This window comes from Lithobates pipiens, unplaced genomic scaffold (genome assembly GCF_037356315.1).
Source record: "Lithobates pipiens isolate NorthernLeopardFrog02 unplaced genomic scaffold, aLitPip1_a1.2 Scaffold_3, whole genome shotgun sequence".
NCBI lineage: Eukaryota > Metazoa > Chordata > Amphibia > Anura > Ranidae > Lithobates > Lithobates pipiens.
This window is the reverse complement of record NW_027507790.1, coordinates 228,220,985-228,283,513: the sequence shown is the minus strand read 5'-3', so window position 1 is coordinate 228,283,513 and position 62,529 is coordinate 228,220,985. Positions and strand designations below refer to the sequence as shown.

Below are 62,529 nucleotides of genomic sequence, written 5' to 3'. Positions count from 1 at the left end.
GGAATACAGACACACAGATCTATAAACCTGTGGCAAAGATGATTTGCGACTAATTGTGTCGCTGATTTGCTTTATAAATGTCCCCCAATGCTTTTGGATTAGTAAATATATTACATTTCCACAAAATTTGGAGATTAACTCATACACTCTATTGGCTAACCTAAAAGGTAACTCCGCTTTCACATATAACAACAACAAATGTAGCAAAAAAAATAAAAATATCATATGCCATATATAATTGCTAAACAAGCCACATTGTAATTTAATGTTATAAACTTTACCTTTCCATTTTAATCTACAACGCTGTAACTTAATAAAATTCAATGCACTATGGCAACCTGGACACACACTGTACAACTTTAGTGTACAGGACGCCTCCAGAAATGACAATCTTGTGTGATTGGCTCACTTTTCCCCAGAAGTCTCCTCTAAGATACAAGTCAGATTTTAAAGTGATACTAAACCTAAAAATGTTTTTTTACCTTAATGCATTGCTTCTATTAAGGTAAAAACCTTTTTCAGTCTCCCTGTGCCCCCCTCCATTCCCTGTGTGAAGGGGAAGAGAGGGGAGATGAGATCAGCACTGTGTATGGCTGCAGCTTTTCTCCCTTGGCTCTCCCTGCTGTCAATCAAATGCAGTGAGGAGAAAGTGGGGGGCGGGCCTAGGTCCCGTTGTGTGAGTCTGGAGCGCAACTCCATAGATGCACAAGTCGGGAGCAAGCATGTACAAACAGCTTGCTATGGGTCATACAAAAGAAGAGGAGGAGCCAAGATCATCACCACGGGCCTGAGAGGAGGATCGGCCCACTCTGTGCACAGAGCAAGTGAGTAATATGCTTGTTATTTTAATTTAAAAAAAAAAAAAACAGACTTTAGAAATGCTTTAAGCATGTCCTGCAACAGAAATTTTGTTTCTGAATGAGGTATACACAAGGGTTAATTATTTCTAAAGGGATGCAGACACTGCAACGTTCCTCATTAGAACACAGAGAGTGCACCAGGTGATTATAATGAACCAAAGCCTTCCATTCAGAATCAGTCTGCAAAGCAGATGGGGAAACAAACAGAAACAGGTAGGATTCTGAGTAAAGTTTTGGGAAATCATCACAATGTACATTGATCACTAGGGATGAGCCGAACACCCCCCGGTTTGGTTCGCACCAGAACTTTCGAACGGACCCCAAATTCGTACGAACTTTAGAACCCCATTGAAGTCTATGGGACTCGAACGTTCGAAATTAAAAGTGCTAATTTTAACGGCTAATATGCAAGATACTGTCCTAAAAAGGGTTTGGGGACCTGGCTCCTGCCCCAGGGGACATGGGTCAATGCAAAAAAAAGTTTTAAAAACGCCGTTTTGGCGGGAGCACTGATTTTAATGACGATTAAAGTGAAAAAGAAAAGTGAAATATTCCTTTAAATATGGTGCCTGGGGGGTGTCTGTAGTATGCCTGTGAAATGCCACGTGTTTCCTGTGTTTAGAACAGTCCCTGCACAAAATGACATTAAACGGAAATAACACCATTTAAAACTGCTTGCGATTTTAATGTTATATCTGGTTCCTGCAATATGGTTGAAAATCATTGAGAAAAATGGCATGGGTAGCCCTCCCTGCCCATTACCAGCCCCTTTAGGTCTTGTACGCATATTAAGGGGAACCCTGTACCCATATTAAAAAAAGGAAATGCGTGTGGCCCCCAGGCCCTATATACTCAGAACAGCAGTATACAGGCGGTGCAAACAAGACAGGGACTGTGTAGGTTTGTTGTGTTAAGTTGAATCTGTTTGTAATTTTCAACTGGTACATTTTTAAAGTGTAGCTCCAGTCAAAAAAATGATTTTTAAGCTTTTTGGAAAACATAGGGAAGGGTTATCACCCCTGTATAATTTGTTTTGTCGTCCATCTTTTTTCATCTCACTTGCTGTTGTCTCCTTCCGTTTGCAAGTAGGAGATGTTTGTAAGTTGGATGTTTGAAAGTAGGGGCCTGCCCTATATGCTCTGCAGAAATGGCGGAACAAGGTGTTGGTTTTGCCACAACATTGTAAGCCCTCAAAGTGACTCTTGGTGGGCGCTGGAGCGCCCTGCGGTGAACGATTATATCAAGAATTGTAATTACATGCCATTGTTGAACAGTGGTAGAAAAATTGACCTTTGGTGGTTGTGGTGCTGGTGCCACAACGCTATAAGTCCTCACAGTTACTCTGGGTGGGCACAGGAAGGGGCCCTCCTGTGAAATATTATATCAAGAACTGTAATTACATGTCCCTGTTAAACAGGGGCAGAAAAATTGGGCCTTAGGCACTGGTGCCACGACACTGCAACCTCTCCCATATACTCTAGTTTTATTGCAGGAATTAGCCCTGCTGCAAAGCATTGCATCAAAAATTGTACTTAAACGCCCCTGTTAAACAGGGGCAGAAAAATTGGGCCTTAGGCACTGGTGCTGGTGCCACCACACTGCAACGTCTCCCATATACTCTAGTTTTATTGCAGGAATTAGCCCTGCTGCAAAGCATTGCATCAAAAATTGTACTTAAATGCCCCTGTTAAACAGGGGCAGAAAAATTGGGCCTTAGGCACTGGTGCTGGTGCCACGACACTGCAACCTCTGCCATATACTCTAGTTTTATTGCAGGAATTAGCCCTGCTGCAAAGCATTGCATCAAAAATTGTAATTAAACGCCCCTGTTAAACAGAGGCAGAAAAATTGGGCCTTAGGCACTGGTGCTGGTGCCACCACACTGCAACCTCTCCCATATACTCTAGTTTTATTGCAGGAATTAGCCCTGCTGCAAAGCATTGCATCAAAAATTGTACTTAAATGCCCCTGTTAAACAGGGGCAGAAAAATTGGGCCTTAGGCACTGGTGCGCTGGTGCCACCACACTGCAACCTCTGCCATATACTCTAGTTTTATTGCAGGAATTAGCCCTGCTGCAAAGCATTGCATCAAAAATTGTACTTAAATGCCCCTGTTAAACAGGGGCAGAAAAATTGGGCCTTAGGCACTGGTGCGCTGGTGCCACCACACTGCAACCTCTGCCATATACTCTAGTTTTATTGCAGGAATTAGCCCTGCTGCAAAGCATTGCATCAAAAATTGTACTTAAACACCCCTGTTAAACAGGGGCAGAAAAATTGTGCCTTAGGCATCACCCAGAACCAGAAATGTTCTTCCAACATATCAGCGGAGGAGGAAGAGGATAGACTATCAACATAACAGGACAGTCACTCAGCATCAGCATAGGCAGTCTTGAAGGGATGTGATATTTAAAAAAAAATGATTCTGTTACATCAGCTTCAGGTGCTTGGTAGCTGTGGGTGATCCAAGACTGATTCATCTTCATGAAGGTCAGTCGATCAACTGATTCGGTGGACAGGCGCACCCTGTGATCGGTAACAAAGCCACCAGCAGCACTGAAGGTGCGTTCCGAAAGAACGCTGGATGCAGGACAGGCCAGTAGCTCAATTGCATACTGTGCAAGCTCTGGCCAGTGATCCATCCTCAAGACCCAGTAAGCCAGAGGATTTTCGGTGGGAAAGGTGTCCAAGTCTGACCTTGCCCCTAGGTATTCCTGCACCATGTAAATCAGACGCTGGCGATGGGTGCTGGAACTGATCATACCTTGGGGCTGCGGACTAAAAAATTGTCTGAAAGCATCAGTCAGACGGCCACCTTCTCCACCGCTCCTTCTGACCGATGCCTCAGCAACACGTTGTCCAGGACCAGGAGTTTGTAACCTCCCAGTCTCTGGGAACGCGTTGCACAGACCTTTCTGCAAGGCCTCCCGGAGATGTCTCATCCTCTGCTCCCTCTGCGATGGCAAGATAAGGTCGGCAACCTTACCCTTGTACCGTGGATCAAGGAGAGTGGCCAGCCAGTAATGGTCCCTCTCCTTGATCCGAAGAATACGAGGATCCTTCCGCAGGCTTTGCAGGATCAGGGAGGCCATGCAGCGTAGGTTAGCTGAGGCATTCGGTCCGGAGTCCTCTGGGTCACTAAGGACAACATGATCCGCAGCTACCTCTTCCCAGCCACGTACAAGTCCACGTGTTTCTTGCGACTGTAAATCATCCCTACAAGACTGCTGCTGCTGATGCTGAGTGCCAGCCTCCACCTCAATGCTGACACAATCATCCTCCTCCTCCTCTTCCTCCTCCTCATCCTCTTCCTGTGTGATGGGTGGCACAGCAGGAACACTGTCTGGATAAAGGGGGCCTTGAGAGGCAAGGAAGTCCTCCTCTTCCTGCCTCTGTTCTGCCTCAAGTGCCCTGTCCATTATTCCACGCAGCGTATGCTCCAAGAGGTGGACAAGAGGTACAGTGTCACTGATGCATGCACTGTCACTGCTCACCATCCTTGTGGCCTCCTCAAACGGTAACAGGACAGTGCATGCATCCCTGATCATGCCCCACTGGCATGGTGAGAAAAAACCGAGCTCCCATGACCCTGTCCTGGTGCCGTAGTCGCACAGGTACTCATTGATGGCCCTCTGCTGCGTGTGCAGCCGCTGCAGCATGGCCAACGTTGAGTTCCACCTGGTGGGCATGCCACATACAAGGCGGTTCTTGGGCAGGTTCAGCTCCTTTTGGAGCTCAGCCAGCCGAGCACAGGCATTAAATGATCGGCGGAAATGCACACAGACTTTCCTGGCCTGCTTCAGGACATCCTGTAAGCCGGGGTACCTGCCCAAGAACCGCTGCACCACCAGGTTAAGGACGTGAGCTACACAGGGCACATGGGTCAGTTGTCCCTGTCGGAGGGCGGAGAGGAGGTTGGTGCCATTGTCGCAAACCACCATTCCTGGCTTAAGCTGGCGTGGCGTCAACCACCTCTCGGCCTGCCCCTGCAGAGCTGACAAAACATCCGCCCCAGTGTGGCGCCTGTCCCCCAAACAAACCAGCGCAAGCACGGCATGGCATCGTTTTGCCTGCGTACTTGCGTAGCCCCTGGAACGCCTACCGAGCACCGCTGGTTCTGAGGACAGAGCACTGGAAGAGGCCATGGAGGAAGAAGAAGAGGAGGGGGTGGAGGAGAGAGGTGTGTCACAACCAATAGTAGAATTTTGGAGGCGTGGTGGCGGAACAACCTCCAACACTACTGCACCTTGTCCTGCATCCTTCCCAGCTGCCAGAAGAGTGACCCAATGGGCCGTGAAAGACAGGTAACGTCCCTGTCCATGCCTGCTGGACCATGAGTCAGCGGTAATATGTACGGAATCACCTTCCGTGAGAAAAAGTGGCGTTTGGGGACCTGCCACTGAGGAACCGCACATTGTACAAACTCAAACTCAAGGGGGCCGAGTCTACCAACTGAAAAGGCAGCAGTTGAAGTGCTAGCAATTTAGCCAAGCTAGCATTCAACCGCTGGGCATGTGGATGGCTGGGAGTGAACTTCTTTTGCCGGTCCAGCAGCTGGGGCAGGGACATTTGCCTGCTATAATCGGACGTGGGTGTACCGCTAGCAGAGTTCCCGGAAGCACTTGGCTGTGACACACCTAATTCTACACCTTCATTCCTCTCAGAGCAGGTTTCAGAGAGGACTGAAGGTCTAGTGGGGTTGGAGATGCCAGCTGATGAGGAGCAAGGAGAGGTCCGCTTTGTTCTTTGGTGTGGGCCTTTGAGGTACGCTTGCCAACGAGCTGCATGGCAGGTCAACATATGTCTGGTCAAGCATGTGGTGCCCAAGCGGCTGATGTTTTGGCCACGCGAGATACGCTTGAGACATATGTTGCAAATAGCAGCGGTGCGATCTGATGCACTCGTCTCAAAAAAGGCCCACACCAAAGAACTTTTAGAATAACGCGCAGAGGCAGCGCCCTGCACAGGCGGAGCTCTGCTGTGTGATTCAGTCGGTGTGCTGCCCCTAAGCTGGCCCCCGGAGGGCATCCTGCCTCGTTGGACATGTGCCTCCTCCTCCTCCTCCTCCTCTCTCCTTCCAGGCACCCACGTGGAGTCAGTGCCCTCATCATCCCCTCCCTCTTCATCGCTGTAGCAAACCTGGCAGTATGCTGCAGCTTGTGGAACATGACTGCCAGATTGCTGTCCTTCTTGAGCATCCCCTCTCTCTGCGCTCATGCTACTGCCTTCCTCTAGCTGAGTGTCAACATCAGAGCCTACAAAACACTGGGCATCCTCCTGGAGCATGTACCCAACACTGTGCTCAAAGAGTTCAGGAGACTCCTCAGGAGGACGTGGTGGGTCTAGGGAAGGAGTCACTGATGATGACATTGAGAGGAGGGAAGACGATGCGTTGGCAGCTGCTTTGCTAGTACCCTGAGACTGGGTGAGAGAGGATGAGGAGGATGAAGAGGGCTTGGTCATCCACTCTACCAAGTCGTTGGCATGTTGCGGTTCAACATGTCCAGCTGCCGAAAAGAAGGACAAGCGTGTCCCATGGCCACGTGCTGATGACAGTGCACCGCGTCCACGACCAGCACTGTTGTCTCTAGACACAGAGCCTGCTTGTCCTCTTTTATCGGCTCGCGCCTGTCTGCCTCTCCTTGCTGGCCTTCCAGACATGGTAATGGCCTGAAGGGAGTTGGGTAAAACAGCAGTGTAATGGAGTCACACAACACCCACTAAGCCCTGCAGATGCCTCTATTAGAGAACAGCAATAAACGGTAGATACAGGTGTATATTGTGCTGGAGGCACAAAACACCCACTAACTCCTGCAGATGCCTTTATTATATAACACCAGAGATAAAGGGGTATACTGTAATTGAGTCACACAACACCCACTAAGCCCTGCAGATGGCTCTATTAGAGAACAGCAATAAAGGGTAGATACAGGTGTATATTGTGCTGGAGGCACAAAAAACCCACTAACTCCTGCAGATGCCTTTTTTATAGAACACCAGAGATAAAGGGGTATATACAGATGTATACTGTGCTGTGCTGGAGGCACACACAACTTCCAATAACTCCTGCAGATGGCAAGTGGGCTCAAATAGAGAAGAGCTATGTAGGTGGATATAGCGGTGTGTACTGGGTACAGAGCACGCAGACAGCACGCACAAGCTCCTAACACTACTGACTGCAAGCTCTATTATAAAAGATAGATCACTAGCTATATAGGTGAGGTGAATATAGCGGTGTATACTGCGGTCAGGGCACGCAGACAACAACCACTACACAACAGCAAGATCGAAAATCGGCCGAAAACGATCGGTGTGTATTGTGTTGAAGGTACACAGAACACCCACTAACTGCTTCAGACGCCAACACACTACACTAGGCCGCCGCGCTGGCGGCCTTATATAGTGTGGGGCGTGTACTACACAGCCTGAGCTATGATTGGCCACAGGCATCCTGCCTGTGGCCAATCATGGCTCTCCTCGCTGCTGGCGCTGTGATTGGCCAAGCATGCGGGGTCACAGTGCATGCTTGGCCAATCATGAGCCAGCAATGCACTGCGATGACGCAGTGCATTGTGGGCCGTGAGCGCCACACGAATTTGGCGCGAACGGCCCATTACGTTCGGAATTCGGCGAACAGGCGAACAGCCGATGTTCGAGTCGAACGTATGTTCGACTCGAACACGAAGCTCATCCCTATTGATCACCCAGAGAGGATTGGTTTCTACTCAACAAAAATGGAGTTACTCTTTAAGCTATTAAAAATTCTAGTTTTTGGGATAACCTAGAGATCTCCTCTTCAGGCTTTATACAAATATAGTATAAAGCTGGAAGTAGGTAAGGCAGCCTGAAAACTTGCTTTTTTGATAACTTAAGGTTGAAGTTTAATTGTTTTATTTATTTATTTAATTTGGGGACAGAATCAGACACCTTATGCTGCGTACACATGATCTGACTTTTCGACGGACTAGGTCCGACAGTCTTCACGACGGACTTTCAGCGGAGGTCCGACGGACTTTCTGAACGAGCGGACTTGGCCACACACGACCGGACTAAGTCTGTTCGAAAGTCTGTTAGTTTTGAACGTGATGATGTAAACAGGACTATACAAGGAAGTTCAATAGCCAGTAGCCAATAGCTGCCCTTGCATGGTATTTGGTCCGTCGGACCAGCACACAGACAAATGGTTTTCCCAATTTTTAGTCCTTCGGACTTGAGTCCGTCGGATAGATTTGAAACATATTTTATTTCTAGGTCCGTCTGACTTTTGGGGAAAAAAAAGTCAGCTGGAGCCCACACACGATCGAATTGTCCAACTAATTCCGGTCGGCCGGACCAAGTCTGCCAAAAAGTCTGATCGTGTGTACGCGCCATTAATTATGAGTAATGTATCCGATTACCTGCAGGCAGCTGCTTCTAGCAAAAATCTTTCTTGCACTGTCTCCTACAATACAAAACAAACTCCCATCACACTTACCAGCTAGTCAAAATAAATAAATAAATAAATACTACATAGTTTCAGCGACCTACATTTAAAAAAACGGAGGTTTCGGTTGCAGATGTATGTAGACAAAACCTTTGTTTTCAATGCGAATTGCTGAAACTGTAGTATTTCAGATTTTTTTTTGCTGACTAGCTGGTAATTGTGCTGGGAAATATTTCTTTTGTATCGTTCTCTGAAATACTCTGCCCATGTGCACGTTGCTGTAAAAATCTAGTACAGTGGAACCTTGGTTTACAAGCAATGCGGTTAACAAGCGTTTTGAAAGAAGAGCAGCTTTTTTTTTTTTTTTTTTAATCCTGACTCGGTTTGTGAGTGATGTCTCACAAAATGAGCAGGATTCAAGCCAATGGGGTGTGCAGTACCGCATTTGGACAGAGATGCTGGAGTGCCGGCGACACTCGGAACCGTTCGGAAATACTTAGAATCACTCGGAAACCCGAGTGTTTTCAATTCTTTCCGAGTTCAGCCGAGCGGTCTCGGAGTATTTCCGAGACTCTCCGGTGCTCCCCCGACCTCTGGCCACATGCGGTATTGCATGCAATAGAAGTCAATGCGGAACGAATTATATTTGTTTCTATTGACTTCTATGGGGAAACTCACTTTGATAGGCGAGTGCTTTGGATTACAAGCATTCTCCTGGAACGGATTATGCTCATAGTCCAAGATTCCACTGTATTGAATTGATTGGAGAAGTTGCCACTGTTTTTAGTTGCTGGATTTGTTGCAGAGATGGAAGTCTTCAGCTGCCATTGTACCAAGCTGGGCTTCTAGTAGATCCCTGCACCTTTAAAGGCTAATTCCACCTTTTACAAAAATAAAATAAAAAAATGATAATAATAATTGCACACACATTGATTTTAAAAAAATTTGACATTATTATTTTTTTTTTTCATGGAGCCTGCAAAGCATAGCAACTGTGATCAATTTGCAGTCTATCCCTCCAGCCGCAGGTCTGTACCTAGGTTAGGCTATGGGGCTGGAGGAGGTATCCATTGACTACAAGTGTGGTGACATCACTGCACCTGAGATCTATGAGATCTATGAGTTCCTGTGCAGCGGTGGAACATTGAAAATGAATGGCACCTGAACACGAATGGTGTGTTTTAGACGTGCAAAACAAAAACAAAAAAATTTTTTTTTTTTGATTTGTTAGTTAACTAATTTAGTTTTATTAGAATCGTTAAGTTAGTTCAATTTGTTTTCCAAATTCGCTTCATTTTTCCTGAATTCGTAAAAATTGCTGCCGAATTTAAAAAAAATTTGACCAAATTAGATTTTTTTTTTTCGATTTTTACATATAAGAAAGTTTTCAGCTTTCACATCAGATGTTGATGGGCAGGGCCGCTGATAGGCCAGTACGACTGGCCCTGTTGTACTGGGCCCCGGCCAGCAGGGGGGCCTGGGCGACCTGAACAGAGACCTAATTAATGTTAAAAAAAATAATAATCCCCCAGCCACCTTGACTGAACACTATCTGTCTGCATACACCAAACCAACTGAACACTAGCCGTTCTTTTTACATTTTTTTTTTTTATGCCGATAGCTCAATATGCAGGGGGAGGGACTATTTTTTCTATTTCGGACACGGAAGAATGTCCTCTCCGCACCCGCTCCTCATGCTGGCTCAAGTTCCGGCCAGCGCGTCCTCTATATTGCCTTCCCTGGCGCGGAGTGATTCCTCCCCTTCTGCTCTGTTCTTCACTCGGACAGAGAAAAAGCAGAGAGACGAGCGGCGGTGGCGGAAGAAAAAAAAAGAAAGGGCTTGATCTGGCATCTGACTCGCACTCCAGTCCAGACAGCAAACAGCAACAGGATGAAGGAGGAAGTGACTCCTGGGGCCCAGCTAACACAGAACACAGGTGTGTGCTTGCTTGGGGGGGTGGATTCAAGATCTACTACTACTGCAGCAGCATCTTTACATTATGCCATTGGCAACATGGGTGGCACTGTCTGCAGGTAGCACATGCGTTATGGGCAATAACGCATGCGGCATGGGTGGCACCGTTACAGCAGAATATGGCATTGGCGTCATGGGTGGCACGGTCTCTGCAGGCAGCACATGCATTATGGGCCATAACACATGTGCTGCCTGCAGAGACAGTGCCGCCCATGCCGCCAATGCCATAATCTGCTGCAGACAGTGCCACCCATGACGCTAATGCCATAACGCATGTGCTGCCTGCAGAGACAGTGCCACCCATGCCATTATGCCATTGGCAGCATGAGTGGCACTGTCTACAGCACAATATGGCATGGGTGGCACTGTCTGCAGCACATTATGGCTTTAGTGGCATGGGTGGCACTATCTGCAGGTATCATGTGCTGCCTGCAGAGACCGTGCCACCCATGCCGCCAATGCCGTAATGTGCTGCAGACAGTGTCACCCATGCCGCCAATGCCATATTGTGCTGCAGACAGTGCCACCCATGCTGCGCATGCCATATTGTGTTGTAGACAGTGCCACCCATGCCGCAAATGCCGCAATGTGTAGCAGACAGTGTCACCCATGCAGCCAAAGCCATATTGTGCTGCAGACAGTGCCACCCATGCTGCCAATGGCACTTTGCCATCGGCGGCATGGGTGGCATTGTCTGAAGCACAATATGGCATTGATGGGCAGCATGGCATTGGTGCCACTGTCTGCAGCACAATATGGCATCTGGGGAAGGGCCAGGGATGGGGCTAAAGGAGGGACCAAGGGTGGAGCTAAAGGGGGGCCCCGTCAGGTAGGCTGTAGGGGGCCCCATGATTTCTATCAGCGGCCCTGTTGATGGGACACTAGTATTACAGATGTTTGTGTACATTGGTACATGTTGGTGACAGCTGCTTGGTTGCACTGGTAAGCTCTGACAGATGTTGAATGGCCACTACTACTAATACTACAGATGTTTTTGGGCACAGGTTCACTGTGACAGATGTTGATGGGACACTCGTCGTACACCTGACCTGACCTAGAGACAACATTTTTAGCGGAATAATGACCATCATGTTTTTCATCAGCAGGGATATGATGTACACATTTCAATTTTGTTTTTAGATTCAAATGGATTTGAATTCATAAAGATTTGAATATTGGATTGTTATTTGGCTCAGGTCAGGTAGCCCTTGTGGAATGGACATATACAGTATGTTTAAATTAAGCACCATAATGGCAAGTTTTAAGAGATCACAGAGAGGAACTCATCGAGCAGGTAGTTTATAAATGAATTCACATAAAAAACAATGTTCCCCCCACTAGGTGTACACTCACATGTTAATGTGCCCTATTGGCACTCAGGATTTCCAACGGTATGTATGTTACAATCCATAATCCACAATCCATATGTGTTTTTAAGGTATATAGGCTATATGAAGAGTTGCATGACCATATTGAAAATTTTTATTTGTTCAGCAAAATTTTCACAGTGCCTTTTGTTTTCACTAATCACGTCACCATAGCTCACAATTTTTATTGTTTTGGAAAGTATTCTATTCTTTTATTTTCTATTCTATTGTTTTCTGTCCTATGATTTTCTATTCTATTCTAATGTATTCGTTTTGAATTGGAATTCAGTCTATCCAAACTTCGAATTTCGAAAGACTGTTATTTTCTTTCTATTCTATTCTATTGTTTTTTTCTATTATATTATTTTCTATTCTTTTGTAGCACTGACCCCCGAAGGAGCTGCTGTTTTTTTTGGGCTTACCGTTACCTTCTTGACCTCTTCTCCGTCTAGGAGCTCCCATGGAATATGACCCAAAGAAATGTGGAAACTGACGCTGAATCTTCTTTTGGGTTATTTATTTGAACCAGAAACAGAGTCTCTCAGGTTAGGGTAGAGGGTTAGGAGTAAGTTCAGGTACTTTAGACTGCAAAAATGGAAAGTCTCTTATAGGAAAAATCCAGAGAATAGCAAACGTTTCACAGCTGGACCTCATGAACCCCGGATAGACCTCCTCTCACTAGGCCTAGCAGTCGGTAGGGTGTTAAGCAAAGTCTCTGCCACAGACTTGAGTGTAGAGTATTTGAGAAAGTCTCTGCCACAGACTTGAGCATAACTGAGGGACAAATTTAAAGAGCTATCATACGGTGCCAGTATCTCTCAGCCGATCTGGCAATACCATATGAGTGTAGATCCATGTAGTGTCCTTCAAGGCTCCTTCAGAGAAGCCAGCCTTGTGCATGGCCTTCTCTTGAAGAGTCCTCCCATGGGGTTTCTCCAGTTGCTGGGCCTCTCCCTTGGATGAGATGGCACCTGACCACCTTTGGATCAATAGGCCCCAAATTCCATTCAGGCCTGTCCCTGCAGTTGCATTGCCTCGGGCTAGCCAACCCCGAGACTTGAAATGCATGGTTCCGCACCCCAGGCAAGGAGGGCCATGGGCTGGTCAGGACGACAAGAACCAAACGGACAGAAAATACAGAACAGAACACAACACCCAAGCACGTGGTGTCCGTACCTTAAATACCACCTCCCAGAATGCACAGCAGGAGAACACTCCGCCTGGGCTGGTTCCGAAAGAAGTGTTCTCAACTCTTGCCAACAGCGACACCTGTGGTCAAGGAGAACCCAGTGCAATTTAGCTAGACTGGCACCGAAACCAGAAATTTTGGAAATTTTCCCCAAAAACCCAACTGTGGTTTCAGGAAAATTAACTTTGAAAAACCATAGCGCCTGCTCGTCAGGAGCCAGCTCTGCACTTCTATTCTAATTGATGCTATTATTTTGCATCCTAGTCCTTTCATTTATATTTAATTTAATTCTATTATTTTATTTTCTATTCTATTTTGTTCTGTTTTTCTCTATTCTTCTTTTATATTTTATTTTCTATTCTATTCCCTTTTTTCTATTCTATTTTATATATTTTTTTTTAATTTTCTATTTTGTTCTTTTATACTCTCTTCTATTTTATTTATTTATTTTTATTCTATTCTTTTCTATTCTATTCCTTTATTTTCTATAAAATTTTATTTAGTATTATTTTATTTTATTTTATTTTATATTCTCTTCTGTTCTATTTTACTCTATGTTGTTCTATTCTTTTCTATTTCTTTATGTTTTATTCTGTTTTATTCTATTCTTGTTTTCAAATTTGATTTTACCATGCTGCGCAGCTGCACCAGATTGTGCACTCTCCGGTTTTAGTAAATCTACCCCATGGTCAGAATGCCTTTAATGGGCAATGAGCTACCTCAGTTTATTAGTTGCTATATATGTCTCAAGATGGGAGTTCTGTTAGAGACCACATTATACAGAAGGGTATTGATGGGTCGGTGTGGCCTCCACATATATGTGCAAACATTGGCAACCAAAACCTACATTTTAATTATAAATTTATTTAACGGTGAAGCTTTTTTTTTTTTTTCTGACTAGCTAGTAATTGTTAGAATTTTTTTATTATTATTATTTTGAAATAAATCTGTGTTCCCAACACCAACCATTCATATGTAGGTTATTCTATTTCTAGCCTCTGCTAAAATATTGAGATCTGAAATCTGGCTGCTTTGGGCAAAATACTTTTTTTTTTTTATGCTTTAGTTTTCAGTAATTGCTTCCTATGTATCTTTCTGTCGAATGCAGACGTGACAACAATAGTGATGCTGAACAAGTAACAGCTACTCTACATCTTGTGTTTTCCGTATCAGAGCGGGGATTATTGACCAGAACAATGTATTTTTCTCTTTGTAGCAGAGACATAAGACACAAGTTGTACTTTTATGTGATTGCAGACATTTGTTCTCCAGACGCTGTGTTCTAACCACGCAGGGGAACATCACAAACCCAGCTCAGTATCAGGGGCAGCTATCGCATGACTGTACCCCAAAGAGCCGCAGCTAAACCACAACATCCTTCTCTGTGATGTCAACTTACTAGCAAAGCTCTTGTTGATGAGATACCATCAGCGTCTTTCATGTCTTGTAGTGCTAAAGAATAGGAATGCTCAAATTGTGCTTAAAATATAGCCCGAGCTTTGCTTATATGTTGCTGAGCAGAGTTAATATTTCTATGTACATATCAGGTACCCTACAATGTTCCCAATGACGGCTTGAAGGTGCCCGAATACTTGTGTTAATATATACCAACAAATGGTATACTCGCAGAAAATTTAATTTAATTTTGCATGGCTACTGGCAAATTGTTTTGCATGTTCTTTTTGCAGTTCCCATTTATTGATGAGTATTATTAATTAGATGTGATAGAGATCACTCCATAAATGTGTATAGAAGAGGTGAATGAGGTGGTTATATTGCAGGCTGTTTCACACCATTTTTAAGTGGGTTGATATTTTTTAGCGGTATTGATGTACATTTCTACATTAGTCACTTAAAGTGGTTGTAAACCCTTACAACCAACTTTGACCTACAGGTAAGCCTAGATTAAGGCTTACCTGTAGGTCCAAGAAATATCTCCTAAACCTACACGGTTTAGGAGATATTTGCCGAAAGACAGGCACCGCTGTCTACGGGGCATGCACCATAGACAGCGGCGCTGTCAACGGCGATATGCCGCGAGTGGCGGCTCCCATGCGCATGCACGGGAGTGACGTCATCGCGGCTTCACTGAATGACAGCAGCAGAGCAGCGAGACCCACCGAGAAGATGGATGCTCCGGACTACAGGGGACAGCGGTGACTTCGCTGGCTCCTGTGTTAGGTAAGTGACACATAATGGACTACTATGCGATGCAAAGTAGTCCATTATGCTTTACCTTTGCAGGGAATCAAAGAGGAAGTAAATCCATCAGGGTTTACTTCCTCTTTAACTATTAGCTCAGAAAATAATCGTAACCTTCTCTACAGTGTTCTTCAGATTATTGGAGACATTTCCAGTTCTTACCAACCAGAAACCAATGACAGTTAACAAACTAGCTTAATTAATGCCTTTATACCTGAACAGATAACTACATGAGGCTCAAGAATTTGCAATCGAGGTCTGCATTTTTAAGCTGGTCATAGATGGTTTAAATCTCAGGCCGGTTACATAGATACATAGTAGGTGAGGTTGAAAAAAGATGCAAGTCCATTAAGTCCAACCTATATGTGTGTGTGTTTATATGTCAGTATTACATTGTAAATCCCTGTATGTTGCGGTCATTCGGGTGCTTATCTAATAGTTTCTCAATGCCCCCGCTGAGACCACCACCTGTGGAAGGGAATTCCACATCCTTGCCGCTCTTACAGTAAAGAACCCTCTACGTAGTTTAAGGTTAAACCTCTTTTCTTCTCATTTTGATGAGTGGCCACGAGTCTTGTTAAACTCCCTTCTGCGAAAAAGTTTTATCCTTATTGTGAGGTCACCAGTACAGTATTTGTATATTGAAATCATATCCCCTTGCAAGCGTCTCTTCTCCAGAGAGAATAAGTTCAGTGTTTGCAACCTTTCCTCATAACTAATATCCTCCAGACCCTTTATTAACTTTGTTGCCTTTCTTTGTACTCGCTCCATTTCCAGTGCATCCTTCCTGAGGACTGTTGTCCAGAACTGGACAGCATACTCTAGGTGCGGCCAGACCAGAGTCTTGTAGAGCGGGAGAATTATTGTTTTATCTCTGGAATTAATCCCCTTTTTAATGCATGCCAATATTCTGTTTGCTTTGTTAGGCTCAGCAATGGCATGCAATTCCAAGCTGCTGCTATCAGCAGGGACTGGTCGAGATTCAAACCATCTATGGGCGGGCTAATTGTACCCAAATAGATCAACTTGGGTACACTCAGCATGTCGGATTTGTCATGCGATTATTGCCAGCACCTATAGCCCCTAGCAATAATCACTGTGTATTCTTCTGGCAGGGACCTGTGGTTGCCGGAAGTCAATCTCTTTGTTTTAGGGAAGGGACATACACAGAGTAAAGCCGGCCATAGACAGTTCGAATCTCGGCCACTTCAGCAGAGACCGGACAAGATTCAAACCATGTATGGGCAGGCTGATAGTACCCAAGTTGAGCCATCGATCGACTTGGGTACAACCAGCATGTCAGATTTTTCATGTGATTATTGCCAGTGGCTTCAGGCGCTAGCAATAATTACTGTGGGTTTGATTTACTAAAACTGGAGAGTGAAAATCTGGTGCAGCTGTGCATGGTAGCCAATCAGCTTCTAACTTCAGCTTGTGTAGCCTCCCTGGCGGTATTCCCAAGTCTGGCTCGGGGTGAGATTTAATTACTATAAGCGGTATTCCCGAGCCAGACTCGGGATCACATGGCTGGATCCATGGAGGGGGTTACTTACCTTGTGCCCTGGATCCAGTGATGTCTCCCCGCTGTGATCAGTAAGCCACCGTGTCTCTCTCGATCTGTGACAGCGAAGAGCTCCATTCCCTGCGAGCGTTGCGACGCGCGGGGACGGAGTTCGGCGCCAAATTCAAAAAGTAAAAAACACATTTCACATACAGTACACTGTAATCTTACAGATTACATTACTGTATCAAATCATTTCACTTTGTCCAGTACCCTGCATGCAGTTTTATATTATATATACTGTTCTTTCTGCCTGTTAACTGGAGCTTGTCCATAGCAACCAAAAAGTGTCCCTTTACGTCAAAAGTGGTTTTAGATAAGCTAGAAAACAGCTTTAGAAATTAGAATCACTTGCAGAATTGAGTGATTTGTGGGGATGTTAGTCATCAAACACTGAGAGTGACGACAGCGACAATTCAGCAACTGAGCAAATTTCTGTGTTTTTGATTCAATTACAATAATGAATACATTTTATTATTATTATTTGTTATAATTATTTATAGTTATTTATTATATTATAATGTATGATTTCATGTTTCAAATTTTATCATACCCGGGATGTCTATTAGAATCTTGTTTGGACAGATTTAAGTGAGTTATTCCTAAGAATTGCAGGACTACAATATAAAACAACAAATTTCCATGCAAAACATTGTATCACTTTCAGCATCAAAAATCTGACATAATCATACCGCCAGGGTGGTTAAAAAGATATAACAAAATATTTACATTGGTATATTTAACAGATCACAAAAGATCGAATAAGAGAAGTAAAATTTTAGGGTTTACATACACTTTAAGATCCTATCTTTTATTGATAAATCTGATTCTATCGATAAGAGATTTCAACAAATAAGTCATATGACTCATTGTTTAAAGCCTGGTACACACTAGTGGACGCCCCCCCTCTAGAACACACCAGTCAGTGCTTTCAGCCATTGGCTGAGAGCACTGATCAAGTGTCAATTGGCAGGATTTTTTTGATCATGTCCCTTCCACGGGGCCAAATATTCAGTAGAAACCGGCTGATGCCACCCGATATTCGTCCATGTGTAAAGGGCTTTGCTCACAAAATACGGTATTAAAAAAACTTGCAATTCTACCTTGTGTTCTATTTTATACTTTTTCCATATTTTCAAACAATAACATATATCTATCTATCTATCTATATATATATATATATATATATATATATATATATATATATATATATATATATATATATATATATATATATATATATATATATATATATATATATATATATTTATTTATTTATTTTAATTTTTTTTCATGGCAAGGGTTTGAAGTGTACATTTTTACATTTTTACAAATATAATGTGAAGAGAACACCTTAACAAAGTAGCTGCACTGCTAAATAATGATATATAAAACGTTTATTATCACATCAAAAAAGTCAATTACAAAATTAGAAATTCTTACCCATAAAGAAAACATCCCATCACACAATTGCCATCAGAATAGGTAAATAAGAATATGTAGTGGCCACATGATAAGTTCTCCAAGGTGGCTGAGACAGTTTATAATTATATTGAACTAACATTATATATTTGGCAACCGAATATTCCCCTCCTTCACACTTTTTGGACAGCTTGGAGATGGGGAGGTTCTGAGAATTTCCATTTACAGCAAATTTACTATTTTCTGAAAACATTACAGAAAAACAGCTCAGACCTAGCAGTGCATACTATGTACGAACCATGAATGCCAACATGTACTGTGACATACTGAACCAATGGCAGCATTCCAACATGATAACGACCCCAAACACACCTCCAAGATAACCACTGCCTTGCTAAAGAAGCTGAGGGTAAAGGTGATGGACTGGCCAAGCATGTCTCCAGACCTAAACCCTTTTGAGAATTTGTGGGGCATCCTCAAACGGAAGGTGGAGGAGCGTAAAGGTCTCTAACATCCGCCAGCTACGTGATGTCATCATGGAGGAGTGGAAGAGGACTCCAGTGGCAACCTGTGAAGCTCTGGTGAACTCCATGCTCAAGAGGGTTAAGGCAGTGCTGGAAAATAATGATGGCCACACAAAATATTGACACTTTGGGCCCAAATTGGACATTTTCATTTAGGGATGTACTAACTTTTGTTGCCAGCCTTTTAGACATTAATGGCTGCTGTGTGTTGAGTTATTTTGAGGGGACAGCAAATTTACACTGTTATACAAGCTGTACACTCACTACTTTACATTGTAGCAAAGTGTCATTTCTTCAGTGTTGTCACATGAAAAGACATAATAAAATATTTACAATAATGTGAGGGTTACTCACATTTGTGAGATACTGTATGGTGGGCCTGCCCCAAAGTTTGCTGCTTTTGGATGAGGGTACATTCCTTTATATTTTCATTCACGATGGTCAATATTATCAAGGATGAAAGCATTGCCCTACTGAATAAACCAGTCAAAAATTTCCCGAGACACACAGACCTTAATATACTTCATGTTCTTAGCGGCCAAAATCGCTATTGCAACCGCATGGAAAAGTCCTGTGATAGATATAGCCTTAATGAAACTCACGTAGATCTTGCGAGATAAACAATCCCGAGATAAACAATAAACAAAAATATGGTTCTCCTGGCTTACCTGTTTGCAGGTCCCAGACATAAGGAGCTGATTTCAAGGATTGTTGGAGTTAGAGCCCTGGGTGAACTCGCCTTCTCTCTTCTTCTTCCTCTCTTTTCTCGCCAGCACTGTTGCTGTTCCCTCTTCTCCTTCTTTCCCTTTCCTCACCTGTGTTACTCACACTATTAGTAGTGGGGAGTTGTGTCCCCCAAAAATGAATAATATAACGTTCAACAACAGGGAGATCTTTCGTAATCATAATACACAAATGAAAGGTTCTACTGTACCAACCTGCAGACCACTTCATATAGGTTACGCATTACTGATGTTTTAGTTCTCATGGACTCTATGTATACTATAGGTAGACCGGATACGCTGTCTTTATGATGGCTCTCCCTCATATATAATTGTGTTATTGGTCAACATTATGCAGGTATTCTTCATACGTTTGATCTCCCTATTTGCTTGTGACTACTTGAGACCAAATGAACGATCCTTTCATGGTTCCCCATGTTCTTATATTATTTTTTTATGTAATTACTTTGTTATATGCTCAGGGTAATGTGAGGATTGTTTGCCACTCTGCTCTGTATTGCTCTTCCTTTCTACAGAAAACATTTAATAAAAGTAATTGAAATAAAAATAACATATATAAATACAGTGTAAATTGATAAAGAAAGTATCTCTATGTGGAAAAAACACTGCTAATAAACAATAGCACAGTTGGAGTGGGGAGAGCCATTGTAACATAGAGGGTTGAACTAGAACCTCACAAGGCGTTACCAGTACATAGATGGTTGCCAAAAAGCTGCTTCACACATTCCATGGCAAGTATGTCAGCTCATCAGAAGCTGATGATCATTATGTGTACATTAAATTCCTTAATCTCCATAACTGAGGCTTTGCCGGTAGATGTGCTTTGCCAAAGCTAATAGGTGTCCCTGTTTCTCAGCTCAGAACTTGACCTGGCCATACACTAGTCATTTTTCAAGCAAATGTTTGAACGGACATAAGAAAATTCTCATCAGTACGTTCAATGACATGTCAAATGTCATTCAAAAGTACTTCATTGAACGTTTGCTTTTGACAATCGATGATCAAGTGAATGGACTTTCTCAAAAAAAAAAAAAAAAACCCATTCATTATTAGAAATGTGTTGACTTAAGAAAAATGTTCTATTCAGCTCCATAAATGTTCTTATCACTTTGTTCGAAAACAAACTTCAGTGTGATATCACTAACCATTAGAAACTCAAACTAATCTTCTTTAAACAAAATTTTTCAAATAAAATTGTAATAGTGTATGGCCAGCTTTTGCAGAAAAGAAAGTTGCCTTTGGACATTGATTCTTTTTTTCAATGGTAACACTTGAGGTTCTATTAGGTGTCATGTTTTCGTATCTAAAATGTTCAGGGTTAAATAAATTCAAATTAATTTTAAATAGTTCAATAGCTTCCTTGCCTTTGAGTTGCTGTCGGCTTAGGGTATCCTAAAGCCTGGTACACATTAATAGTTTTTTTTCTTTCAACCCAGTGGGCCAGTTTTTATTGAACTGGCCGATGTCTCCCAACATTCAGCCCATGTGTGATATTTTTTTTATAGCATTGGGGTTAATTTACTAAAAATGGAGAGTGCAGAATCAGGGGCAGCTTTGCATAAAAAACAATTATGTTCCAAATGTTTTTTTTTTTTTTGTCAAAGCTTAACTAGCTGAAGTTAGAAGCTGATTGGCCATTGCACCAGACTTTGTACTCTCCAGTTTTAGTAAATCATCCTTTGTAACCTAGCTGGAACAGATGAAAGACTCTTCTTGAAGACATTTTAAATTCTGGCCCTATAGTTCAGTGATTCTCAACCAGGGTTCTGTGGAACCCTAGGGTTCCTCCAGAGGTTGCTAGGGGTTCCTTCAGCATTGGGCAATTTCTGTCTCTCAGATAAGTTCCCACTGACAACACTGATCTTTTTAGCTATCTGTAAGGAGGTATGGAGGAATGTCCCCTATTGCAATAATATGGTACAAGGTCCTTTTTTGGATCAACTTTAACTGTAAAATATAACATATAAATCAAACATCAGCACAATCAATCATACCTTGCCCATACTTAGAATGTTTCCATCTCTGACCAGTTGTCAGATGGTCTTATATGACAGACGTCTGAAGTTTTATATGGACCTGGTTGAAGGGCCATTCCCACCAGATTGGATTTATTGTTGTTGTGTCCCCATGAGAACCTCTTCTCCTCATTTCCCTTTACAGGAGACAAATCTGACCAAAAAAAAAATCTCAATAGAGGCAAAGACAGCAGTTGAAATTGACAGCAGTTTTAACCCTTTCCCAATGGATCTAAAACAAAAAAAAAAAAACTTTAAACTTGATTTCGTTTTTACTAAGCCTGCAAACACAGATCAATGTTAAAGGAATGTGTGACTGTTATTCAGTGATGACACAGTAGTCGTAAACAAGTTACAAAGGAGCTTTTCAGCTTATGTTGCCATGATACTATTTAGGTAGCAAGAGCTAAATACAAACCAAACCAGCCCAGCAACAAGAATTTGTAGACGTTTCCTGCAGGCTTCTCTAGGTATGCTTACAAACTTTTTTATTTTCTCATTGAGAAATTTGCTCATTATAATAAGTCTGCCTAAAAAAACATATTTTCTTTTAACGAAAAGTGCATTAGAATGGAAAATGCATTCAGGCTGCGTGGTCCCAGCTGTTTTGTATGTGGTGTTCCTGTATCTCCATGTCCATCACCGGCCATCCCTCCAGAATTTTTTAATGAACTGGTTCCAGTGGTTTGCAGATCGGTTCTTCTATCAGCTTCCCATCCTCAATTCACAAGACAAGAATTGGAAATGAAATTGAAAAATGGAGAGATTGAGACCATCTTAGGGCGTAGGAGCAACAAACTTCTTACTATGCAAAAGAAGGAAGATGGATGGAAAGAGAAGACACATTTACCTCCACTGTCTGGCAATGGCACAATGTCCAGGTCAAGAAGCCAACAGTCTCTTCAGAAGACTTCTTCAGGTTTCTTCTCAGACTTGGCACACTTACAGGGACAGCTTGAAAAAGGCAAGTGATTTTTTCATTCCGTTGATAATTCTTTTCTTATTCCATTCCATCCAGGTCTACAGATCCTTGGTATCAAGTTGGGTTGTTTAACAAAGTGGCAAAAACATAATTTGACATGAATATATCAAAAAGTGCCCACGTTTAGATAATGGTGCCTAAAATTGTATTGTATATAAAATGTTTGTAAAACAAGTACCTACCTGTTTTGCAGTAACAAAAAACAGGAGAAGATAGCCCTGACCAGAACAATCTAGAATAGCATTTCCCAACCTTAATACCACAAGGGCCTCGGCTATGGAATGCTCTACCAATCAACATCCGCCTGGAAGAAAATCACCTGGCTTTTAGGAAAAAACTCAAGACCTTCCTCTTTTAGCAGATGGTCAAAGCTCGCCACAGCGCCTAGAGGCGATTCAGTTTGCATTGTGCGCTATACAAGTATTTCATTCATTCATTCATTCACAAGGGAACCCCTGAAATAATTTTCAGGTCACAGAGAACTCTCACTAAAATAAACCCTATATCTACATTGTACAACTCACAGTACATTATTGTGGTCAGCATGATATAATAATACATTAAAAAATAAGGAATATGTTCCATCCATCAGTTTTATGATTAGTTATAGGCAGGGTATACTCTGTTTAATAATTCAGATCCCCATCATTCTTGTCAGGTTGTGTATCATACATTGTACAAGTCTTAAAGGGGTTGTAAAGGTAAATTTTTTATTTGCTACATAGGTTCCTCTAAGCTCGTGCATTGTTGGTTCACTTACCTTTTCCTTCGATTTCCCTTCTAAATGTTTTTTTTTTTTGTCTGAATATCTCACTTCCTGTTTCTCCTCAGTAAACTTCTCACCATCATCCGAGCTGGTGGTTAGTCAGCCAGAACAGCTTACTGAACAGCTCACTGGGGAGGAACAGGAAGTGAGAAATTCAGACAAAGAAAACAAAGAAAAAAAACATTTAGAAGGGAAATCGAAGGAAAAGATAAGTGAACCAACAATGCACTAGCTTATAGGAACCTATGTAGAAAATAAAAAAATTACCTTTACAACCCCTTTAAGTTGGTCCAAGGGATAGCCTTTGATCAGCCCAATATGATTCTTCACTAAAAGTGTATGACTGCATCATTTGTATTTTGGCAGAATGCATTGCTCCCTGACTGTGCCTCATGTTTTGTTTTCTGTTCCTAACTTCACTTATACTACACTGTACTGTATGTATCAAATATATTATCCACTTGTTTCCAATAAAGCATTTTTTGGGGAAAAATACTATAGGATATGGCTTACTTAGGCCCCTTTCACACCAATGTACCGATTGGGTCCACTTGTGCATTTTTCAGGCGGGCCCAATCAGATTGTTCTCTATGGGGCGGCGGATGTCAGTGGACGTGTGTCTGCTATCACCCTCTGGCTATCGGAACTACAAGGAGTTTCCCGGTGGGCAAATGGCACAGTGGGTCGGTTTCAGTGACAGTCTGTCAAGGGTGCAGCCATGGCCGCTGGTATGAGGCTGTAGATGAGATCCTGGGATCGCCCTTGATGCTGACAGCAGAGGTCCCCTGCCATTCCTGTACACCCATTCCTGAACATACATGGTTAAGTGGAGCAAAAAATCCCCCAGTGACTTGCATGGACTGTCATCTGCCTTCTCCTCAGTGATTCGATCCTCCAAGGGATTCCCAGCAGCCTGAGCCCCTCCCATCCTCCTCCTTCTCATCCCCCTTGCAGATGACTGTGAGGAGCTCCAGCACCCTGACCTTCCTCTCCATCCAGACCATCACGAACAAGGAAGTTGGGCACCTGATCCCCATTAGCGGCAGCCCCACCACCATCCCTGCCTGCTGCTGGAGGCTGTTTGGGGAGGTGAGGGCCGGAGGACTAGCCGGGAAGGAGCAGACTGGATGGGACTCAGACTCTGCTCTCAGTGAGGAGGGGGACCCGGGTTAGCCAGTATAGGGAAGCCTGAGAATGAAGGGATCGGGGGTGAGGTCCCTGGAGGCCAGACTTAAGGATAAGAAGAGGAGACCCTGCACTGTAGTGACTGTGACATTAGAATGCAGTGAGTGGCATAGGTAAGGCTGGGGGGCTGATAGGGGCATACTGGGACAGTCTGAATAATACATGGGGGAGGGGGGTCATCTGACATGTCACCAATATTGACCCCTCTACATTAATTCATATGCATTGCGTTAAATAATTTTATCTGTGGTGTATATTAGTCTCAGCATAGAAACAATCTTAGTTCTGTCTAGTGCAAGAAATGAGGGAGTGAGGTAACAGCAGGGGATGTCATGGTAATAATCTGCAGAAATTCTTTAGGCCTTTTTTCCTTTTTTTGGTCAGCATTGGAATCCGATTGCATGGGTGTTCACATCTATGCGTTCCGATTCCTGTACCATTTGACAGATCGCACTGCTATCTGTGAACTGATCTGGGGGTGATAATAAATTTACATTGACACCACCATCAGTTCACAAATCTCAGTGTGCTATTCAGGTGCGATGTGGGAACTGGCACTGAATCGCAGGGTTTCCCGCATAGCACCAGTGTGAACCAGGATTACTCTCAGCTCTTTAAATGACAGCTCCATAGTATATGGCTAACTATATGAAAAAAATTACTATTGCAAATATTCACTGACAATCAAATATATATAGTATACTTTCTATCAATTGACTACATAAACATGAATGCCTCTTTATTATACATTATTTTTATACTTATGTGTCACTACAGTCATAGCTTCTTTGTATACATTTCACATAACCTCCTATACGTAAGTCATGCAATCTGTACACCCACCCCCCCTTCCATGTTATGCGAGTATAGGGGTGCATAGGAAATGCATGGAGTGTGCTGCAAGTATAGGGGGTGTATGGGAAATAAATGGAGTGTGCTGCAAGTATAGGGGGTGTATGGGAAATAAATGGAGTGTGCTGCGAGCAGGTTGTTCGCTTGTTTTTGTACGTGTTTGCAAAATTAAAGTGAGTCGGTCTGAGTGAAGTCCAGGGCCAAATTTTTGTCCCAGTCCAGCCCTGCCCTCTGGCATCTGATCTGATCAGGTCCGCTAAAAAACAAATGGATGGGGATACGTGTAGTATGGAGTAGTATAGATATGTAGTCCGTTTCCATCTGACCGCCCCATAAAGGAAAAGTGGGCTGTGTCCGTGTCCGCCTGCTCAGTGGGGATCAGCGAAGAGATCCCCCGCTAAGCAAGCTGATCCGCTTGGACGGAGAACACGCCATCTGAAAGGGGTCTTATGCCCTGTACACACGGTCGGACTTTCCGGTGGAAAATGTGCGATTGGATCTTGTTGTCGGAAAATCCGATCGTGCGCGGGTTCCATCTGACTTTTTCCGTAGGAATTTCCGACACACAAAGTTTGAGAGCTGGATCCAAAATTTTCCGACAACAAAATTCAATCGTTTAAATTCCGATTGTGTGTAGACAATTCCGATGGACAAAGTGCCACGCATGCTCAGAATAAATTACGAGACAAAAGCTATTGGCTACTGGCCTGTTTATAGTCCCGTCATACGTGTTCTAAACGATCGGATTTTCCTGAAATTTTGTGCGACCGTGTGTATGCAAGACAAGTTTGTGCCAAAATCCATTGGAAAAAAATCAGACGGATTTTGTTGTCTGAATGTCCGACCGTGTGTATGGGGCATTAGAGTATTTGATACCTAGAGCAGATTTAGAATCCTTTGCTATGTGTTTACTTTGGAGGTCTGGCGGATAGCCAAGATTTGGTACAACAGAGAGTAATAGGTAAAGTAAAAGATGTGAACTTTGAAGATGAATTTTTTCTTGCTGCCTATGCAGTAGCTACAGAGGTGAATGAGGGCTTGTTTTAAAGTGATTTTACTAATTGTTCAGAATATTTTAATAATTTATAGTGAATAGTCTGGTTACTTGAGCGCTGGTTTACAAAAAAGTATTATACCAGTGGCACTTGAAATCAGGTTCAGGGAATTTTTTATTTTATTTATTTATTTTTTACTACAGTGCACCATATAGTTATTGTCTTTGGTTACAGCAAGATAACTCTTTCAATAGTTTATCGTTATAGACATTATCATTTCTAAAATTTCAATTTGTAATTTAAGTTTCTTTTTATTTATGTAGGGCATGTCAAATGGTGGAAACCATCTACCAAACCCGATCAGATTAAATCATCCATGGCACCGTCAACCTCAAGTTACCTACAAACTAAAAGATATTTCACAATCATGAATGACGCAACATCGAACAGAAGCAAAGCGGAGTTACTTCCTCCCATTCTTGATGTATGGGCACAGAATGATGCAATGCAAAGGTCTATCACACTTCGGATTTAAAGGGACTGTCATTTTAACTTATACTCATATTGTCTGTGTGTATATGGCAAAGAACTGGTAAAGGATATAAGTTAAAGTATCTGTATATGGAATGCAATCCAAATGGTTTAGTACAAGGCAGGGGTGGACTGACAACTCATGGGGCCCCCGGGCAATAGGAGATTATGGGGCCCCCGGCAAGCAGACATTATGGGCCCACACAATATACACAAACACACACAAACACAGTATACACAGACATGTTTCTATTGGCTGAGAAGGTACTGAAGAGGTGGGGTAGCTATAATCTAAGGATTTTTAAACCAAAAGGATGTCGGTAAGGGACATTTCAAAGACAGATGTAAAAAAAAAAACACAGATTTTTACATAGTTTCCCTGGTTTTACTGAGGCTGGCAACCCTGATGGGGCCCCCTTGTGGCACGGGGCACTCGGGCAGTGCACGAGTGGCCCAATGGTCAGTCCGCCCCTGGTACAAGGCGATATATATCACAAGGATTGGTACTGGGACAGCCAATTTTAGTACATCCAGACATTTCCCAAATTTAATCCCAAACCTCCCATTTCCCTCTACAGCGTATCCCAGCATTATTGCTTCCCATCATCTCTTGCTTACAGAATTCTTGCAGGGGCAACTCCTGGGAGGAGGTCACTTCAAAATGACATAGGCACAACCCCAGAACCGCATCTCCAAAGAGCCCTTTCCTTACACACATTTTGTATGCAGGCTCTTAGGAGTCAAGGCAGCATTGTTTTACTTGGAAAAAAAATGAATGTATACATGTGGGGTAAAACAGAATGGAGGATAAGTGGCATTCTATAGTCCAGCAGGCAGGGCTGACGACGCTGGTTGAGATTTCAGGCTAGTAAAGGCGCTATCAGTTCAAACAGGAGCTTGCCAGATTTCTGGTCGATATTTATGTGCTTGTCAAAGCATGAGAAATGTACTGAAAGTAATGCTGTGCAAATTGATTGATCCTAACAGCTTGTAGTATAATCTTAACAAATGTCGAATTTGTACTTGGAAAGGAAACCTGTCAGACAGAACTCCGTGATTGTAAGCGATCACCTTGTAAAACAACCCATTCAGTTTAACCACTTCAGCCCCGGAAGGTTTTACCCACTTCCTGACTGGGCCCCATTTTTGCGATACGGCACTGCGTTGTTTTAACTGACAATTGCACGGGCATGTGAGGTTGTACCCAAATAAAGTTGATGTCCTTTTTTCCCCAGAAATAGGGGTTTCTTTTGGTGGTATTTGATCACCTCTGCTTTTTTTTATTTTTTGCATTATATAAATAAAAGGACTGACAATTTTGAAAAAAAACAACAATATTTTTTACTTTCTGCTATAATACATATTCAAAAAAAAAAAAAAAAAACTAATTTCTTCATCAGTTTAGGCCAATATGTATTCTGCTACATATTTTTAGTAAATAAAATCACAATACGTGTATATTTGGTTTGTGCAAAAGGTATAACATCTACAAAATACGGGATAGATTTAGGGACTTTTTATTTATTTATATTTTTTCACTAGTAATTGGGGCGATCTGCAATTTTTTGCGGGACTTTGACAATGCGGCGGACAAATCTGACCCTAAGTGACACTCTTTGGTGACCAGTGACACCAATACAGTGATCAGTGCTATAAAAATGCACTGATCACTGTATAAATGGCACTAGCAGGGAAGGGGTTTACACGTGGGGGCGATCAAGGGGTTAAAATGTGTTCCCTGGGAGGTGTTTCTAACTGTAGGGGGAAGTGTTACACTGGAGGAAAGGAGAGATCGTGATACACCTTAGCTGAAACATGATCTCTCACTTTTCTTCCCTGACAGGTCAGCAGTGTGCTTTGTCTACATCAACACACCACTGATCCGTCTCTCCGCAGACTGGGTCGCTGTGGCTGTTGCGGCCTCCGGACCCACTGATTGAACACAGCGGGAGCCAATCACAGCAGGAGCGGCATGTGCAAAATATCCCTGGTCGCCCTGCCGCAGTAAATGTATGTGGGGCAGTCCGGAAGCGGTTAAAATAGAAATGAAAGGCAAAAAATGTTTGTATAGATTTAAAAATACATTATAAAAAATACATATCAACCACATGTGATGCTGAGCCTCCATGAGTCAAACTAAACGTGGATTAGGACAAGAAAAGTAAGTGACCATCGACTTGAGATTTGATGGAAAGCTTTGATATTTTTGCAAAAAAAGTACATGAATGCTATATTGGTGCATAGGGGAGCTGGAATTTGGAAAAAAAAAAAAAGTGTACGAAAGATGAACTTACTCTTTAAGAATACTCTGAATGTTTTTCTTCAAGCTACTAGATTCCAAAGGCTATATACATAAACCCCTTTAGAGACGAGCATACGAAGAAATGTAACCTCATGGAAGTGCGTCTTCTTCTGTGTTGCATCATCTACTGTATGCACCACTATGATTGTACTGCTGTTAGTCCCTAACCAAGAGCTCTGGGTCTCCTACTATTAACTGGAAACCGGGAGGCCCGGTTCCCGAACACCTGATCACTGTGGTGATAGCCTCTGATTGGCTGACACAGTAATGAGTCACTGTACATCCCACCCCTGGGTCTTTTTCTTCTCTCGAATGGAAAAAAAATATATATTGTATCTTTTGTCCTTGCTAAAGGAATAAAATGTAAACAAAAATCAATGTAAAGAAAACAAAAAACAAAGATAAAATAGCTAGATTAGGGTTTGATCTAGGTCAGAGAGTCAGGGTTAGAGCCAGGTTATGTTTATGTTTATAAATTTGCTCTGAAAGTCTGAGCATGAACATATTTTCCATGCATAATAAATTATATATATATATATATATATATATATATATATATATATATTATTTTTTTTATTTTTTTTTTATTTCCGTATGGTTTATACTTCCAGAGTAAAGGGATGTTTATAACTGCTGTCTCTTTTTTTCGCAGAAGAATAGTTTTATTCATCTTTAGAGAACAAACAAAATACAAACAGTAATAAACATTTGTGGCACAAAGCCTTGTTACATAGCAGAATATGCATATATAAAATTAAAATTCATATAAAATCAAAAAGTTTCACAGTACAAATTGAAAGAACCTACACCAGATCAAATGACAGCACCCGGCAATCAGAGGTCAAGGGAAGGAGGGGGCTTTTAAGGATGGAGGATATGAAGGATCAAAATAGGAGGAGCGAAAAAATCAAGAGGTAATCATATGTGTAAAGGTGAACCGTCTCCAGCCATCTGTACCCCTATAAATGACAGAACTTGACATCTCTAAAAGAGGGGGCAAATTGTCTAGCAACAAAATACCATAGTGTTAGGTCTCTAGCTTCTACCCAAGCAGCCCAGATTTTGTCAAATTTTTAGAGCATTTCCGGTCCATGTATGTACGTTTTCTACAATCGTAAAGCTGAATTTATCATCGATCTCCACTGATGAACAGTCAGAGGGTCCCACCAAATTGCAGCAGCATGTGTCCCACCAAATTGCAGCAGCATGTGTCCCACCAAATTGCAGCAGCGTGTGTCACCACTAAATTGCAGCAGCATGTGTCCCACCAAATTGCAGCAGCATGTGTCCCACCAAATTGCAGCAGCATGTGTCCGAAAGTTTAATATGTGTGCTGCCGCCGACCAAGTAAAATTTAAATATGGGAAGGCATGGCAAGCTTCTGCTTACCTCTTGATGATCCTCTCAGGCGCTACGTTCGACGGAGCACCCGAGTGCCGACGTCACTTCTTTTGAGTGACGTCGGAACTAGAACAGAAAACGCCACCCATGTCCTAGGTCAGTGATGGTGAACCTTGGCACCCCAGATGTTTTGGAACTACATTTCCCATGATGCTCAACAACACTGCAGAGTGCATGAGCATCATGGGATATGTAGTTCCAAAACATCTGGGGTGCCAAGGTTGGCCATCACTGTCCTAGGTGAAAGTGTACCCATTGTGTCCTTGCTAGAATATCCACTGTTTCTTGAATTTATTGTAAAGTACACAATATAGTCAAGGAATGAGGCCTTGCTTATCCTCCCTTTTATCCAACAATGATATTATTGAAGATTGCTTAAGTTTTACTTCATGGTAGCAGGTCTGCGCCTGTATAGCATGCCTAAATTGTAGGAATTTAAAAAAACTTTGGTTTGGGATATCATATTCATTGCTTAATTGAGTAAAAGTTTTTAACACATCATCCTGAAATAATTGCACTATATGCTTCAGCCCCTGAATCTTCCATAAATCAAACCCCTCCAATTTGAATAGTGAGCCATAATTGGAGTTGTTCAATATTAGAGTAAAAAAAGTATACCCGGTAACACTTGTAATCTTTTTAATTTCCTGCCAAATGTTATCAAATAGTTTACCATTTAAGAAACTTTTATCCCGTAGCTGGTTTCTTGTCTCCAATAACAAAATTAGTGGGTATTCACTAGGGATGGGCGAACCGCCCCGAGCATAAGGAGTGATCCCAGGCCCTCTCCAGCCTTCCGGAACTTCCACGGCTGCAGAGCAACAGAGTCCTGATTGCAGTTCCATCATGTAGTAGTGTGGCTCCTGCTACATGGATGCAAGCCGGGTCAGCGGTTCGTCACAATGGCCACATCGGACCCAGGCAGTGACTGCTGCGGTCAGGATCTGGCACTCCGAGCACAGCAGACACAACCGCTCGGTCCCCTCAATCACTCCCAGGTTGAACCCCCCACAAGGCTCCAGCCGTACACTGGTATCTACCAGTGCCCGCTCCTGCTTCTCAGGCAACCACGTTATGGTGGGTAGCAGCCGGCTACCTTTTGCCATCTGCCTCATGGTGTCTGCTGCTAGCAGGAAACTTGGTCTCTTCTAGAGTGTAGCACCGCCCCCCTCGCTTCCAGATGGGCTGGTGCCTGTGGGACTGGTAGGCAGACTCCTCCCTGGGCATGCTGCTGTAACCCCTTGTTAGACATACTAAAGTTAGCAGGCATGCTGATGCTAGCAGGACTTGTCCAGGCATGTTGCTCTGCACTGATTGTGCCGCAGCAACTGGGAACTGATGACCTCTGACTTTCCCGGTGGTTGCCAGTAGCAACAATAAAGTTTGTAGGCAATGTCCTACTAAAGGGCACTATCACAGCACAGTCCCGCCCGTAGGCACCCACAGGTTTCTCTCGATCACCCCAGGCAACAGTAGACACTTCCAGGCACACTTTACTGAATAATGCAGGAGTTTGGAGTAAAAGTCAAAGATGCCCAGCATTTGCAGAGTGCTGGGCATATTTATAATCCAGTGAAGGATGTCCAGGATTAGCAGAATGCTGGACATATTTGTAATCCATGGGCGCGATCGCCGGCCGTAGTTGCCACGGGTAACAGCACATGTTGAAAAGTCAGTGAATTGCAGGATTTAGTATAAGTGTCCGCCCCAGCACTGGTTGAGGCCACTGGGTAAGCAAGTGGCAACAATTTGTAATGTCTCCCACTGGTTTCTATGGGCAATGACACTTATTATTACAGTTCTGAATAGCAGGCAGAGTTCAATTCCTCAATACTGGTGGAACAAGCACAGTTCTTTGGCTTGATTCCTTGGTTGCTAGGGGCAAGGGCTGGCAGGTTACCCATGAACAGGTGGTCCTGGAATGAGCCCCCAAATGTAGCGGTACCCCCGTAGGGGCTGCTGAAAGTTGTGACCCACCTGTCACCCTGCCCAGCCCGGCATTCACTTCCCAATCATTCTTTTTAGACAATGAACAGTCCATGTGATTGTTTTGAATTTTTATTGAGGGATTTGAACTTGGATAGGGATAGGAATATATGGGATGCCCAGTAGAACAAGCAATTGGTTGATTGTATATCAATCAGTTCAGACAACTATACACACTACTCCAGTCTCCTCCAGTACATCTCTTGCTTGAAGAATGTTACTCTCACTCGCTCTCGCTCTCTCCTGCACAACACTTTACTCCAGGCACAGCTGGCACATGGTTAGGCCCAACTCTGACTCAGTCAGACCTCAGAAACTGCCTTTTGCAGGCAGGGACCACAGGTCCCTTTTAGTGTAGCAAAAAAAATAAAAGAATAAGAAGTCTTTAGTGCTAGCTGTCCTATGGTAGACTACTGTGCCCAGTAAGCCCTCTTCAGGCCCTGCCAGCCCTCCTGGCTGTAGCTGTCTGACTTCACTGCCCATGACATTGCAATCCTCACTGGCTCCACACCCAGCTCTGACTGATTCCTCTCAGTTCTCTCTGGCATGCCTCTCCAGTCCTCCCGACTGCCCATATCACTCACCAGCCCTCCTGGCTGCAAAACCGGTGGTTCCCTCATGAAGACTTGCCTGGCCGTACTAGCTCCTGCTGTCCTCCTCTGACTCCTCTCCATGCCTCCTGTTCAGATCCTTCAGGAGTTCTTGTAGGGATCTGTCCTGCACATACCCCCCCTAGACAGGGGAGCTCCCTCAAGAGCCCCGGCAGCCTTGTGCTCCATTCTCAGTGCTTCCACCGCATAACTCCTCCCCAGCTGGGCTGACCCTGGGTATTTCAAGGAGGCCTGCCCCCTGCCAATCCTAGTTGGGGATTGGCCAGGGCTCCTTGAGACACCATAGACAGCTCCACCTCTCTTCCCCGCCCTTCTTTTAGAATCCTCTAGAAGGAAAAGGGAGTGAAGTGATGCTGTCTGTGAGTCACAGCTGCTACACTGAGCTACTCCCAGCCCTACACAGATCAAAACAAATAGGCCTAGTTGGAAGCTGAAATTGACCTGCTCAAACCAAAAAAATTAGCTCTAGAACCTAGCTACGTAGAGGGTGCTACAAATATATCCAATCAAGATAGAGGGGCCTTAGTGAAGGTGTTAGATTGTCAGCTTCTATGCGGTCAGAGATGGAAAATAATGATTTGGTTTTCTCTATAAACTGTTGCAAAATTTACCAGCATTATATACAAAGAAAACTACTTTTTTTTTAATATGATAGGACAAATAAACTAGGTCATTATAAAAGAAACCCTTAAAAAATAAAACTCACATAACCACACTTTTCTGGAACAAACATCTGATAAAAAGAGATTTGTTTTGCAGCTGTGGTTTACATTCTACCTTTCTTTGGCAGAAAGTTCAGATCTACTTACTGGTACAATCCAGTGACAATTGGGGACATAGCCTACCTGTTCAGGGCTCAGTTTTTTTATCAGCACCCAATTATTTTTGTCATTAATCTGCTAATCTGGGAACCCCTTTCGTTTACCTATCTCTAATGCATGAGATAACAGATTATTGGTACTAAGCTTCTCACAGCCACCAATCACATTCAAACTTACCTTACTTTACTTGTTCGCATATCAATGGTGATACATAAAGCAAAGAAAGAATCTGCACAGATTCACAGAACAGATTTGTAAAAAAAGAAATGCCCTAAAAGGGATTGTATGGGTGGAGGTGTATTTTAGAAGGTGAAAACAGAAGTACCAGAGTATATAAAATTACATTTTTTATTACAACATCACATTATACAAGTTAAAGTAGTAAATATTCCTAAAAACATAGGATATAAATTACAAATGCACTTGCTTTTACATTGTTTGTTGAATCACTCATAGACTCCAAAAGGGGGTCATATAATAGATGTGATCATACAAAATCCCAACATGTTTTGGAAAAACGGAGGATGGGGATAACAGTATTCACTTCCTTCCTCAGGGGTTTAAGCAAAGGCAAGCTGTATAGAGTCTAGTAGAAAAAAAAGATTATGTAAATATAATAAATAATAAAATAAAAGTATATGTGCATATTCACTTAATGAAAAAGGTGTTGCAAAAGCATAGCGGAAGCTGTCAGAAACATGGGACAAACATAGTACATTTTTAATATCCTGGTTACATTAGTGCATGAGCCAAATTGAAGAGCGATGGAGCCTCGAGCCTCCAAATTTATTCCATAAATAATGTTGGATCAATAAGGGATGGATTCAGTCATTTCAGTCATTTAATCATCAAATAGGTGGAAGAAAAACAAAGCATTAGACTGGGAAATTCCCAGCTACGCTTAGTGGTGCATTGTGGTCTCTGCTGTTTAAACCATCAGGCAGCAAATCAAATCTAGCAGGGAATATCCATAAAGTCCAGAAAAGGGCCAGTCTACCATGAAACAATAGAAAAAAATATATATATCAAATAAAAACGAAAGTAAAGGGAAGATGCATGAATAATCTATATATGTATATATCCATCCATTAACAATGATAAGCCTGCCACACATGCCTAGGGTACAGCATGAAGGATATCTTAAGTAAGACAAAGAGATAAAAATCTCAGACCTTTCCATATATGAAAGCATAGGAAATACCTTCAATATAAAAGGCAGAAATGGCAGAGTTAGCAGTGTAAGATCCGGATAAATAAATCAGCAAACCAACTCTATCTGTAAATCAATCTCTCACCTGGTTTTAGCATACTGAATGTGTGACTGAATCCTGGCTGTGCAGCAAAAAAACTAGTGCACTAATGCAGGCATACATGGTCGCATTTCGAACAAATTTTCTTTTCAAAATCAGAAAGTTTTTTTTTTTTTGTGATCCAATGATGCCACCATTGATTTTCGAAATTCGGCCGACCAAGCCTTCAATTTCACCTCATGTTGGTACAGAAAATAATTTGTGACCGGGAATCTTCTTTTCTCTCCGTAAATTTTCTTTTCTTATTACATTTCTCGCATGATTCTCCCATCATTGATTAGAATATCGTTTGTTTTCCCCAAAATTTCCAACATGTCCGATTCCTCAAATGTAATTTCTGCACGAAAATCAGCTGTTGTTGCAGCCCACTAATGATGCGAACTTCATACGAAAATTCTTATGCCGCGTACACACGGGCGGACTGTATGGCGTACTTAGTCCGTTCGAAACACATTTCAGCGGACAGTCCGCTCGTGTGTGGGCTTCAGCGGACTTTTTCAGCATGCAGTCTGGCGTACTAAGTATTTCGGATTATTCGAAATTCTGTCCGTCGTACTTTGGTTTCAGCGGACAATCCGCTCGTCAGTATGCTAGTTCGACGGACTAAGAATGGCGCATGCCCAGAAAGGATTTACACGGCGGAAGGGTGCTTTGCTGTGTATTGGACTTCCTATTTCTAGTCCCGTCGTACGTGCTGTACACGTCATCGCGCAAGCTTTCGACGGACTGTTTGTGCATCCGTGTGTGGTCAAGTCCGTTCAGTCGAAAGTACGACGGACTGTCCGTCGGATTGTATGACGAACTAAGTACGCCATACAGTCCGCCCGTGTGTACGCGGCATAAGATACGATTTTCGAAAGAAAATTCTTTCAAAATTCAAACTGTGTATGGCCGGCATAAGAGATTATTTAAGCCAGGAAAACACAGGGATAATTGATCGATTAATCTATTGAAATCAGCTGGGGTGAAACATTCAGACGTAGGTAGAGCTATCAGTTGATGAGATTAACTCATCAGCTGGATGTGGGGCTTGTATAACTCGACCATAGGGCACTACCCCGGCCAGTGCGGCGTCCGGCGTCACCGCACATGGGCACGGCAACATCACACGGAGACATGGCCGCTGGCACAGAGAGAGGGCAGACAAGTACTGGAAAGATGAAAGAGCCAGATCGCACATGCGCCGCAGGGATAACGTCCAAGTGGCCAAATGGTGTACTGCAGCTAATTTAGATGGAATATAAGAGCTGGAGCAGATGGAAAAATACACACAGAAAAAAGCCAAGGCGTGTCCCTGCGGAGGTGCAACACACTGCAGCCCTTACAGAGAGGGCTCAATGATGTAGTGACACCAAAGGGCCACCCATGTGCCAGGGAGCCTCAATAAGCCACTGACAGCAAACAGACCACCACAGTACACTTAGTTCATTCCAAACATCGAGAATCTTAAAAAGTATTGAAAAAATTCAAAAGGTTTGTAGATCTGTACATCCATGTTTTATCAATGAATATCAACGTTCATGTAGCACCGGTACTCCTAATGAGTACGCGCTATGTGTTTAAATTTAGTTTTTGCTCAAAACTGTAGTGAGTTTTTGGGTTAATTGTGCTTAACTGTACTTTGGCATCAGTTTGGCTGGGCTGTATAGAAGTTCTGCCTGGTCATAGGTGGGGTTGTACACCTGTGGGAGGCTTTAGAATGCAGTCTGGTTGGACGCATTGGGTACCAATCTTTATCTTGGAGCCAATCAGTGGGTGCGTTTGTCTCATTGCGTAGTCCGGGAAAGGGTACTTAAGGTGCCGAAGTCACGTGGTTCTGGGTTCTGGTCCAGAAGTTGTTGCTGACTCGATGGTCCTGGTCCTCCTGACCAGCCCCCGGGAGCCCTCATGGCCTGAGGTGTGGATCCATCCGTTTCCGAGCCTCAGAACTGGCTAGTTCGAGGTGCAGTAACTTAAAGGAGGATTCTAAGGTGTTCTGGTGCCGTCTCGGGTTTTGGAGAGGCCCAACAACTCTACACGCGACCAGGGGAGGACTCTTCAATCCTGGAAGCTGAGCTGCCATGGACATTGATTGAATCCACAATTCTTACAGTATCGCCGGACCGGCTGAAAGATTCTAGTACAGTAAGAAAAGTTCCTACTTCTACCCTTCCAGTTGTAACTAAGTTTCCAACCAAGTCTGCGTGAGAGACTTTGAAAATCTAGAATTACCTGTTGGCTGTTAAACCCAAAACTTAAGGTTTTATCCAACAGTTAAAGAATCCAGTTGCGAGCGGCTGTTCCCTGGATTGTGTACATAGAGAGAGACTTTTGTTGAAGTCAGCAGTTGCAAGCACCTGAGCTAAACTCTACCCCTCTATTCCCAACTTAGAGACTGAGTTGTTCAACCGTTTTGTGCAAAATAAAAATCCTAACAAGGAATATAAGTGTCGGTCTCTACAGTTACTGGGTTATCAACCCTGGGAACCCCTAGACAAAGACAACGAGTACAAGCTGGAGGAGGTAATCGGTAAACCCAGAAAAATTCAGCAGCTCCTTTGGGGGTTAGTGCTACATTCATAAAAAGGTATTCACAAAACAGAGAGACTCATGTGACGTGTGCCATGGCATTTGTCCACCAATGGTTACTAAAAACTGTTAAAGTTAAAATGGATCATTTGCCCAAGGAAATATTTGAAATGTTATATTTATAGATGTACGGTGATCCATATATACAGTATATTGCGCAATTGGATTATAAATTAAAGTAGAATGTGAAGCCTTACATACACCCACTGAAGTGACTAGCCTCAAGTGATACACAGAGATGAAAAATCCTCCTACATAACTTGAACTGGTTTATCTGCAGCCCTCTTTTTCTCTACAGCCTTCTAAAATAGACAGATCAATGGCTAAGTCTCAGCTCCAGCAGGCAGGGGCGGGATCTGACATCACATACTGCACAGCATAGAGAGGAAGCTGAGTGTAATCTGACCGGAGGGAATGGACACACCTTCCTCAACAGAGTCTCATAGGGAAACATGCACAGATGAGTCCTTCAGCCATCTTCTGTGTTCTGGGGGAGATGAAAGTGAACCACCTCCTGAGATTCTGTGGTGTCAGATAACTTGTCAGAAAAGAATAATGCAGATAGCAGAGGAAAGAGAAAGGAAACCAAAATCACACTCAATGTTTTTGATTGAGGCTAGTACACACTATAGAGGGATAAGCTCTGTTCATTTTTAATTTCAGAAATTTAAAACCACTTAAATTATCTGTATAGAATAAGATGCACATCATATCCTTGTGCATATAAACCCATGGGCTTATTATCAGAACTGGGTTAAGATCTGTACTGTGGGAGATATGGGCTTGAGGGGGAATTGTACTGGCAGGAGTGGGTTATTTTGGGTTCTATTCTGTGCAGTGGCCTGCACATTATGCACTCCTGAGCCCTGCACTTTGTGCGTTACCCACTCCTGAAAGTAAAGGTGTAAGTACTGTGGCATATGTGTGCTATGAAGACAGTGAGTAGGTTAACCACCTAAGGGCCGAGCCTCTTTCTGAGATTTGATGTTTACAAGTTAAAAACTTTTGTTTTGCTAGAAAATTACCCCCAAACATTATATATATTTTTTCTAACACCCTAGAGAATAAAATGGCGGTGGTTGCAATACTTTCTGTCACACCATATTTGCACAACGGTCTTAGAAGCGCACTTTTTTTGGAAAAAATACACTTTTTTGAATTAAAAAGTAAGACAACAGTAAAGTTATTAATTTTTTTTTCATATTGTGAAAGATAATTTTACGCAGAGTAAATTGATACCCAACATGTCATGCTTCAAAATTGCACCCACTCATGGAATAGATCTATATATCTATAATTATTGACCTTGCTCTAACGATCGCAGCGATACCTCACATTGTGGTTTGAACACCGTTTTCATATTCAGGCGCTACTCACGTATGCGTTCGCTTCTGCGCGCAAGCTCAGTGGGACGGGGTGCTTTTAAAAAATATATTCATTTTTATTATTTATTTTACCTTTTATTTTTTTATTTTTACACTGTTCTTTTTAAAAAAAATATTGTGTCATTTTTTTTCCTATTACAAGGAATGTAAACATCCCTTGTAATAAAAAAAATCATGACGGGACCTCTTAAATATGAGATCTGGGGTCAAAAAGACCTCAGATCCCACATTTACACTAAAATGCAATAAAAAATAAAATGTCCCTTTAAGAGCTATGGGCGGAAGTGACGTTTTGATGTTGCTGCCACCCTGGAATTGTATGGAGACAGGTGGGGGCCACCTTCCCCTGACTTGTCTCCATACCACACAGGACCCGATCGCCTCCGCTGCTGCCGACTGCTCCAGTAAGTGAAGGAGGGCACCAGAGTATGGCGGGAGGGGGTGGCCCTCTCCCACTGCTGATAAAAGTGATCTTGCGGTGAATCCGCCGCAGAGACCACTTTTATCTGAAAGCGGACTGCTCGTTGAAGAAGAGGATACTGGGGTTATGGCAGCTAGCTCCTGCCATAACAATGGTATTCCTCTTTAACCACTTGGGATCCGCGCTATTGCCAAATGACGGCATTAGCGCGGACCTACATTTCCGGGACTACGTCTATTGACGTCGTCCCGTGTACGAGCGGCCTGCGCGCCCCCTGAGTCCATGAGTCCATGAGACTCGCCTGATCACCGATCCGTGCAAGGGGTCGATCCCGACCCCTTATCACGTGATCAGCTGTCAGCCAATGACAGCTGATCATGTGATAGAACGGAGCCGGTAATCGGCTATTATTCCTCCTCGCGATGACAGCGCGAGGAGAAAAAAAAAAGCCGATCACCGGCGGCCGTGATCGGGACATCAGTCCCGATCACGGCCAGCAATACAAGCAACCACCTGCCCCCTGCCAGTGCCCACCTGCCTCCCGCAGTGCCATCCTGAATAAAAGTAAGTGCCCCCCGTCAGTGCCCCCCGTCAGTGCCCATAGTGCCCACAGTGCCACCCACAGTGCCACCCACAGTGCCACCCCACAGTGCCACCCACAGTGCCACCCACAGTGCCCACAATCTGCCTCAAAGGTGCTGCACCCCAGTGCCGCCCATCAGTGCCCAGCAGTGCCGCCCATCAGTGCCCAGCAGTGCCGCCCATCAGTGCCCACAGTGCCACCCACAGTGCCACCCACAGTGCCACCCACAGTGCCACCCACAGTGCCACCCCACAGTGCCACCCACAGTGCCACCCACAGTGCCCACAATCTGCCTCAAAGGTGCTGCACCCCAGTGCCGCCCATCAGTGCCCAGCAGTGCCGCCCATCAGTGCCCAGCAGTGCCGCCCATCAGTGCCCAGCAGTGCCACCTATCAGTGCCCATCAGTCCCATCTATCTGTGGTACCTATCAGTGCCCATCCGTGCCACCCATCCGTGCCACTTATCCGTGCCACCCATCCGTGCCATCTTATCTGTGCCCATCTTTGCCCATCAGTGCCGCCTTATCTGTGCCCATCGGTGCCGCCTTATCTGTGCCTATTAGTGCCGCCTTAACTATGCCTATCAGTGCCCACCAGTGCAGCCTATCAGTGCCCACCAATGCAGCCTATCAGTGCCCACCAATGCAGCCCATCAGTGCCCACCAATGCAGCCTATCAGTGCCGCCTAATCAGCGCACTTCAATGAAGGAGAAAAATTACCCGTTTGCAAAATTTTATAACAAACTATTAAAACATGATTTTTTTTTTTTTTTTTACATCTTTTTTTGTTTGTTTAGCAAAAAATAAAACTCCGAGCTGTAACTAAATACCACCAAAAGAAAACTCTATTTGTGGGAAATAAATGATAAAAATTTCATTTGGGTACAGTGTTGTATGCCCGCGCAATTGTCATTCAAAGTGCATCAGCGCTGAAAGCTGAAAATTGGTCTGGGACTGAGGGGGGTTTAAGTGCCCAGTAAGCAAGTGGTTAAAATGGAAGTAAACCCTTCCAAACAACTTTGACCTACAGGTAAGCCTAGATTAAGGCTTACCTGTAGGTCCAAGTAATATCTCCTAAACCTATATGGTTTAGGAGATATTTGCCCGAAAATGGGCACCGCTGTCTACGGCGCATGCGCCGTAGACAGCGGCGCGCATGCGCACTAAATGCGGCAAGTCCAAGAATGGATTTGCCAAATTTGTCGACTCCCGTGCGCATGCGCGGGAGTGACGTCATCGCGGCCTCGCCGTATGACAGCGGCGGAGCTGCGAGGCGCGACTCCCGTGCGCATGCGCGGGAGTGACGTCATCGCGGCTTCGCCGCTGTCATTGGTCGGAGCTGCGAGACGCCACCAGCAAGGTGGACGCGGCGGACTACAGGGATCAGCGGCGACTTCGCTGGCTCCTGTGTCAGGTAAGTGACACATAATGAGCTACTATGCGATGCATAGCAGTCCATTATGCTTTACCTTTGCAGGGAAAAAAAGAGGAAGTAAACCCATCAGGGTTTACTTCCTCTTTAAAGTAGCAATGTAAAACGACGACAGGCGGTCTGTAAGTCATTAAGGTATACCGCCCAACTATCTGTGATGAGAACAAGGACACCTTTTATCAGAAAGTATGTAGGCAAAAGATACATCCCCTTTAACCACCTTCAGACCGGACCATTTTGCTGGTAAATGACCAGAGGTCTTTTTACAATTTGGCACTGCGCTGCTTTAACTGGTAATTGCGCGGTCATGCAATGTTGTACCCAAACAAAATTTGCGTCCTTTTCTTCCCACAAATAGAGCTTTCTTTTGATGGTATTTGATTGCCTCTGCGATTTTTATTTTTTGCGATATAAACGTAAAAAGGCCGCAAATTTTGAAAAAAAATGATATTTTCTACTTTTTGTTATTAGAAAAATCCAATAAACTCAATTTTAGTCATACATTTAGGCCAAAATGTATTCAGCCACATGTCTTTGGTAAAAAAAAAGTCAATAATTGTATATTTATTGGTTTGCGCAAAAGTTGTCACATCTACAAACTGAGGTACGTTTTCTGGAATTTACGCAGCTTTTAGTTTACGACTGCCTATCTCATTTCTTGAGGTGCTAAAATGGCAGGGCAGTACAAAACCCCCCCAAATGACCCCATTTTGGAAAGTAGACACCCTAAGGAAATTGATAAGTGGCATGTTGAGCCCATTGAATATTTTATTTTTTTTGCCTTAAGTGATTGAATAATGACAAAAAAAAATTATTATTTTTTTTTTACACAAAGTTGTCACTAAATGATATATTGCTCACACATGCTATGGGCATATGTGAAATGACACCCCAAAATAAATTCTGCTGCTTCTCCTGAGTACGGGGATACCCATATGTGGGACTTTTTGGGAGCCTAGCCGCGTACGGGGCCCCGAAAACCAAGCACCGCCTTCAGGCTTTCTAAGGGCGTAAATTTTTGATTTCACTTCTCACTACCTATTACAGTTTTGAAGGCCATAAAATGCCAAGATGGCACAAAACCCCCACAAATGACCCCATTTTAGAAAGTAGACACCCCAAGCTATTTGCTGAGAGGCATTTTGAGTCCATGGAATATTTTATATTTTGCCACAAGTTGCGGGAAAATTACAAACTTTAATTTTTTTTTTTTTTTTTTTTCACAAAGTTGTCACTAAATGATATATTGCTCACACATGCTATGGGCATATGTGAAATGACACCCCAAAATAAATTCTGCTGCTTCTCCTGAGTACGGGGATACCACATATGTGGGACTTTTTGGGAGCCTAGCCGCGTACGGGGCCCCGAAAACCAAGAACCGCCTTCAGGTTTTCTAAGGGCGTAAATATTTGACTTCACTCCTCACTACCTATTACAGTTTTGAAGGCCATAAAATGCCAAGATGGCACAAAACCCCCACAAATGACCCCATTTTAGAAAGTAGACACCCCAAGCTATTTGCTGAGAGGCATGTTGAGTCCATGGAATATTTTATATTTTGCCACAAGTTGCGGGAAAATTACAAACTTTTTTTTTTTTTTTCACAAAGTTGTCACTAAATGATATATTGCTCACGCATGCCATGGGCATATGTGAAATGACACCCCAAAATAAATTCTGCTGCTTCTCCTGAGTATGGGGATACCACATATGTGGGACTTTTTGGGAGCCTAGCCGCGTACGGGGCCCCGAAAACCAAGCACCGCCTTCAGGCTTTCTAAGGGCATTACAGTTTTGAAGGCCATAAAATGCCAAGATGGCACAAACCCCCCCCCCCAAATGACCCCATTTTGGAAAGTAGACACCCCTAAATTTAGGGGTACACTAGTGAAACTAGGTAATAAATGGCGGGTGCCCTGAAACTATAAAAAAAATAACTAACCAACCAGCGTCACCTGTAACAGTTATATGGTGATCACTGGTGAAAGGGTTAACTAGGGGGCAATCAGGGGGCTTTATGCAGTAGTATATGGGGGTCCCTGGCGCTATAAAAAAGCTGCGGCGAACCTAAATACCTACCTGCCTAACTAGCGTCACCTGTGACACTAATACAGTGATCAGAAAAACGATCGCTTATTAGGCTGGGTTCACACTGGAGCGATGTGGGAACGCCACGAATGCGCGGCGGGTTCCCGCATCACATGCCTCCCGGCGGCAGTTCACACTGCCCTATGCGAACTGCTGGGAGTGTCAGTGAAATGTTAATGACACCCCCAGATCAGTTTGCATATCGCAGTGCGATCTGCAAACTCGGATCGCATGGTGTGAACACCCATGCGATCCGATTCTGCTGCGGACCAAAAAAAGGGTCCCGTGCGAGTTTGCGGCGGGTGCGACACGAATTCAGCCATACTATCTGTATGGCTGAACTCGAATCGCACAGAGATCGGATGTGATTTGCACTGCAGTGCGGTGCGAATCACATCCGTTCTCATAAACCGCTGCAATGTGAACCCAGCCTTAGTGACACTGGCGACGGGGGGTGATCACGGGGTTAAACCTTTATTGGGGGGGTTAGGGGGGTACCTTAGAACTAAAGGGGGCTAACCCTAACTGCCCTAACAGTTATTACAGTCACAAATGACACCCGCCGGGTGATCAGGGGGTTAAACCTTTATTAGGTAATAAATGGCGGGTGCCCTGAAACTATAAAAAAATAACTAACCAACCAGCGTCACCTGTAACAGTTATATGGTGATCACTGGTGAAAGGGTTAACAAGGGGGAAATCAGGGGGCTTTATGCGGTAGTATATGGGGGTCCCTGGCGCTATAAAAAGCTGCGGCGAACCTAAATACCTACCTGCCTAACTAGCGTCACCTGTGACACTAATACAGCGATCAGAAAAATGATCGCTTATTAGGCTGGGTTCACACTGGAGCGATGCGGGAACGCCATGAATCCGCGGCGGCTTCCCGCATCGCATGCCTCCCGGCGGCAGTTCACACTGCCCTATGCGAACTGCTGGGAGTGTCAGTGAAATGTTAATGACACCCCCAGATCAGTTCGCATATCGCAGTGCGATCTGCAAACTCGGATCGCATGGTGTGAACACCCATGCGATCCGATTCTGCTGCGGGCCAAAAAAAGGGTCCCGTGCAAATTTGCGGCGGGTGCGGCGGGTGCGACACGAATTCAGCCATACTATCGGATGTGATTTGCACTGCAGTGCGGTGCGAATCACATTCGTTCTCATAAACCGCTGCAATGTGAACCCAGCCTTAGTGACACTGGCGAGGGGGGGTGATCACGGGGTTAAACCTTTATTGGGGGGGTTAGGGGGGCACATTAGAACTAAAGGGGGCTAACCCTAACTGCCCTAACAGTTATTACAGTCACAAATGACACCAATGCAAAAAAAAAAAAAAAAAAAGCAATTAGTGTCACTGTGACTGGGGGGGCAGGGGTAATTGGGGGGTGATCGGGGGGTAAAGGGGGGGTGTGAGTGTGCCTGGCATGTTCTACTGTGTAGTGTAGTGCTTGTGCAACTCACCGATGCTCTCTCCTCGGTGCCGGAACGAAAAATACCGATACGGAGGAGAGAATACATCACTTCCTCTCCTGTGTTTACATTACAGGAGAGGAAGTGATGTCACGGGACATTTTCATTCGTCGGGAGCGATCGCGAGGGGGTGGCCATGAATGAATGGCCGTCCCCTCGTCCGGGATCGCTCCCGAACGAATACCGACCGCCGCAGGCACCGGGCGGGGGCCCGATCGGGCCCCCGACCCGCGGGCAGGCAAGGACGTACATGTAAGCCCTTATGCCTGCCCGTGCCATTCTGTCGACGTACATCGTCGTGCGGCGGTCGGCAAGTGGTTAAGCAAACCATGAAAAATGAATAACCCATAAATATTTGGTTAAACCCACAAGTGTACATTTTTTACCATTACTTTTCTTTAATACTTGTTTTAAAAGAAATAAATGCAATAATAATATAAAACAACGCTTTCCATTGTTTTAGTGTATTTCACCCCCTTTTGGGATCTCACTGTTGCTTTTTCTGGACAGCTTGGTCTGTGTGTAGAGAAAATCAATACTAAATACTATTTTCCAAGTATTGCACTCTCCTAGATAGGTTGCTAGATAGGCTAGGTAAATGTAATTATTGTAGCTCTCCGGTAATTAATAGAGTAGCTTGTGATTGCTTCGGGCTGTTCTGGACTCTTCAGGCTGCAGTTTAGGATGCTTTCCCCTGTTTTATGGAGAGTTCTGGAAAGTAGTGGGCTGGGAGAGTGAAACAAGCAGCCTAAATATTTATGTAGTTCCAGCCAATCCCTGGGGGGAAGGCTGCCCAGTAGGGGGCTGGAGAGTGCATGAGGGGCCTGGGACCAGAGGCAGCCCTGTTCTTGTCCAGGAGGGAAAGTTCCCAGCCTGGAAGCTGCTGCCATCTCAGGCAACCCAGCTGACATTTACCAGGATCTCATCGCGGTTCCAAGTCCCAACTATGACAAAGCTGAGGGGCCTACTTACTGAGAGATTTTGAAGCAAAGAAAGGGGGATTTCACCTAGGATCAAGTTTGGAGAGTCCACTATGGAAATATTTGCCTGAGGGAGGGAGGCATCCACGTACTTAAGGACTTGGGAGTACAGACCTAAGTGCAGTATCTGGGTGACTGTTGCTGCGATTAACCCCTAGTGCTCTAACACTAAGGCTTACCTGGCCTGGAACACTGCTTATGATCTCCCAGCGCTGTCTATACCCTGAGCTATTGCTGAAAGGGCTGTTCTGAGAAGTAGCTGCAGAGAGAAGAGCGTCCTAGTATGGTTGTCCAGTGTTCTGGAGTATCCCACAGCTCCCTGTTCCCCATCCAAGTTTTCCATTAATAAACTTTAAAAAGACAACCCCTAGACCAGGGATCTCCAAACTACAGCCCTTCAGCTGTTGCTGAACTACATGTCCAACGAGGCATTGAAAATTCTGACATTCGAAGACACGACTAGGCATGACCGAAATTTTAATTCCTGAACTGGAGGGTCATAGTTTGGAGACCCCTGTCCTAGACTATTCATTGACCCAGGGGAGTGTATGGTATTGTGCGCCTGGCTGTTGTTGCACATATCTGGGAGACAAAATATGCGGCTCCTGTGGGGGAGGGGGGGGACGCTACACTAGGATTAACTGCAAAACAGTATACAATAGTTTTCATTAGGGATGCACCAATACCATTTTTTTTAACACTGAGTACGAGTACTGATACTTTTCCTCAAGTACTCACCGATACCAATTACCGATACCTATTTTTTGTGGCATGTGACAGTGCATGTGACAGTTTTTGTTAAACTAATGAAAAATGATTGCAGTTTCTTTATAATTACGAAGTATTGTAACTCAAAATCCATTATGAAACAAATAAAACATTTTTACTTGCAGGAATTTGGGAAAAGAGTAGAAAAGCAGATGCACAGCATGCCCATGTGCAATCTGTATGTACCATTAGGTAGACATGTTTGCTAGACAACACAACTATAGACTCCCACGGGTGAATTTTACAGTACTTGATAGGTTACATATACTCATAATAGGGGGGATTGGAACAAGTGTTTGCTCCAGTGCGAAATGCGCTGGATTAGACACTTGAGGGCCACACCCCCTCCTGGCTTAAATGAAGCAGAGAGTTATAGACCATTTTTAGAGGGTTTTAGCTCAGGTAAAACAGACTGAGTTGGTAGATTATCATCAGGATCATGCCAACCGATTTTACTATTTAAAGATTTTTTCTTGAAAAATGTATCAGAAGCATGGTCTGGATCATTCATCCGGCCCTGGCCACTGGGATTTCCCTATTTATGGATGTGGTGGGGGTGTCTTTTTGATTACAGTAGAGGTTAGTCCATTTTGGGGTATTTTTGTTATTTATTTTTTGATTATTTGATTTTTTTCTATTTGATGTGTTTGATATAGATTAATTCTGTATGGTTCTCTGGTTTTGGCACAGGCATCTTTCTCCCTGGGAAGTATATTGTTGTGGAGTCCATTGTTCCTTTCTCAGCCCTCCGCTCCGCAGTTTAGGGATTTAGGAGGGGGTTTGGCAGGAATTTCCTCCTTGCCCTCTGCATCTCTGCCAGGCAAAAGAAAGCGACTTCGGGTGGCTATTTACCACGCAGAGGGAGCCCCTGTTTCCTGGAAGCCCCCCTTTGATGGAGGGATATACCAGAAAATCTTTGCCGGTGGTTATTAGTCCCATATGGGATCTATAGTTGCACAGTCATGTGCAGCTCTGGCCCATTATATTATATTGGTGGTGGTTAAATTATATAGTTTGTTCTAAATTACACACTTGATTTGAACGGGTATGTTGGGTTGGTCCTTGGACATCTCCGGGGGCCATTGATTGGTTCCGGACTGTCCCGATGGGACCCCCACATATCAATACCAATGTCTCCCCTTTTTTTGAGTTAGCCCGAAGCGCATATTTGTATGCCTGGAACGCAAATATCGCGGCCGGGCATGCACTGAAAATACAGGCTATAGCGAATTAGGTGTTGGGCGCAATTTTGGCATCACCTTGAAGCGCATTAGTGAGCGCCTGGAACACATATTTTGCGACCGGGCATACGTAGTATGTAGGAGACACAATCAAAGAGACTCGGTGCGTCATCATTGGCGATGGCACGCTGCGTCTAATTGGTATACACATGTTTATTTATGCTGCATTGGTATTGAACGTGCGCAATGTATTGACATGCACACAGATGTGCGCGATGTGAGGAACGCCGCGGCACATCAGTGTGCGCCATGGCGCATGAATGTGCGTGGCGTGAGGAACGCCGTGGCACATCAATGCGCGCCATGACGCATTGGTGTGCGCGGTGATGCATTAATGTGCGCACATCACCGTGCATGCCTTTTTCACTCACACCCTCATATAAAAGGACGCCAAGGGAGACATATGGCATCATTCCCATTTTTTCCAATGGAGAGGCCACAGGACACATCTGAGCAGGACAGCTTGAATGGGAGCTCTTTCATCTAGCCCCTTACTTCCCTGTGATAGGGTTAGATTATTTTTTTGTTGGCTTCAAGAGGGGTGGTTTAGCCTTTTAATGATGTGGGGGTTACTCCAGTGTTTTCATTATCCCTTTCCTTTCTTTATAGTAATTCCTGTGCAGTCTTATATATTCCTTTTTCAAATGCCATTTGAGGATAGTGAAGCTCAGTCTCCCTGCATGAGATGTCAGAGGGGCCAAGGGTGGACCTGTTTGAGAAAGGTGGAGATTTCCTCTCCTCTCCAGCCATAGGGGGAATGCGAGATGCTTTTGTCTCAGTGAATCAATGGTGTATAGTAAGTTTATTTGACAACAAACTATGGACATTTTCTGATATATTTGATACATATGTAATGTATTTTGTCTAATCTATTATAGAGAGTGTTACAATATTTCATCCCTGAAGAAGATTATACTGTTTTAAATATTGAAACGCGTTGGATGACCCGCTTATTTTTCCTTGTAATATCATGTACTGGTGTTTATTGTACTGCTCCTTGTTTCATATTCCTCTTTTTTTCATAAAAAGTTTGATAAAAAATAAAATAAAAGCCATTATACTTCTTCTCTTAGTACTATCACTCAGAAATGCTCAGAGCCTGGCTCTTTTCTGAATGGAGAATACATTAACACTAGTGATGGCCGAACGGTTCGCCCGGCGGTCGTTTCGCGGCGAATTTCCGACATTCGCGGTCCGCACGTTCGAACGCCTTTTTCCGTCGTTCGCCGCGGCGGACTTACGTGTTTAATGTATACAAGAACTTTAACCTTTGGTGACACGTTTATCATGTGATACAGGACAGCCAATTGAGACATGACAGCACATGGACACTTGTACATTCCCCCTAACCTATAAATACACCCGATCCGGTGGCCATTTTACATTCTTTCTTCTGTTAAGATAGGGACAGGTTCCTGTGTGGAGTAGGGAGAGATAAACCACTAGCTATTTGGTACACAAAAGTTCTTTTCAGGACTGGTATAGGTGTTAGGTGTTGATAGGTTTGCTGTGCTGCTGATTCTTGCAGCAGCCTGAGTGTCTTTTGTTAGTTTAGAGAAAGGGAAAGGACGGTGTATGCTACAGGGACAGCCAGATTAGTCTTTCATCATCATCATCATCATCATCATCATTAGCTGTTACTATCAAGGTCCACAAAAGAGCTGTTCCAGTAACCACTAATCGTTCTCTTTTTTTGCCAATTTGTATAGGGACAGGAAGGAAGCAGTGTTGTCAGGCAGTGAGGGTAATTTTAAAGACTTGCTGTTATTATTAGTTCCACAAAGGTTCTTTTCAGGACTGGTATCAGTGGTACAGTAATAGGCTTGTACATGTATAATATTCTTTCTTCCAAATATAGAAAGGATATTATACTTGACTGCTGCCCTTCTGCTGCAGTCTGCTAAACATTCACAACTCACTTGTTCCACAAAAGTTCTTATAAGGACTGGTAACTTGGTATAGGGTGCTACGGTACATAGGCTTGAGTGCGGTACAGTCTGCTGTTCTGTAAGGACCGCTATCGGTCCACAATAGATAGGGTTGACGTGCACCACTGCTGACCGCTGCCCTATACTGCAGCAGTCCTTCAGCGGTATAGGGACTGACGTACAGTCTGCTAATCACTAACACACAACCTGCTTGTTCCACAAAAGTTCTTATAAGGACTGGTAACTTGGTATAGGGTGCTACGGTACATAGGCTTGAGTGCGGTACAGTCTGCTGTTCTGTAAGGACCGCTATCGGTCCACAATAGATAGGGTTGACGTGCACCACTGCTGACCGCTGCCCTATACTGCAGCAGTCCTTCAGCGGTATAGGGACTGACGTACAGTCTGCTAAAAACTAATACACAACCTGCTTGGTCCACAAAAGTTCTTATAAGGACTGGTAACTTGGTATAGGGTGCTACGGTACATAGGCTTGAGTGCGGTACAGTCTGCTGTTCTGTAAGGACCGCTATCGGTCCACAATAGATAGGGTTGACGTGCACCACTGCTGACCGCTCACCTATACTGCAGCAGTCCTTCAGCGGTATAGGGACTGACGTACAGTCTGCTAAACACTAATACACAACCTGCTTGTTCCACAAAAGTTCTTATAAGGACTGGTAACTTGGTATAGGGTGCTACGGTACATAGGCTTGAGTGCGGTACAGTCTGCTGTTCTGTAAGGACCGCTATCGGTCCACAATAGATAGGGTTGACGTGCACCACTGCTGACCGCTCACCTATACTGCAGCAGTCCTTCAGCGGTATAGGGACTGACGTACAGTCTGCTAAAAACTAATACACAACCTGCTTGGTCCACAAAAGTTCTTATAAGGACTGGTAACTTGGTATAGGGTGCTACGGTACATAGGCTTGAGTGCGGTACAGTCTGCTGTTCTGTAAGGACCGCTATCGGTCCACAATAGATAGGGTTGACGTGCACCACTGCTGACCGCTCACCTATACTGCAGCAGTCCTTCAGCGGTATAGGGACTGACGTACAGTCTGCTAAACACTAATACACAACCTGCTTGTTCCACAAAAGTTCTTATAAGGACTGGTAACTTGGTATAGGGTGCTACGGTACATAGGCTTGAGTGCGGTACAGTCTGCTGTTCTGTAAGGACCGCTATCGGTCCACAATAGATAGGGTTGACGTGCACCACTGCTGACCGCTCACCTATACTGCAGCAGTCCTTCAGCGGTATAGGGACTGACGTACAGTCTGCTAATCACTAACACACAACCTGCTTGTTCCACAAAAGTTCTTATAAGGACTGGTAACTTGGTATAGGGTGCTACGGTACATAGGCTTGAGTGCGGTACAGTCTGCTGTTCTGTAAGGACCGCTATCGGTCCACAATAGATAGGGTTGACGTGCACCACTGCTGACCGCTCACCTATACTGCAGCAGTCCTTCAGCGGTATAGGGACTGACGTACAGTCTGCTAAACACTAATACACAACCTGCTTGTTCCACAAAAGTTCTTATAAGGACTGGTAACTTGGTATAGGGTGCTACGGTACATAGGCTTGAGTGCGGTACAGTCTGCTGTTCTGTAAGGACCGCTATCGGTCCACAATAGATAGGGTTGACGTGCACCACTGCTGACCGCTCACCTATACTGCAGCAGTCCTTCAGCGGTATAGGGACTGACGTACAGTCTGCTAAACACTAATACACAACCTGCTTGTTCCACAAAAGTTCTTATAAGGACTGGTAACTTGGTATAGGGTGCTACGGTACATAGGCTTGAGTGCGGTACAGTCTGCTGTTCTGTAAGGACCGCTATCGGTCCACAATAGATAGGGTTGACGTGCACCACTGCTGACCGCTGCCCTATACTGCAGCAGTCCTTCAGCGGTATAGGGACTGACGTACAGTCTGCTAAACACTAATACACAACCTGCTTGGTCCACAAAAGTTCTTATAAGGACTGGTAACTTGGTATAGGGTGCTACGGTACATAGGCTTGAGTGCGGTACAGTCTGCTGTTCTGTAAGGACCGCTATAGGTCCACAATAGATAGGGTTGACGTGCACCACTGCTGACCGCTCACCTATACTGCAGCAGTCCTTCAGCGGTATAGGGACTAAGAGTTTTGTCACAGGGTCATTTAAAAAATGACATGCAGAGGAAGAGGCAGGCCCTTCCGCAGGGGTGGTAGGGGTAGGGCAGGAGCAACAGGCTTGAGCCAAAGTGGGAAGTTGCAGAAGGTGCGTTCAATTACTTTAAAGGATGCACCAGACTTGGTTGAGTGGCTCGCTCAGCCTTACTCTTCTGCACCCTCCTCATCCTCTCGATCTGCACCCTCTTCTTCACTCTCTGCTATGTGCACCCCCAAAGACACTACCACCAACAACACGACCACCACCACCACCACCACATACCTTCCGCTTGAGTCACTGGAATTATTTTCCGATCCATATCAAGAGGACATTTCTGATGCGCAGCCACTCTTGGTATTGGATCAGGAAGAGGAGGTAGCAACAAGCGCTACTCAGCAGTCTGACGCCAGTACCCAGATCAGCCCAAGGAGGAGGTTGGTCCCCGGTGTTGCTGCCTACTCCGAGATCTCTACTTATAGCGGTGGGGAAGGTGACGTTGATGATGACGTGTCTAGTGATGTCACGTGGGTGCCCACAAGAGAGGAAGAGGAGGGGAGTTCAGAGGGAGATATGGACCAGCAGATAGGGAGGAGAAGCAGCAATGACTTACATTGCACAGCAGGGACAAAGCAGACTGCAAATGTATCAGGAGCGAGTCATCGACCATGTACGGTCACATCTGGCGCTCCCAGGACACCGGCACATGGCTCCGCAGTGTGGGCTTTTTTTAACGTGTCCGCTGCTGACAATAGCGTTGCCATCTGCAATCTTTGCAGTCAACGCGTTAGTCGCGGTAAGCCCAATACTCACCTAGGGACGACCGCCTTAAGAAGGCACATGAGCAGCCATCACCGAGCCCAGTGGGAGCAACGGAACACACAAAGCCACACTGCAGGCTCTCACCGTCCAGCCTCGTCTTCTACTTCTCCTTCTCCTCTCTCCTCACAATTGTCCTCCACTCCACCTTCCATCACGCCAAGCTCACATTTTTCTGCAAAAAGGCAGGCTTCCGTGGGCCTAATGTTTGAGCGTAAAAAAATGATGATGCCGGATAACCCTCTTGCCCAACGGTTGGCGGCTGGCTTGTCAGAACTCATAGCCCGCCAACTACTGCCATATAAACTGGTGGACTCGGAGGCCTTTCGCAAATTTGTGGCCATTGGAACACCACAATGGAAGGTCCCAGGAAGGAAGTATTTCTCAGAGAAGGGCATCCCAGAGCTATATGGCCATGTTCAGCGGCAAGTGAATGTATCTCTGGCACACAGTGTCGGTGCCAAGATACATCTGACCACAGACACGTGGTCTAGCAAACACGGGCAGGGAAGGTATATCAGTTTTACTGCCCACTGGGTGAACCTTCTGACGGCCGTCAAGCATGTAACCCGTGGCACCCGTGTAGATTTGGTTTTACCGCCACGGATTGCATGCAGGCCTGACTCTTCTTCTCCTCCTCCTACTCCATCCTCCTCCCTCTCCTCCTCAGCTGCCTCCTCCTTTTCCGCTGCTAGCGTCTCTTCCACTGCACCGCCCAAGCTCCCCAGAACCTATTCCACATGCCAGGTGAGACGTTGCCATGCCGTGCTGCGTCTGTTGTGCCTGGAAGCAAAGAGCCACACTGGCCCGGCACTCCTTTCAGCTTTGCGTTCACAGGCAGATGAGTGGCTAACACCGCTCAATTTGACAGTTGGTAAAGTGGTGTGTGACAACGGTGCCAATCTGCTTAGCGCATTGAAACAGGGCAAAATCACGCACGTGCCGTGCATGGCACACGTCTTAAACTTGGTCGTGCAGCGATTCCTTGTCAAATACCCTGGGGTCCAGGACATCTTGCGGCAGGCAAGGAAAATCTCGGCCCATTTCAGAAGATCTTACACGGCCATGGCTCGCCTTGCTGACATTCAGCGGCGACACCATCTGCCGGTCAGACGTCTTATTTGCGATTGCCCGACGCGATGGAACTCAACCTTCTATATGCTTGATAGGCTGCTCCAGCAGAAACGTGCAGTTAACGTCTACCTGTATGAACTCTGCGAAAGAAACGGTTCTGGGGAGCTGGGTTTTTTTTCACCGCGCCAGTGGCTGCTCATGCGCGACACATGCAGACTTCTGCGGCCATTTGAGGAGATCACCAAACTGGTCAGTCGCAGCCATGGCGCCATCAGTGACATGGTACCTTATGCCTTCTTTCTGGAGCGTGCATTGCGTCGTGTCATTGATCAGGCTGTGGAGGAGCAGGAGCGGGAAGATGAGGAAGTCGCAATGCTGGATGAATTCCCAGGGGGGGCTACTCTATCTGAGACAAGTCAACAACAGGAGTCTGATGAGGAGTCAGAGGAGGATGGTGCCGGGGCGGATGAGCAGGAGCAAGAAGAGCATGCTTTAAACCTTTCTGGGATCCCTGTTGTGCGAGGATGGGGAGAGGAGAATGAAGAGGACGACATTATCCTGGATGATGAGCAGGAGCCAGGCCACCACACCGCTTCCACTTTAGTGCAAATGGGGGCCTTCATGCTCCAGTGTTTTAATAGGGACCCCCGTATAAAAAGCATGAGGGTCAAGGACCAGTACTGGGTGGCAACGTACTTAGACCCCCGGTACAAACACAAAATGGCGGAAATGTTACCGCCGTCGCAGAGGGCTGTCAGAATGCAGCACTTCCAGGCCTTGCTTCGAGAAATGCTGCATTCTGCTTTTGCGTGCGCTGGCAGAGGAGCAATTCCCACTCCCAGAGAAGGATTTGCGGGTACCAATCCAACAGCGCCTGCAAGAAGAGGCCGGTTTGAAGATGTGTTGGTGACTTCGGATATGAGGTCATTCTTTCAGCCGACCCATCGACAGGTGTCATCCGGATCCAGCATCAGGGAACGCCTAGACCGTCAGGTGTCCGACTACATTGGGTTAACGGCCGATGTGGACGCTCTGAGGAGTGATGAACCCCTAGACTACTGGGTGGGCAGGCTTGACCTCTGGCCAGAGCTTGCCCAATTTGCAATCGAACTGTTGGCTTGCCCCTCATCCAGTGTCCTGTCCGAAAGGACGTTCAGCGCAGCAGGGGGGATTGTGACCGATAAGCGTACTCGCCTAGCTCACCACAGTGTTAACTACCTCACATTTCTAAAAATGAATGAGGCATGGATCTCGGAGGAATTCAACACATGTGACCAGTAGACCATGTATATGTCTATAAACTATTTTTTTAATCAAGCACACAGACCTTCTTAATTCATTTGGCTCACTTCCTTGACCCAAAAAAGCACACCGTACTATATGCCCCTACCCTCCTCTTTGAAGAGGTTGAGCGGTGTCATATTTCTACTGGGGCTGCTTATGATATCCCTGTGCTGTGCTGACTTCCTCCTGGGGGTTCTTATTATGAAGGGATCACACTATCCCTGTGCTGTGCTGACTTCCTCCTGGGGGTTCTTATTATGAGGGGATCACACCATCCCTGTGCTGTGCTGACTTCCTCCTGGGGCTGCTTACGGTGCTGCTGTCAGTGCTGTATGTCACGGTGCTGCTGTCAGCGCTGTATGTCACGGTGCTGCTGTCAGCGCTGTATGTCACGGTGCTGCTGTCAGCGCTGTATGTCACGGTGCTGCTGTCAGCGCTGTATGTCACGGTGCTGCTGTCAGCGCTGTATGTCACGGTGCTGCTGTCAGCGCTGTATGTCACGGTGCTGCTGTCAGCGCTGTATGTCACGGTGCTGCTGTCAGCGCTGTATGTCACGGTGCTGCTGTCAGCGCTGTATGTCACGGTGCTGCTGTCAGCGCTGTATGTCACGGTGCTGCTGTCAGCGCTGTATGTCACGGTGCTGCTGTCAGTGCTCTGTATTACGGTGCTGCTGTCAGATGCCTCTATCACGGTGCATGTGTCATTCCGGTATGTCACGCTGCTGGTGATCATCTCCTGCACCCTCTTCTTTGCCTACCCTGGTCCCTGACCTTCCCTCTCCTCCATTGCCTTCATTAGCTCCATAGTCCTGAATTGTTAGAACAATTTCCCAAATAAAATAAAAATGCTTGTAGTTATCGATCCCAAATTCACCTCATACATGTATTATGTCATTGTCCAGATGGTGGGACTACGTTTTACCCCCTAATAATTACCACGTGGCCGCAAATTCGACATGAAGGTTTGCAAAGTTCGCCTCCCATTGAAGTCAATGGGGCCCGCGGCGAACGGTCGGTTTCGCGAACGTTTGGGTCCGTTCGCATTTCGCGTTCGCGAAACGTCCCGTCGGAAGTTCGTCCATCACTAATTAACACAACTATACCTCTCTAACATTGATAATGTCCATAGAAAAGGAGCCATCTTATAGAAGCCTTGTACAATAATAAGGATAGGGTTTAGCTACAGCAAAATGGCCACCTTACCAGTCATTTTCCCCATTGTATTGGAGACACAAGTTGCTGCCAATTCCCAGTCATCTTCTCCGAGTATATGACAGAAACTAGGTGGGGAATGGCTTCACCAATGAGGAAAATACAGAGAGCCCGCCTATCATAGTAGTGGCAGAATCCGGTGCTCCATGTGCTGGCTGTGATTCTTGTCATGGAGAACATCAAAGCCTAGTCCGTGTCGCAGAAGATCAATAAGACTCGCTAATTCCCAGAGCCTGCCTTCGCTCTGCATGGACCTGTTCACTGCAGGCTCCTGGGACAATGAGCGTGGGCAGGGACTGGATACATGGGGAAAGAGCTGCAGAGGCCTCTGGGTGCCTGGCAAACCCTGTGATAGCCGACCAGAGGGGAGGAGGAGGAGTCACTTCCGGTATCGGTTTAGGTATCATAGCATTTTGGTGAGTATTGATACTTGTGCCAATTCTTGGTATCCGTACCGGTATTGGTGCAACCCTAGTTTTCATGATAGTCTTTTTTCTGATCAAGATACCAAAGTCTGACAAACATCAAAACATCTGGGAATTTACATGTGAAAAATTTGTTGAAAGAATCATAAAATCAGAGCAAAAAATTAAAAAAAACAAGAAGAAAAGTTTACAATGATCCATCACTGCATTTAGAGATCTAATCACCTAAAACCACTTCCTGCTTCTTAAGAGCTTGGAAAGGAAAGGAGATAACACCCTCCGCTGCAGAAAACCTAAACACATACAGAACATGACAACAAATACACTGGAGCCAGGGTGAGACTTTGTCAGCAAACCCTGACACCATGTTGATTTCATAGCTACTTCAACCATTATCTTTAGAGGTAAATCATTAAGTGTAGATATACAGAAAACCCACCCAAGCTCTACCGCAGTATTAGGAGATAACTGTATGTGAGTTGAGTGCCGTGCTCAGGCTGTCACATCCAGTACAAATCCATGAGGTCAAAAAGCAAGCAAAATGAATGCTTCTTGTTATGAAAATTTATTCAAGCACTACAGCAATTGCAACATCATGAGATGCTAACGTGTTTCAGCCGAAGCCTTAAAAGTCATAGCATACAAAAATAAGGATCAAATCAAACTTATATAGCAATGCACACCCTCCAACAATAAGGGCGGTTCAATCACAATTAAAACCTCATGGAGTTCATGGAAAACACATGGGGATGATAAGACCAGAGTGAAAAAAGGTAGTAATGCCCCGTACACATGATCAGAAAATCGAACGGAAAATACCGCTTTCGAAGCGATCGTGTGATAATCGGATCGTTAGTACAGAGCTTTTGAGAGCCGATTAGGACAGTTCATCCGATATTATTCTATCGGACATGCACGGAAATTTTTTTCGTTCGATGCCAGTTCGTACGATTTTCATTTAATCAGTACAGCTATCGTTCGAAAATGCAATACAAATGCATTACAACACATGACATCACTTCCGAATTTTTTTTCTGTCGTGCTGGAATTTTCATGACTTTAGTAAAGAAGTAAATTAGGAAATGCCTGCACAGTGTGAGCTGGATAACAACTAGAAGCCAGTAAAAGTGAATTACTGGCACATTGTTTCCTGAATGTTTTTGTGGAGACTGAACCGTCCCCCACATGTCTTGTTAAATTAACATCCAAATAATCAATCCTGGCAGGATGAAAGCTGTACTCCAGTTTCAATTGCTTGGCATTAAGATAAAGCATGGAAGGATCCATATCATGAACTGGTCCCTTCCATACGAAGATCAAATTGTCTATAAAACAACAGTACCAATCAATGTGCATCCTGTGGAGGATTATTATGGGAAAAAAGAAAAAATTCCTCCCACCAGCCCATGTATAGATTTGCCAATTAGGAGGATAATTTAGAGCCCATTGAGGCACGGCATTGTAAGTATAATTTTGAATCAAACATAAAATAGTTGTGTTGTAACAGAAATTCTATGGCCAAATACAAAAATTCACTCAACTTTTTGTTACAACTATATTGTGTAAGATGACATTTAAATGCTTCAAGTTCTAAATGATCAGGTATACAAGAGCACAGTGCTTTAACATCTACAGTGATCCAGATGTTAGCTGGTAACCAATTTATCTCCTGGGTATGGGCTAAAAGGTGCCCAGTATCCCTGCAATATCCTGGCAGATGGTTTACCAGGGGTTATAAATGCTCATCGTCTCCTTCATTGAGCCTTTCTAGTAGGGACCCTATACCTGCCACAATTGGATGGCCCTGGACAGGGAATGTTGTTTGTGAACCTTTGGAAGATGGTAGAATATGGGTATAACCAACTGTTCAACGGTTAAAAAATCCACAGTGTTCTGATCTATCGCTCCCATATCCCTACCACCATCCAAAATTTGTAATAACTTATGCCTAGTACACACAGTCGGACTTTCCAATGGAAAATGTGCGATTGTATCGCGTTGTTGGAAAAACCGATCATGTGTGGGCTCCATCTGACTTTTTCTGTCGGAATTTCTGACACACAAATTTTCCGACAGCAAAATCCGCTCATTTAAATTCCGATCGTGTGTAGACAATTCCGACGGACAAAGTGCCACGCGTGCTCAGAATAATATTACGAGACAAAAGCTATTGGCTACTGGCTTCTTTATAGTCCCGTCATATGTCTTCTATGTCACCTCGTTCTGAACGATCGGATTTTCCTACAACTTTGTGCTACCATGTTTATGCAAGACAAGTTTGGGCCAAAATCAGTTGGAAAAAATCAGACGGATTTTGTCGTCGGAATGTCCGACCGTGTGTACAGGGCATTAGGCTGTAGGATCGGACCCAAGCAACTGGTAAGTGTTAACACCATTTCACGGTCTCAGTGCTTCCAAATCGTATCATTCAGTATAAAAAAAAATACTACTACTCCACCCTTATTCGACTGGCGATTTATGATATCCTTTCTATTTTTTAAACTCTGTAAGGCTAGGTGTTCCACCTTAAGATTGAATTTTATAGGGCACGTATGTGACCCAGGTAATTATTTTAGCTTGTTGAGCTCTGTTTCAACAATGCACTGAAAGGAGTCAACTACTCCATTTCTAGCCTGAATGGCGTAAAAGTATTTATCACTAGTGGAAATTAGACTTTTATAAATTTCATATTGCCCCTTGTCAGACTCATATTTAAGATATTCAAGAGTGGATAGTGTAGTTATATGATCAAACAAAAATGAAGAGCTATCAAAATGTTTATGGTGTACGATCATCCTCCTCAGTCTTTTGCATGAAAGGTTTCTTTAGCATAAGATTTCTGACAAATTATAAGGATCATTTTTTTTTTTAAATATATAATAAAAGTGTATCTCTATGCATTTTTTAAATAGTTTTTAATGATTTAGGGAATGCTTAAAACCCTTGTACATATAACTCTCCATTACTCTCTATTCAATCTGGTATTGACAAGCAGCGTTTTGGGAATTTCCAAATTTGGTGACTTTGAGATTGGGAGGGGTTGAAAGGTTGGGCAAGTGGATAGGCCAGTTGGGCATGTAAAGAGCACTGTGCAGATAGCAAGGTAATGATGTAAAAATGGCCCATATAGTGTGCAGAAGCCAAATATGGGCCGAATGGTGCTGTGATTTCATAGAGCTGAGGGAGACCAAATTATACTGTACAGTAAAACCTTGGTTTGAGAGCGTTTTGCAAGACAAGCAACATTTTAAAATACATTTTGACTTGATATACAAGCGATGTCTTGATATACAAGTAGTGTTATATCACAACTGAGTATTAAAGGGAAGCGAGGCACCTCTAAGTGTAGCAATATAGTTACATTTAATGAAGGTACAACATTTAGCAACTCACATGGTTTATGATTAAAAGAGGCACATCTAAGTATGCAGGCAACCGGGGTAAAGCTGTCCACATAGACCATCCTCCCCACTGCCATCAACGTCATCCCTTCCACTCTGTGCTCCATGAGTTTCTATTGGCTGAGAAGGTACTGGAGAGGTGAGGCAGCTATAATCTCTGGATTTTTAGACCAAAAGGATGTCGGTAAGGGACATTTCAGAGACAGATGTAAAAAAAACACAGATTTTTACATACTTTCCCTGGTTTTACTGAGGCTGGCAACCCTGATGGGGCCCCCTAGTGGCACGGGGCCCTCAGGCAGTGCCCGAGTGGCCCAATGGTCAGTCCGCCCCTGGTCACATTGCTATAATCCTTTTATTTGGACTATAAACTGAAGGACCTATGAATAAATGGTTGTGGAACAAATCATTTGAGTTTCCATTATCTCTTATGGGGAAATTTGCTTTGCTATACAAGTGCTTTGGATTACAACCATGTTTCCAGAACTAATTACTTAATCTGGTTTTACTGTAAAGTAATTTGGCCCACTAACCAGACTATGCTGACTTGACAATACAAAGACAAAAAATGGCATTCCTGACACTACCTGGACTACAAAGGAGCAAATGTTAGAATATGTGGGCAATACATGGGTAATCATGACAAAACATGGGTAACAAATGAAAATACCTACAAATATGCCAGATAAAAATTGGCAATCATGATAATGAAAGCAACAAACAGGCAATACTGTCAATACACAGGCAACAACCAGGCAATTGTAACAATGGAGCAAAAAGCAGAGACAATGAGAATGACATAAGTGACAAAAAATGGTGACAATAACAGTTTAAATAATTCAAGCTCTGTCTCTCATTTCCCCCTCCCCGTCCCAACTTTGATTACCTTTATTCCATGCCTATTCCCATCTCATGGACATGAACGCTACCTGGGGCCACTCATAAGATACATGTGCTAGAGAGAGAAACTGGAGTAACAGAAAACAGCCTACACCACTGCCTGACTCTCTTCTTCTACACAGTGCCAAATAACTCCTCCAGCCTCCTAGCTGACAGGACTAGTGACTTTGTTGTTACTACTCATGTCAGCTTATTGTAGTGGAGCTGGAGGCAAACTGAGTAGCCGAAGTCTCAGGTGAGATCTTTAAGCGTTCCCAGCTAATGCAGTATCTCAATGCATTAGTGATGGGTGAGTTTTAAGACTTGCAGGGGCCAGTACATTATAAGGCTGGATCACACCTAGGCATTTTTAGTGCTTTTTGCATTTTGCAGATTTGCACTACAGAACGTGTTCCATAGGAAACCATGGTGAATGGACTGTAGTGCAAATCGGCAAAATGCAAAAAGCACTATAAAATTCATAGGAGTGAATCCAGCCTAAGTGTAATGGTACCTCACACTTTACAGCATTTAAGGCACGGATCAGGGGTGTACTAAATAGTGTACATGTGAACAGAACAATTGGCCTGTGAAGACATATTAATAGGAGGGGTCTTCAAAAAGTTTCTGCACTTTTTTATATTAACTAGAGACAAAAGAAATGTGGAGACTTTTTGAAGAACCCTCCTAATAACATTGAAGAGCTGTAACTCCAGGCTCAGCTTTTGATCTATACTCCACCCTACTCCATTCCACTATCAAATTAGTGCTCCACAGCTGCCAAAAATGGTGCATATTTACAAATCAATTTGTTGCAACTCAACCCCTTTGAATCCTGTGAATCCATCAACTTTCGTTTGGAATCATTCCAGTCCAAATCAAATGCCAAATGGCTGACAGGAAGAGCAGGGCCTGGTTTGGACCTGTCCACGTCATCCCTTTATGTTCCAATGCCCGGCCCTGACCTGAGAGACAGATCACAGCTTGCTAGTTCCATATTCTACTGGCATTTCATAGCTCTTCCACCTTAACTGTAATTAGCCTTATTTAAAATTTTGGGTTCCAGGAAAAAGGTGTAGACAATGACACTCAATGTACTCTCTCTGTGAGATTATCAGCTTTGACAATAACTCCTAGCTTTTCCATATGGAAACCTTTCAGTGCGCCTAATGCCCCGTACGCACGATCAGAAATTCGGACAGCAAAAGACCAATGAGAGTTTTTGGTTGGAAAATGCAACCTTGTGTATGCTCCATCGGACTTTTGCTGGCCGAATTCCCGCCAGCAAAAGATTGAGAGCAGGTTCTCAATTTTTCGGTCGGAAAAAGTCCAGATCGGAAATTCCGATCGTCTGTACAAATTCCGACGCGCAAAAT

At 44.2% G+C, this 62,529-nt stretch overlaps 1 long non-coding RNA gene across 1 annotated transcript; it reads left to right on the top strand.

The window, feature by feature from the left end:
* The first annotated feature begins 21,622 nt into the window (after positions 1 to 21,622).
* LOC143940995 (uncharacterized) lies at positions 21,623 to 29,406 on the top strand. Its single transcript, XR_013263964.1, has 3 exons — positions 21,623 to 21,752; positions 21,844 to 22,246; positions 26,386 to 29,406. It is a non-coding gene; the product is annotated as an uncharacterized LOC143940995 (long non-coding RNA).
* Positions 29,407 to 62,529: the final 33,123 nt, after the last annotated feature.